The 72,089-nt window shown below is 46.7% G+C and overlaps 1 long non-coding RNA gene across 2 annotated transcripts; it reads right to left on the bottom strand.

Moving 5' to 3' along the window:
- Positions 1 to 25,735: 25,735 nt before the first annotated feature.
- LOC144289426 (uncharacterized) lies at positions 25,736 to 67,837 on the bottom strand. Of its 2 annotated transcripts, none has more exons than XR_013357302.1 (6): positions 67,735 to 67,837; positions 50,875 to 51,097; positions 48,348 to 48,683; positions 35,567 to 35,844; positions 34,271 to 34,552; positions 25,736 to 28,698 (listed from the first exon to the last, which is right to left on the bottom strand). It is a non-coding gene; the product is annotated as an uncharacterized LOC144289426 (long non-coding RNA). The 2 variants fall into 2 exon arrangements; XR_013357303.1 differs by having other exon boundaries at positions 34,271 to 34,523.
- Between the last annotated feature and the right edge of the window lie 4,252 nt (positions 67,838 to 72,089).

The raw sequence follows: 72,089 nt of genomic DNA, 5'->3' as shown, positions 1-72,089 counted from the left end.
GGATGAGTCCAAGGCCACGGAGGCAGATCATAAGAGAAAGGAATTCAAATGCCAGCCGACAGCAGGTGCACCGTCACTAGGGCTGCCCTTGAATTCCTGAATACTTTCTCACTTCCTAAACGCCCAGGGTTCTGCTCTCTGGCTCTGCCCTCTCACCATGTGCTGGATATGCATTGGCTCACATGGTCCCATTCTCCAGTCGCCTGCCTCACATTCCTCCATTTGCTCCTCCCCAAATTCTCCCCACCATCCACAGCCCAGCTCTCAGCCCAAGACTCTAGAGAACCTCCCTTCACCTGTGCCACCCACAAAAGTCCCTCCAAGTGCACACCCAGCACCTCCTCTGCCCATGTGCTTGCACGTCTCCTGTCTCCCCACTGGCACACACCTACAAGGCCTTGTGCCCCAGCCTCTCTGGCACAACCCCAGGGCCCTCCATCATGCTAATGTCCTGGGAGTCATCGGGATAGTCCCCAGCATCTCCCTGAATAGTACTGGGGCCTGGGGCTTGGGACCAAGAGGACAAGGCATGACAGCATTCCCTGGGCTTGGCATGATACTGCTTCTCTGCCTGAATGAAAGGACTCTCCAGTGCCACCTCCCCTGCATCCTGCTATGTCAGCACTCACGGGGAGGGACAGGGACTCCCAAGGTCCACATAGTGAGGGATGGCTCCAAATGGCAGCTTCTGCTCTCTTCTGGAGACAGCCTGCTGGCAGGAAAGTGGTTGGCTGGCAGCCGCTAGCTCCCGTGCTTCAAGGATCCAGTGCAGCTTCATGCAGAGGCTGAGGACCCAGCTCAACAGGTCCTGGAGCCGGCTGCTTCTGTCCAACCTGGCCTCCCCATGGACAGTCTAAGCGCTGGGGCTGTCCACCCGACGTGGCCAAGCTCTCTCTATGCTGCCCTGCCATCTGAGGCTCTCCCTTCCTGTCCTCCCTCCTGCCCCCTCTACTTTCATGGTGCCAGCCCCAGACCCCAATCTAAGGCTCTCCTTGCTGGAACCTGCTCCTCCTTCCTTCCGCTCATCCTCCACAGGCACGTCCCCTCTAGCCTCTTGCCTGTCTCATTCCATCTCCATGTCTGCTTCTTGGAGAACAGAAGAGACACACTCCCTGCCCCTGCCCAAACAAGCGTGGTTCTCCGACTCAGCTCAATGACATCTCCCACCTGTGGCCTGTGGCCCACTCTGCTGTCCAAAAGGGACATATAACCCAGCCTTCCCCACCCTGTGGCCGGTCACACCTCCTGTCCTTTCTTTGGCATAATGCCTGGGTGTTCCCCCAGTCTGTGACCCTATTCTGAGGGAGTAACCATAGAAACAAGGCCATAAACAGCTGTGGCTCACTCAGGCGTGAGGTGCCTCAGTGCTCTGCACCTGAGCTGGTACCCACACCCCAGCTCTGCAGGCTGACAGGGCCCCTCACTGGGTGTTCGCAGCATTGCCAAGAGGGACATGGGAGATGCCCTTGACTCTATCCAATCCCATCCAAGTTGCAGGCTGTTACCCCCAGGGTCCACTTTCAAATCCCAAAGTGCAAGCATGTGTTGAATACTATTAATCGCAGGTATTTTGTGTGGGTGACAAGTCACACGTTCCCTCTTTTTACAGGTGAGGCTCAGAGAGCCTATGGGATTGGTCCGAGCACACAGCTGTGGCAGAACTGGGATTCAGCCCAAGTCTCCTGATTCCAGAACAAGGCCCTGGTGACCGCGGGGAGGTACAGGAGCGATGCTGGATCTCTGGCCTGGGTATGAACCCCAGGATTGCCAGAGATCAGGACATACTAATGTAGCAGTAACTGAAACAGTGTGTGGAGCTGGCCCCCAACTTGAGATGAGGCTGGAGGAAAGAATTCAGAGCCCCAAGATAGGCCCCCCTCAGATGCAAAATAATCAAGACTAAATGATGGTAAAGGGAAAAGTAGTTTACAAAATGATGCTGAGATATGTGGAGATCACACTTGAGGGGAAGAATCTATACACCAAAGACTCAGTTAAACTTGAGATAAATCAAAGATCTGACTATAAACAATCCAATCATAGAAAACCTAGTAGAAACATAGTTGAAGCTTGGCAGGAGTTTGCAAGAGTTAACACTGTTTTACAATTAGAGAAATTAAAGAAGGAAATAATAGAATTAATAATACCAACATGAAAATTCTGGGGACATTGGACACTAAAAAAGATTAGGAGATGTGTTCATCAAAAGGGTAGAGGGTCACCATCATCCATAGGTCACAAGCGTTTGTCTAAAAAAAAGGTCCTATAGGTAAAGATGCAATGGATCAGGGCCAGAGGTAGGTAGTAGCTCAACAGAAGCAAATGTTTCACCCACCCCTTACCCTCAGGACTAGAAATGAAATAATGACAATGGTATACCTACTGAATCAGTGATGGTGGAAAATTGAAATAACTGCCAGAAGGGCTGCCCAGCAAGGGTGCCCACCCCCACCCCTCCATGCTGTTCTATGGAAGAGTGACTTGGTGGCACATGTCCAGAGCCAGAAAAAGTGTCCAGCCCTGGATCTGGTAATCCCACCCTGGGGACTCATCCTCAGGAAACAGTACAAAAGGAGTACAAAAAGCCATGAGCAGGAATATATTGGTTGAAGCACTTTTTAGCATTTTATTATGGAAAATGTCAAACCTACACAAAAGTAGAGAGAATACAATAATGAGCCCATGTGTCATCCCCGGCTTCAACCGTTATCAGCTCACAGCCAATATTGTTTCATCTCCCCCACACACAACACACACACACATACACATACACATACACACACACTTTTTTTTAGTATTTAAAGCAAATCCCAGACGTCATTTTATTTTATCCATACATAATTCAATTTGTGTCTCTAGCTGATAAGGACTCTAAAAATCTAATCATAATATCATAATACCCAGCAAAATTAATAATTCTTTAATATCTTTTAATTCACAGCCCATGTTCAAATTTTCCCAAATGTCTTTAGATAACTTTTTAGAGTTGGTTTGTTGGAATCAGGATGCAAACAAGGCCGATGTGTTGTGTTTGGTTGCTGTGCTTCTTTTAAGTCTCTTTTATTCTGTAACAGCTTCCCCCTCCTTTCTTTATTCTTTATTGAGGCATTTTAAAGTAATGCCCCCCAAATGGGAACCCATCAACATGCTCAATGCCAGGACCACTTAGGCAGCGTATGGTGCATCTGCCTGGGACTCCCCAGTGCCCCTGCTGTCCTGGGCAGCAGCAGCTAAATATAAACTTGGAGCAGCTGGCCATCAGCTCCTGCCCAGCCTGGCCACTGCTCACCCAGTGCTGCCACCCGCAGTGACTTGGCTCTCAGACTTGGCTGCACCCTCAGACACCCTCCCTCGGATCTGGCAGCCCAGACACAGCACATTCACTCACAGCATGTTTGGACCTGGCCCTGTTTCGGGACATCCTTCCTTGGCTGTGGCCACCCTAATGTAGTCAACAGCTGTAGGTAAGAAGCACCCACCCTGCTCCCCTCTATGAGAGCACTCGGCCATCAAAAACCACCAACCAGGAGACCAAGAAGCATCACAGGAAAGGTCATGATAGGGGTGCTAATTGGGAGGTCACCACCCCACCCTGCTCACGGCCAGCACTCACAACCTTGTACATGGTGGGTGTAGTGGACAGAATGGAAATGCTCACTGGACAGATTAATAAGAACAAAATTTAGAAAAAGGAGCGAATGGGTGAGGTAAGGTAAACAGGCTTAAGTTGGCGAGTTTGAATAATCTCAGAGCTCTGGGGCAGAGGGAGGAGGTCTTGCGTTCAGGAGAAAAGAAAACAGTGATTGTGTTAGAAATGGGAAAATGAGGAATATTTCCAATTTCTCCTGGAAGGTTTTCTTAATGTGTAGGGAACTATAGCTGTATACTGCCTAATTAAGAGAAACAACCCATTCATCCACTCTCCATCCCTCCATTCTCAGTTGAGCCCACCTGTTGGAGAGGGGATTGGCCATTGTCACTTGGTTGCCATGGGAACACTCCCACCAGAGAAATGGTCAGTGTGGAGGTGGAGGGGATGAGTGGGTTCAACACCACAGCATGGGTGTACTCTGCCCTTTCTCTCCCAGCCTGGTGTGCCAAAGAAGGCAGCCAGTTGGCAAAAGGAGGGGGTTACCCTCCCCTCCTGCAAACACCTCAGCACCTTGATATCAGTGACTACTATGAAACGCAGATTTTATTATTATTCAGGTATAGTGAGGCCAACAGATCAGAAGATGGTTGCCATCGAAAAGATAGCTTGTTATACTCCCTGATCCCAAGAGGAGGGTCAGGCCACAGCCCAGGGTGCCCCAGGGGCAGCCCCAGGGGCAGTCAGGAGGCTGCGGTTAGGGGAAGATGGGCAAGGGTGCCTGGGTGGCTCAGTCAGTTAAGCATCTGCCTTCGACTCTGGTCATGATCCCAGGGTCCTGGGATCAAGCCCCGCATCGGGCTCCCTGCTCATGGGAATTTGCTTCTCCCCCTGCTTCTGCTACTCCCCTTGCTTATACACGTTCTCTCTCTCTCTTCCAATAAATTAAATCTTTAAAAAAAATGTGCAGGAACCTTTACTATGGTGCCTTCAGGAAGGAACAAGCGAAGCAAGGTAATGGTTTGAATAATTTCAGGGCTCTGGGGCACAGGGATATCCTGAGTTGTCAGCATCAAGCTCTGGATGATTAAGGCAGGTAGATAAAAGCCCCCAAGAGTGAGAGCCTGATAGAGGAGGCAGGGGTGTGTGGACTCGGGATTGATTGTTCTGTATTGGAAAAGGCACATTCAAAGGTGGGTCTTTTACTGTCTAGGACTTGGCTAAGCCTGGAAGGGGCAGTTCCTCCAGGGTCAGCGCGGCCCCAGGATGTCAAAGCATCAGAAAATAAAGACATAGTTAACACAGTAACTTGAGCCACAACTTTGGGAGTCTTTATTAATCTCTTTTGCTCCCTCGCACCATCTACTCAATCACCAAATTTTGTGGGTACTGCTTCCCATGTCTCCCTGACCTGTTCACCTCCCTTCTTCCCAAGGCCACCAGCCTAGCCCCACATTCTCAGCTCTCCCTGGATTAACAATGAGGGTTACCTGGATTACTCCTGGATTACTCCCAGGTAACCCTCATTGTCACCTACCATCCACTCACTGCCCGTGCTGTGCACCTCTGCTGGCCCACCCCCATGAAGAATGACCTGTTTCTGCACCCCCTCAAATACAGGTGGCCCCCTGACTGCTTCAGCTGGTGGAATGTAGCAGAAGTGAAGCCATGTCTGTTCTGGATGTAGCTCTTCCTTGGCCTGATGGCTTCTACTACTGCCATGTAAGAAGTGTAAGCCCCACCCCCAGCACCCCCTCAATTGGAACCCACCATTTGCAAGAAGCTCAGGTCACTCAGGGAAGGCCTAGAGGCTGAGACACCTCCTAAAGGAGAGAGAGAGGTCCCCCGAGTGCCAGATGCAAAATGAAGGAACTGGCACCCACCCACACCACATGCAGCCGAGACAAATCATCCAGTCTTCCCAGATTTCTGGCCAACAGAACTGTGAGCAAAATAAAATGGCTGTTTAAGACCTCTCAGTTTGGGGGTACCTTGGTATACAGCGGTAGATTGCTGGAACGTGACCCAACCGCCAGCAACATCTTTTAAAAATGGAAACTGGATATGCCACTGCCTGACCTAAAGTTCTCCAATTGCTTCTTATAAAACCTAAATATCTCACCATGCTGCGAGGCTCTGAGGACTCGGACCCCTGCCCGCCTCTGCCCAGCTCTGGCTCGCCTCTCCCCACTCCAACCACGTGGGCTTCCCATAGTTCTTGGCTACTTCACAGCCTGGCCACCTTGCTGTGACATTCCGTCCCCCTTCCCCCGGCCCCATCTTGGTCTCCACTCAGATGTCTTTTCTTCCAACCTCACTAGGATGGCTACTATCGAAACAACAGACAATAACAAGTGTTGGAAGGATGCAGGGAAATTGGAACCCTGTGCCCTGTTGGTGGGAATATAAAATTGGTGCAGCTGTTGTAAAAAAAAAAAAACAGTATTGTGGTTCCTCAAAAAATTAAAGATAAAATTACCATATGGCCCACCACCAATTCCACTTCTGGGTAAATAACCAAAAGAATTGAAAGCAGGGACTTGAAGAGGTACTTACACCCCCATGTTCATAGCAGCATTATTCACAATAGCCAAGAGGTGAAAGCAACCCAAGTGTCCATTGACAGATGCATGGATAAAGAAAATGTGGTCTATCCATACAATGGAATATTATTCAGTTTTTAAAAGGGAGGAAATTCTGACACAGGCAACACCATGGATGAACCTTGAAGACATTATGCTCTGTGAGAGAAGCCAGTCAAATACCATATGATTCCACTTCTATGAGGTCTCTAGAGTCGTAAATTCACTGGGACAGAACATAGAGTGGTGGCTGCTGGGGCTCCATGGAGGGCAATGGGCAGTCAGTATTCAGTGGGCGCAGAGTTTCAGTTTGGGAAGAAGACGAGAAGAGTTCTGGAGACGGACGGTGGGGATGGTTGCACACCAGTGTGAATGTGCTTAGTGCCACCGAACTATACACCTAAAAATGACTAAAGTGATAACTAGTATGTTCTGCATATTTTATCACAATTTTTAAAATTCAAAAAAAAATTAAAGTCACTTTCTCAGAGAGTCTTCCATGGCCAACTGATCTAGATTCTGTCCTTTCCAGACCTTCATAACTGTTTATTGAGCATACAGTCTATGCCAGACACTTTGTCAGGTGAAGGAGATAAAACACATGAGGATCCTGCTCTTGGGGCCAATATGCTCATGGAGGAAAACAGGCAACAGGCACGTACCCGGATAATTACTGGCTTTGACAGACACCATTGAGACAATAAAAACAGTGATGTGTTAGTGAGTTACACTCCCAGGCATGCCCCCTTGCTCCACTTTTCACAACCTGTGTGTCGTGGGCAAGCTGCTGAATCTCCCTGTGCCTCAGTTTCCCCACTTGTCCCCTGAGATGATGATCCCCTCCTCATGGCATTAAAGGAAGGGTTAAATGAGATTGCACCTGTTCCCACCTGAATGAGTAATTCTGACAAATATGCTGACTTGAACTGGCTAAATGTCCAGTGAACTGGCCTCATCATCTCTCTCCCACAGGGTCAAGCCCATCATCTCACTGCCTCATCGCCCAAACCACAGGAAGAGAGGGCTCAGCTGGGAGGTCTCAGGATGGCTGAGTCCACCACACTGGGTGGTGAGGACATGGCAGGGGTTTGGGATGGGTGGGGAACAGGGAGCCCTGCTGGGAGCAGTGAGGGGTTGGAGTTGGGGGGAATGGTCTCACACAGGTGAGAGCTAGAGTGGGGCTCTTTGGGCAGGCAGGAAGAGCCAGCAGGGCCCTGTCCCAGCAGATTTGGGGCTTTGAGGGCAGAACTGAGACCCAAGGAAACAAGCTCCCTCCTGTCCCAGTGTGCTTCTGCATCTGGGAAACAAAGCAGAAGGTATACACATTTGTATCTATTGGTGCTATCAGTAGCTGATGAAACAAAAAAATAAAAGTGTAAAGTTACAGCAAGATAAGGACCATCAGTAGTGGTACACTCGGGTGGATGGGGAAGGGGAGAGAGCAGAAGTGTGTCCACTTGGAGTGTGGACCCCAGCCAGGGATACGGTCGATTAAGCCTGCTTAAGACGTTTCCACAGCTTAAGGAGTTAAGAGGATTCCTTCAAAGGAGGGAAAAGGTGGGCCAGAGTGAAGACCAATTACTCATAAGTCCTCTATCCAATTTGCATTTGTAATTGTTTTGTTCTGATTTTTAAAAAATCCAAAGTTGTTTTAAAATATTTTAGCAAATCATGATAGACAAATGTTGGAAGTTTGGTTTGGAGTGTTACATCTACTGAGCCCCACCCCCACACGGTGCCTCACCTTCTTTCTTGCTCACCCCTCAGGAACCCCAGGGCTTGAGGAGATCCTATAAGAGTCCCTTGAACAGGTCCCTTGTTCTGGAGTGTTGAAGTGACTTACCAAGGCTGGAAAGGGATGGAGCTAGGATTGGACCCAGGCAAGAAGGGAGGCTGTTCTTAGCCTGAAAGGGAACCAGTGGTTTTCCCTGACAGCAGTCCCAAGGGGGAGGGCATCAGGTGTCTCATCCTTGTGGTCCCCTGGCACTCAGAGCAGCACAAGGGTGTGTAACAAAACAAGTCACCCATCTGAACCCTGCTGTGTTCAAGACCTTCCAGTGCTCTAGAAAGATAAATGTACTGACCCTGCCAGCCTGCCAGGAGCTTCCTGTTTACCATCTTCTCCCACTTCTCTCCACCTGCCATCAGGATCACACAATTTACTGTTCTAATTACAGGCTGTTTCCCTTTCAAAAGCCTTTTCACCCTCAGAGAGAGAAGCTGCCTTTAGGACAAGATGCCTCCTCTCTTCTGGTCATGTCTGGCACAAAGCACAAGGGCAGGACTCCAAATGAACTACCTGACAGGGTCCTGGGGCCACTCAACGAGTCATTGACCTGCAGGTTGCTGCCTGGCTGCAGGATAGGGCCCTTTCTAGCACCATGGAGTGTATAGCTCCATGGCTGCTTCTTCCCTCCTCTACCTCCAGGTCCAGGGCAGGGGGGAGCTCCATAGAAATAGGGAGCCAGGCCCCCCAGCAAGGGAAACACAAGACAAAGAAAATCCATGCCAGGTTACATTCCATTCTCTGAAACAGAAGTGTTCAATGGAAGTAGGATTTTCTAGCAGCCACAATAAAAAAAGAAACATGGAACAGGTAATATTGATTTTAATAGTATGCATACATCTAAAACATTATCATCTTAACACATAGTTAGTACAAAACTTATCAGAAAGCTATTTTATACTCTTTCTTTGTGTGTGTGTGTGTGTGTGTGTGTTAAGTCTTCAAATATGGTGTGTATTTTACACACTGACAGCACATCTTAATTCAGATGAACCAGATGAAGTATACTTGATGCTATATCAGAGAACAAAATAGATAGCGTCTCACAAAGTGTATGTTCTAGTGCAGGTAGAAATGCCATATGAACATAGATGCAGGTATAGATGTAGATGCACAAGTATGTGTAGATACAGATATAGATCAACAGATGATTCCTGCTATGAAGGAAAACTGACTAGAACAGCCAAGTAGGGAGCGAGGAAGATGTGAGAGGTGGCATTTGAGCATAGTCTGAAGGGAACAAAGTGACATCAAGTACAAAGGCCCTGAGACAGAAAAAAATAATGCATGGTGTATTCAAGGTGGTCAGTTGGCAGGAACAGAGCAAGTCAGTGAGTAGGCAGGAGATGAATCTGTGGAGGTCAGCAAGGCTGGGTCAGTTAAGGTCTTGTAGGTTAGGGAAGGACCCTTGGCTCCATTTTGAATGAGACTGGAAACCACTGCAGGGTTTTGAGCAGAGGCATGATGTGGTCTGGATTACATTTTGCAGCAGGTACTATGGCTGCTGAGTAGACAGTAGACTGGAGGGGTCAAGGACAAGGGAGAGAGAGGGTGATGGCAGCAGAAGGCATAAGATCTGGCTGGTGGTTTGGAGATAGATCCACAGGATTTGGGGATGAACTGGATATTTGTGAGAAAGGGCAAAGCAAAGACCGACTCCAAGATTTTTAGCCCAGCCTCAGAAAGGAGGGAGCAGCTCCTTGCTGATATGGGAAGACTGTGGGAAGAGCAGGTTTGGAAGAGGGAGAGTGTGTATCACCAGGAAGGAGCTCATTTCGGGCCATGTTGAGTTTGCAATGCCTACTGAACACCCAAGTAGAGATGTCAGAGAGCTGACATAACTCTGGAGGTTGGGGAGAAAGGAGAGCTGGAGAAGTGCATCTGTGAGTCATCACGTTAGAGCTGGCATTGAGCCCTGAGGTTTTCTCTGGGTAGGTTCTGTATGATTCTTGTAGGAATCTCAATGGAATAGAAGTTCCACAAGTGAGAGCAGAGGGCCAGTAAAGCCTTGGCTTACCTGCAGGAAGCACTGAAGTAAATGAGGCCCGCTAGATGATTCCTTGTTGGGCTGAAATAGCTAAGCCTTTCTGCAAAGGCCCTGAGACAGAAAAGGTCACTCAGCCACTGGTACAGGCTGCTCTGGAAAGGGCAAGGCTTTAGGTGAGCTCTCTGTGACTTAGGCCAACCTTGAATGTGTTGACAGCCAAAGGTCATGTGCTGAGTTGCACAGAAAGTCCATCCTCAGAGTGGGGAGGATTACCGGGCAGAGTAGTGCCCTGGAAACAATGAGTTGATTCTGCAGGTGGGAACACAGACACAGAGAGGTGAAGTGATATGGGCAAAGTTACCCAGGGCAGCATCCTTCTCTGCTCCAGTGCCAGGGGAGTCTGCTGATATCCATGCCAGGAAGCACCCAGCCTTGGGGTTGGCACTGGGCAGGCACAGGTGAATCCTCATGGCCCCCAGGAGAATGGAATTTCGTCTGTGCCTTTTCAAATAAAAGAATGTCTTTTCATAGCTAATATACACACCAGGTAAGAATTCAAATCACAGTAGTAACATTATGATTACAACTAGGATTTATCGAGGAAGCAACTAAGTGCTTTACCAACATTATTTCATGCAATCCTTATAAGAGCTCTAGGAACAGAGCAGTACTCTTATTCCTATTTTACAGATGAGGATGCTGAGGTGAGAATGGGGAAGACTCCTTCCCAGGCTTCCTTGGCTAAGTGTTGAGCCCTGGCAGCCTAAAACAAAGCCCACTTGCTACCAAAGAGTACATGGTGGACAGCTTATCTCCCTGCAAGTCTTCCACAGACATTACCAGCTGCCGACCTCCTGCTCTCTGCACACATTGCAACACATCCCACACCTTTTTCCCTGGAGTTTGTCCCACACAAAAGGAGCATGAGTTCACATCAGCTTGCCCCTTTGTTTCTCTTACCTGCACATACCCCACTTGTGAGAAAACTGAGGTTCAGACAGCAAGGCTAGTCACTCGGTTGCAGAGCTGAGGCTCGGGGCTGAGCTTCTGGAGCTGGATTCTCTGCCTTCCTCACTTCTCCAAGCAGCCTCCAGAGCCACCAGACTCCCTCACTTTTCCGCCACCAGCCAGCCTCCTGCTCCCAGTCCTTCCCCCTCCCCCATCCCCTGTTCATTTTTTCCCTTTTAGGGCATTAAGCACAGAAGTATTAAAAGGGATTGTTCAGGCCGGTTAATTAGCTCGGAAGAGGCCTCTGCAGCAGCCCAGGTCACGGCCATCCACCTCTCTTTATTAGCCGAATTGATGGAGACAGCAGGGCCCAGATGGGAATAAATTGAATCCGATGGCAAAGAGGCTCTTGTGCAAGCTATTAACGGGGAGAGAGCAGGCCTCACACTTTATTCACCAGCTTTTTTATAACACTTTTCTCCTGCTACTGCCAGACACTTCCAGATGCCCACTCAACAAGGCCCCCCATGGGGGGAGCAGCTGGGTTTCAGGAGAGCTCCACCTGTGCCCTAACGTCCAGCCATGGGTTGCAGGGCAGCAAGGGATGCCAGCCCCAATTAATAAGTGAGGGACATGCTAGCCTCCAAGGAGAGAGGCCTTGCCACAAAACCAGAGTTCCTGAACCCCACCTGACTAAGATTGCAAAGGGCCAGGGAGCCAGTATCCCTTGTCCTTGGGGGAGAGGTGCAGTTTTGGCACACACACACACCCTCACCTTGCCTTCCTGGCATCATGCCCAGGAGGGATCTTTGTCCTAGCATCTCTGTGACAGGTGACAGAATTGGGGCCCAGAGAGGGTGAGAGACTTGTCCAGGTGGCACAGCTGGGAAAGATGGAGCAGGGCACTAACAGCCACTGGCATGTGGGTCAGGCCTTCCTCTTCCCTAACAGCAGAGGGAGGGCAGTGCTGACTGTCACCCCCATGCTGCAGAGGAGAAAACTGCTCTCGGAGAACCTAGAGGACTGAGCAGTCACTCAGCAGCAGGGGTAGCGCCCTTCCAGCTGACGCCCGCGCTGCGGCTCCGGGCAGGCCTTTCAGCACCCTGGACAGGGCTCGGCCGTGCCTGGGCTTGAGAAGCCACCGAGCCCAGGTGCAATTTACTTTTCAGGATAACAAGCTTCAGAGGGTAGCTGTCCTCTGCCCACAGCTCCGACGCCCCCGCCTCCCGCCCACCACACACACGCTACTGCCACGACTGCCTCACTTTTCTAGAACGTGCCAGCAGGTTTCTGCCTCAGAAGCAGATCTTCCTTTGCAGCCACAGCTGCCTAGATGCACCCACTCCCTCCCTCTACTGTTGAACAACCCCTCCCCCAGGTGAGAGAACAGAGGAGAGGGTCACATCCAGGGATTCTGGACTTTCTCCCAGGAAAGCAGCTGGAGGTGCTCCTCCTGGGAACTGGGCCAGCAGGGTTAATTGCTCATACAATTTCAGCTTGCACAGGGGCCTCATTCATTACTGAGAAGCATTTCCTTGGGAGTGTTTACAAACCACCTGGAAAACCAGCAACAAAGAACCAACTCCCCACATTTTCCAACCAGCTTCCCACAGAAGACAGAACCAAGGATTGAGGGCAGATGGAGTCCAGAACTGACTGGGGGGAGGGGGGAGATTTTTGCTCCAAAGACAGCAGACCCCAATAGGGACTGAGGGCGGCCTTGAGGACAGGAGCATCTTGATTTCCTCAACCAGGGGCTGCATTTTGGATGACAGTTTGGATGAGACAGAAAAATGGTGCTTGTCCAGTTCAGCTGTGGTGGGGTAAAGGAGCAGAACAATAGCAGGGAAGCAAGCAGGGGGCTGAGATAAGCCCAAGGGAATAGGACTACTTAGACATTAGAAGCCACTGAGGCACACAGGACACTCCCCTCCCACCAGACCTTGTCACGGCCACTCTCTATAGGACATCACCCTGTCTTCACACTGGTCTGATCAAACTCAGCAGGTACATCAACACATGTCTAAACTCCACTGGATCAAGAAACAGGAAAGAAAAGGGTAAGGAGAGTATGAGAAGGAATGGGGGAGGGCCTCAGTCCCTGCTGGTGAAGGGTATGTTGCAGAACCACTCTGAATCATGACTGACCATTATTCTCATCCCTGAAACTCACTCCCACATCCCCCAAAACTTATGTGACCCAGGAAATGCATCTAAGAAAGCTCACAGTAGCATCGTTCTTAAACAGAAAAAAAATCTTGGAAGCGATCCATACATCCACCCACATTAGAATGGACAAATAAATAATGGTATATTCAACCAATAGAATTCCATACAACACTGAAGATGATTGATCTGTAGGTACACACATCAATGTGAAAGAATCTCAGAAACAATATCACCCAAGAGAATGAAGTCACAGAAAAACGCACAAGTCTGATTTCATTTATATGAAGTTTTTTTTTTTTTTTAAAAAGGAAAGCCCAAACAATACGCTGTTTAGTGTGTATTCATAAGTGGTGAGCTCTACAAAACACAGGGGTGACGATAACAGACACTTGAATATGTGATATATTTCATAATAAAAAATTTTTAATAAGAAAAAATATAAACCTGGGGGTGGTTTGAAGAAGAGTCAATATCAGAGGAGAGAGGAGCAGAGAAGAGGAAATGACAGAGAGACAGAGCCCACAAATCACAAGGTGCATACACACACACACACACACACACACACACACACACACCTACAGCCAGACATCCTTAGAAGCTGAGACATGGCCTGATCCCTCTTCTCTCTCACCTGCCCTCAATCTACTTCCTGCCAGAATTAGTGTCTCAAGAACTGCCACCTCTACACACCATTTCCCAAGCCAATCCTCAGTGTGTAATGTCCAGGCATTCCCACCTACCCTAACCGTATGCAGTGGCTTCAAATCTGTGTCAGCCTCCAGCCCCACGATCATCTTCCCCCTTCCCCTTCTTGCTTCCTCAGTCCTCCTCTCAGATGCTGCTGTGCCCTGCACCTTCTCCTGCATGAAACCCTTTTAACTATGGATGTCTACCTTAGCAGGGCCAGCAGTCTATTCATACCTGTTCAGCATCCCAATATTGGCACACTTAACAATATTTAAAGAAGGCCTTCTGTGCAGCCTTCACTGATGGATGGTGTCACTATCTCCATGGTGTCACATGACTCCATGGACAATGCACCACAGCAGGTAGGACCAGAGCCTCCCATTGTGCCCTCTTTGCATCAGAACCCCAGCAAGGAAAGGAAACCACAATATCTTCAGAAGGCCAGGCTGAAGGACAGGAGTCCCAGGGAAATCTTCCACCCCCACACTACCTCAGCCAGTGACTCTTGAGCCTCTGGGACTTCGGGGTCACTCCTTCTACTGCCTTTCCCTGTGCCAGTGCTTGCCTATTGCCCTTTGAGCTATGGCGTAGGAGCCCAAGCCAGCATAGTGTGGGTCACAGCCATGTAGTAAGTGACATATGACACTACAGTCCAGCCAGCTTTGGCCTGCCTCTGCTCTTCTCCAAAATGCAACTTAATTGGCAAAAATGTGCCCCATTCAGGGATCCCAGGAAACAGGCTAGAGAAGCATATTGGTTGTGCACATCCTCAGGGAGCCTGAGGTATCCCTACTCTACCTAGCTGCCAGCTTCTCCCCATGTGGCCTGAAAGTCCTACCCAGGAAGTCCACACAAGTGGGTCAGCTACCAATCCCGAGTCGCCAGCAATGTCCAGCCTCAGGGCTATAATCAAGAATGCCTGTTGATTGGTCCAGGTGGTTCTCAGGACAATCCTCATCCAATGTTCAGGGTACATTAGGCTAGACTTGACTGTGTAGCAGACAGCCTCACTTCTCAATGATGGTCAGGGCCTCTCCTAGCTATCTACCTCCACTCTACTCCTCAGGATGAATAGCTGCACCTGCAGAGCAGAGTCTGGGGCCTTTTCTCCACCTGTTTGCTTCTGCAAGCAACTTCCCAGCACTCCAGTGGCCCTGACACTTGAAAAATTATCAAGATACAACCTACATTAGTGCACAAATCTTAAGGCTTTACTCAAATAGAAACTTACATGTGTGTACATTTGCATAACTACAGCCCAGATCGATATTTAGAATCTCTGGGCCCTAGGAGCTGCCCATGCTTCCCTTCCCGCATCTTATCTGTTTCTGAACATGATAGAATGATTTATCCTGTATGCTCTTTAGTATCTGGATTATTATTGCCCATCATTCCTTCTAAGACTTTCTGTGTCACCTGCAACAGTAGGTCAATCTCTGTCACTGCTGTGCAGCAGGCATTGCATTATTCCATCACAATCAACTTCTCCATCTTGCTGTTTATGAACATTTGGGTTGCTTCTATTTGGTGGCTTTTATGAATAATGCTGCTGAGAATATTTTTGTCCATGTTACTAGTGAAAAAAATGAATTCATGCCTTTTGGGCATATTCCTATGGATAGAATTGGCATGTCATATAACTATATATTTCATTTTAGAAGGAAATGCCAAAGAGTTTTGCACAGTGGTTGTATCATTTTACACTCTCACTAACAAAGGAAGAGTTCCAGTTGCCCCTTATTCTTGTCAACACTTGGTATTGTAATTTTTTTTACTGAGATAAAATTCATGTACCATACAATTCATCATTTTGAAATATACAATTCAATGGTTTTTAGAATATTTACAAAGCTGTTAAATTTTCACTACCGTCTACTTGGAAAACATTTCATCACCCCAAACAGAACCTCTGTACCTATTAGTAGTCATATCACATTGCCCCCTTTCCTAGCCCTTGAAATAGCTAATTTCTTTTGTGCCTCAATCCTGAATATTTTATATAAATTAAATAATAAAATATAGATCATTTTAAAAAAAAGATTTTATTTATTTATTCATGAGAGATAGAGAGAGAGAGAGAGAGAGAGAGAGAGAGAGGCAGAGACACAGGCAGAGGGAGAAGCAGGCTTCCTGCAAGGAGCCCGATGCAGAATTCGACCTCGGATCCTGGAATAATGCCCTGAGCCAAAGGCAGATGCTCAACTGCTGAGCCACCCAGGCCTCCCAATATAGAGCCATTTTTAACTGACTACTTTCATAAATGTTTTTGAGTTTTATCCATGTATCATGAAGTGCATGCATTAGCACTTCATTCCTTTTTCTTATGGCTACAGAATATTTCACTGTGTGGATATAACACATTTTGTTTATCCATTCATGAGGTAATGGACATTTGTTTTTGTTTGTTTCATTTGTTTGTTTGTTTGTTTGTTTTGGTAATGGACATTTGAACTGTTTCCAATGTTAGGCAAGTGAATGATGCTGCTGTGAACATTTATGCACAAATCTTTGTGTGTACATGCATTTTTGATTCTCTCAAGTATATATACAAAAGTGGAAATTCCAGATCATATTGTAGCTCTATGTTTAACTTTCTGACGAATTTCCAAACTTTTCCACAGAAGCTGCACCATTTTATTCCCACTAGCACTATATGGGGTTTCCAATTTTTCCACATCTTCACCAACATTTGTTGTCTGTCTTTTGAATTACAGCCATCTTGTTGGGTGTGAAGAAGTATTTCGTTGTAGTTTTTATTTGCACTTATCTTATGGCTAATGATATTGAGTATCTTTTCATGTGTTTACTGGCTATTTGTGCATCTTCTTTGGAGAAATGTCTATTCAAGCCCTTTGCTCATTTTTAAACTGGATTATTTGTCTTTTTTGATATTTTTTAAATATATTCTAGATACATGGTCCCTATCAGATATGATTTGTAAATACTCCCATTATATGGGTTGTCTTTCCACTTTCTTCACAATGTCATTTGAAGCACAAAATTTAAAAATTTCAATGAAATCCAATTTATCTATTTTTTCATTGGTTGCCTTTGCTTTAGTCGTCATTGCCAAATCTAAGATCACAAATATTTACATTTATGTTTTCTTGTAATAGGCTTCCAGTTTTGCCTTCTATTTTTTAGATCTTTCGTCCATTTTGAGATAATTTTTGCTTATGTTGTGAGGTAGGGATCCAATTTTATTGTTTTGCATGTAGACATCCAGTTGTCCCAGGATGGCTTGTTGAAAAAAATGGACTTGGCACTTTTGTTGAAAATCAGTTGGCCTTAGATGTAAGAATTCATTTCTGGACTCTCAATTCTATTCCAGTGGTCTATATGTCTGTTCTTATGCCAGAACCACACTATCTTAACTACTGTAGCTTTGTAGAGAGTTTTGTAATTGGGATGTTGTGAGCATTCCAAATTTGCTCTGCTTTTTCAGGATTGTTTTGGCTATTATGATTTCCTTGGATTTATATATGAATCTCTGGTGACTGACTAATTATATGTGTAAACTTGACTAGGCTGTGATACCTATGGTACCCAGTTTTTGTCAAACACCAAACTAGGAGTTGCTGTAAAGGTATTTTTTAGATGTAATCAACATTAAGATAAGTAAAGCAAACTATCTGCCATAATCTGGATAGATGTCACTCAATAAGATTAAGGCCTTAAGAATAAAAGACCAAGGTCCTCCAAAGTAAAAGGAATTCTGCTTCCAGACTGCCTTCAGGCTCTAGATACAACATCAACTCATCCTTGGGTCTCCAGCCTGTGGGCCTACCCTGCAGAATTCAGACTTGTCAGCTCACACAATCACATTAGCCATTTCCTTAATATAAAATCTGTCTTAATAGATAGGTAGGAAATAGATAGATGGATAGATAGATAGATGATAGATAGATAGATAGATAGATAGATAGATAGATAGATAGATAGATGATAGATAGATAGATATTAATCCTATTGTTTCTGTTTTTCTATTTCTTGGAGATGCCTGACTAATACAATTTTTGGATCAGCTTGCTAATTTCTTAGGATCTTCTTAGAAGGATTCTATTGAATCTGTTGAATCAGTAGGACAATTTGGGAAACATTGCTATCTTAACAATATCTTTAACAATATTAAATTTTCCAATCCATGAACATGGGATGTTTTTCATTTTATTTTGATCTTTTTTAGTTTCTTTCAATGACATTTTATAGTTTTTAATGTACAGGTCTTGCTCTTCTTTTGTTAAACTTATTCCTGAGTATTTTATTATTTTTAATGCTACTATAAATGGAATTGTTTTCTTAATTTATTTTTGAATTGTTTATTCTAGTGTATAAAAATATATTTAATCTTTGTATATTGATTTCATATCTTATAATATAGCTGAACTTGTTTATTAGCTCTAATAGTCATTTTGTGGATTCCTTAAGGTTTTCTATATGCAATATCATGTTGTCTATACATCTAAGAATAGCTTTACTTCTTCCTTCACAAACTAGATGTTCTTTCTTTCTTGCTTGCTTGCTTGCTTTCTGTCTTTCTGTCTTTCTTTCATTCTTCCTTTTCTTTAATTTCTTTGGCTAGAACCTCTAACACAATGCTGAGTCAAGGTGGTAAGTGTAGACACACCCTTTTAGTTCTAACCATTGTTCTGGGTGTGGCAGTTTCTCATTATAATTTTAATTTTAATTTCCTTGATTGTTATTCTTGATAGACATGGTCTAAACATGCACCATTTTAGTTTTGTAGTTTTTATTTGCATGGTCTATGTTTAGACCATGTCTATCCTTGATGAATATTTTATCTCATGTTCCCATTGGATAAAAGATTTAAGCATGCACATCAATATATGTACACTAATATATGCATATCAATATATATTCTGATGTCTATATAAAGCCTGATTTATGTAATTTTATGAGATAATTCTAATATTATCTCTCTGCACTTTCACAGATTGTGAAGGCATCCTAGGCATACCACTCACTGAGGCCTCTAGGTGATACTGTGTTAATAGCATGATCCATGGGGGCTTTCCTGAGGGAAGCTGAGTTCTCTGCAGTGGAGAGGGACTATGGAATCATCCCAACTCTCTCATCTGAGCTTTCTCTTGTGAGATGGATGGCTGTATGGACTTGAATTGCCCAGACTAGGGTCCAGCTCCAGCCCAACTCCCAACATGCCCCTCATCAAATTTCAGTCTCCCTATATGGAAAACAGGACTAAGATGCTGCCCACCTCTGGAGATAACACTGAGGATTGGAAGTTTGGATTGGAAGTTTTGTAGCACAGCTGCTTGGCAAACTAGTACTCAGCTGTTGGCTGTGCCCTACAAGCCAGCCACAACAGGGTCTCCAATCCCACATACTCTTGCAGTGGGATAGCAAAACTCTTCCTTTCAGGGGGTGGAGTCTGTGCTCCCTTACCTGGATCTGGGAGGTCTATGACTATAGCAGAATGATATTGTGGTATCTGAGGCTGGTTCATAAGGGGCAGTTCAGTGTTCACCTAGCCCTCTTAAGACATTCATTCTGAAAACCTATCCACCTTGCCAGAAAGAGGCAGGTACCACACAGAGCCTCACCAAGGTCCCAGCTGACAGCCAGTGTCAACCACCAGACATAGCAGGAAGTGAGCCTAAGATGACTCCACCCCAGCCCCCATATGACTCCCACCATGTACTACACCCTGAACCTGGGCAAGAACCATCCAGAGGAGCCCATCTGTCCACTGAACCAGGAGAGATCATGATAAAATGATATTTGTTCTTTTTAATATTTTATTTATTTTAGAGAGAGAGAGAGAGAGAGCATGAGGAAGAGTAAGAGGTAAAGGGAGAGAAACAAACTCGCTGCTGAGCCGGGAACCTGATGCAAGGCTCTATCCCAGGACCCTGAGATCATGACCTGAGCCAAAGGCAGACACTTAACCTACTGTGCCACCCAGTTGCTCCTGATTTTGTTTTTTTGAGCTGTTGTGAACTGAATGTTTATGTCCCTCCCAAATTCATGCGGTAAAGCCCAAACCCCTAATATGGTGGTATATAGAAGTGGGGCCTTTTGAAGGTGTTTAGTTTAGGAGAGATCATAAGGGTGGTCCCCCATGATAGGATTAGTTCCTCATAAGAGGAAGAGACTAGAGCTCTCTTTCTGTCTTTGCTGTGTGAGGACACAGTAAGGAGGTGGCCATCTACAGGCCAGGAAATGAGTCCTCTCTAGAAACCAGATCTGTCCACACCTTGATCTTGGATTCTGGATATCCAAAACTGTGAGATATAAATTTCTGTTGTGTAAGCCACCCAATCTAAGCAATTTATTATAGCAGCCTGAACTGGCTAAGATATAAGCCATTAAACATTGGTGTGGTTCACAGATAGCCAGAACATTATAGGCTAGATATGGGAGTATTGGAGTGTGCCGAATGAGTAGGGTTTATAATTTTATTTATACCACTTGCAAACGCCAATTGGGCAAGAGACTGAGCCTCAGTTTTCTCATCTGATCAATAAGTGTTGGATTGTGATGGCAGGTGATAGAGGGGGTGGTATGAGCAGCAGCTACTTCATATGGATTAAAAGTGGTATGTGAAAGTTCTGTGAAATCAGTGAGAGTCAGCTAAGCTGAGGGGACCAAGCATAAGTAAGCTCACCACAGAGAAGGGAGGTGAAACAACACAGCCTTTTGGGCAGGAGCCTCAGCTCAGAGAGGAGGCTGGATGGCCCAGCCTAGCCCAGGGAGGTGGGAAGAGGGGACTATCAGGCCAACCTGAGCCACACAGAGACTGCCCATCCCCTTGGCTGCCTCCTAGCCTTCCTCCTAGCCAACCTGAGGCATAAGACATGGTAAGGGGCCTGTAGCTGGCCCCTGCTCTGTCCAGGCCCCCACCCTGACCCATGCCCCCCAAAATCAGAGGCCTGGGTCAGTTTGAGAAGCTCTGAAGCAGGGGCTTGGACAGAACATCTTTCTTGGGACTTAGTGTCAAAAATCCAGTGACACAGGTGGTCCCAACAGGGGCCTGGAGGAGCAGAGAATATTTCCAAACCTGCAAGTAATTTACTATGTTTATTAAGTGGTTATTGTAGGTTAAATAACCAACACTGCCTTATTAAAAATACTTGAAGATGATAATCACCCAAGTCTACTGTTTGCTCCCAGCAGCAGGAAGCTAGCTGTCCTGCTGGGAGCATCTTTAATAATGACTCGGCACAGAGCAGCATCCAGCAAGCGACTTCAGGAATCTCTGTCTCTGTTCTGACAGCTTTATGCTCCATAAATACTCAGAGATTATTAAAAACATATTTATTTAAGATGAACAGCTCTCCTGCAGATACAAATCTAAACTGATAAGGCTCATAAGCCCACTTACAATAATTAATGATAGTATTTAAACACCCAAACAGCTTTGCTTAAACTTGAGGCCCCAGACTCTGCAGGGCAAGAGGAGGCTGGCTGAGGGCAGGGAATATCTGGAGGCCAACAGACCTGGGGAGACCAAGCACAGCCCCTAAAGGCCCTCCTCCCTTGCCCCCTGACCATCTCATCTCTCAGGGCCTTGGTTCCCTCATCTGAAATACAGGCCCTTCAGCTCTCAAACTCCATCAGTGGGAAATAAAGGCCACCTCCACAAAGGTTTAAATGAGAACACAAGGGATTAAAGCCTAAATTTAGAGACTCTCCAGACTCATCCCCAAGGTGGGGTCCCACTCCACCTCCCCACTTTCATCCCACCCATCTGCCTCCAGGTAAGACTCTGTACACCCATACCTCTCCTCCCTAGAACAAATCCCCCACCACCATACACCTTGCCCAGGGTATACAGAGCACCCTTCAGATCCTAGCAAAAACCATCTCTCCCAAGAAGACTTCCTGGGCACCTCACCCTACCACCCTCTTCCTGCACCCCTAGCCCACCCCACTTTCTCATCATGGCTCCTTATGACCATTTGAAAATGACAGTACAGTTAGTTTTGCCCCATCCCCTGTACTGGGAGCTCTGGAAGCACAGATGGGGTCTGTTGTGCTCACCACTTCATGCAAACACCCAGGGGGGGCAGAGTCAACACTCAAGCAAAGCTCACTGCACAAATGTAGGGCCAAGGCTGATGAGCACACAGAAGAGCAGCTTTGTTAGCAGAGACATACGATGACTGCCTGTGCCAGGCCTAGAAGGGTTTTTAGACTCATGTTCTGTTCTGTGCCTGTCTCTCTCTTAATGACCATGGCTTTGCAAGATGCACTAAAATCTGTTAGGGTAGGTTAGCCCTCTTTTCTCAGCCTATTTTTCAAAATAGGCCTCCCTATTTAAACAATTTTATTCTTGTAGATAGATTTTAGAATAACTTTGTTATGTTCGTCAAAAATTTTGCTGCAATTTTTATTGTGATTGGTTGTTCTGGGTGTTTTGGGGTTTTTTGGTTTTGTTTTGTTTGGAATTTGGACCTCCAGTGTGGGGAGTGTATTAACCGCGCTTCTCAATTTATAGCTAATTAATATTGTTGGGCCTGAAAACATTCCTCCCTTTCAGGTTATTTCCCTTTTCCCCTTCCCCTTCGTTACCCAAAGGTAACCTGCCTGTGTTCAATGGGTGTTGTACATGTGCTTTCAAAATGAGCATTGCTCTTTTGTGTGTATTTTTAATTTACTTAAATAGTGCTATGTTTAAACTTCATGCTGTCTTTCCCCACTCAGCACTATTTTTAAGATTGTTCCATGTTGTCAGGGGGCCAGTTCATCTGTTGTGACTTTCCCCCATGCCCCTGCCTACTGTCTGCAGGCATGCATGCCCCGTATGTATGATACTGTACAGTGAGTACGTACACAAACCACGATAGATTCTAGTCTCTTATGGGTTTCAGATGTTGCAAATACCTTCTCCTGGTCCACCGCCCGTCTATGAACTTTCTTCAGGGTCTTTCAATGAACAGAAATCTTCAATGCCAACATTAATATATTCACTCATTTTTTAAAGTCTTGCAGCCTGTGCTTTTAGAATTGTGTTTAAGACCCACCCAGCCCTCAATCACAAAGATATACACCTTTGAACTTACATATCTGAAGATAACTGATTTTTTTTAATGTTAAGTGATGCCACCCAGGCCTAAAGTCCAGATGAAGGAGAACAGTGTTTTTAGTTGAAGTTATTGAAGGACTAAAGGATCCTGTAGTTACCCCACTTGCAACTACAGGCCCCGGACAGCCCAGCTGAGGCCAAGAGAATGGCCATGTCCCGAGGTAGCCCCTCACACCTTTGCTCAAATAAGTGCCCATCTTGGAGGAGGCCAGGCACCCCCAAGGTGATGGGGACATCGTGGGGACACAGAATTTGCTTGGCCTTTAACAGGGAGACAGACAACATTTAGAAATAACAAACACAAGGGAGATCCCTGGGTGGCTCAGCAGTTCAGTGCCTGCCTTTGGCCCAGGGCATGATCCTGGAGTCCCAAGATCGAGTCCCAAGTCGGGCTCCTGGCATGGAGCCTGCTTCTCCCTCTGCCTGTGTCTCTGCCTCTTTCTCTTTCTCTCTCTCTCTCTCTCTCTCTCTCTCTCACTATGTCTATCATGAGTAAATAAATAAAATCTTTTAAAAAAAATAACAAACACGAGAAGTGTAGCTTCAAATTGCGTTCTCCATCTCGACCGAGGCATATACTGCATGTACTGCATATACTGCAGTCTGCCTATATAAACAGCCTCTGAACTCTGCACTTAAGATGTATGTACTTTCCTACACATGTATAATTCCTCCATAAAAAAAGAAATTTAAGAGCTCTCCCCCACCAAAAGGGGTCAGCAACAAGGAAGACAAGTTAACAGAGACTTCCAGATGAAAACAGAATAAGAGACCCTCAGATGCCAGAGCTACAAATGAGGCGGATCCCAAAAGGTCTAAGGCATCCTAACCAGAGGCAGCTGATACAGGGGTGGGGGAGTCAGGCCAACCTGGACTCCAGTCCTAACTCTGCCACTCACAAGTGTGATCTCAGGGAAGCCGTGTAACCCCTAGAGCCTTAATGTCCCCATCCACATAGTGGGCCGGCACCATCTCTGTCGCGGGTGACTGGGCTGAGAGTCTTTCGAGGCAGTAAGATGAGCTGGGGATTCCTTCTTAAACTGTGACATTTCTGCCACAACAGGCCCTCCTTTTTCCCCTGACACCCGATGTCACTGGCTACCCTGCCTCACCATAGGGAACAGTTCCTCCTGGTGTTAAGGCAGGTGTTGAGAAACATACCACATCAGCTTCATCTACAGAGGAAGTGCTCAATAAATATCTGATCAGTCCCTTTCCAGGAATAGCCTCCCCAGATGCACAGACGTAGGGTCTTGTTTGCATACTGGGCCAGGCATGACTGGGGACATCTGAGAGAGGCTGTGAGAGCAGGAACGGGAGGGCCCCACCAGCAGAGGCAGCCCCCCTCACTCAAATATTGCCCCAGGCAACTGAAAGCAGTTCCCAGAGCAAAAGACCATCTTTCACAAGTAGCTGAAATATGGATTTTATGAGAAATCTCCCTATTTTAAAATTTTTGGCAAATCATTGAAATTGTTTATAACACCACAGACTAAACAAAAGTCATGTCTGGGTTGCCAGATTGCCACATTCAAGCATGTCTCTACCACCTCTATGTTACAAGGGACACACAGAGAGGATGGCCAACTGGGCTGGGGTTATATAGTGAGCAAGTTGGTAGAGACCTGGGACCTAAAAGCTATCAGTCTATCTATCTCTCCATGTATCATCCATCTATCCATCATTCGCCATCCATCCATCCATCCATCATCTGCCAACCATTTATCATTTATCCATCATCCACCATCAACCACCATCATTCATCCCTCCTTTCCCCCTCCCTCCAATCAACCATTCATGCATCCATCCATCATCTCTACATACATACAAGCATCAACCATTTATTCATTCACATATTTGTTGAGTGTCTACTGTATGCCAGGTTCCTTGATCGAAGCAGAGGACACAACAATGAACAAATAAAATAAACAGATGAAAACAAGCAAATCTTTCTACCTAAGCTACTATATTATGGGGGGAGCTGACATACAAACATTAATTCATAACGTATATCAGGAGGTGACAGGGCTGCAGAAAAAAATAAAGCAGGGAAGAAGTAGAGAGTGGTTGGGTGGAGTTGCAATTTTCAATAGGTTGGCCAAGGAAGGCCTTGCTGAGAGATGGCATTAGAGGGAAGACCTATAGGAAGTAAGGGAGAGGCTGGCAGGGGAAATATCAAGGGTGAGTCCTACAGCTTCACTATGGGGGAAATGGTAAGGAGGCCAGGTAGGGAGAGACAGCAGGGTGGGGGTCGGGGCAGAGGAGAAGGCAGGCATTGTGAGCATGGCTTTCAATAGAGGCAGGACCTGCTCTAAGATGTGACCAGGATATCTGTGCAAGGGGAGATGGGCTAGAAGGGAGTAGGAGGGAGAAGGAGCTCAGGGAAGGAGGATATTGTAGGACAGCAGGTGAGAGATAGCAGTGGCTGAGAAGATGGTGGAGCAGCAGAGGTGGGGGAATTAGTCTAGGTATACCAACCAGGTGAAGGTGGCCAGGTGTGGGGTAGTGGAGGCATGAGCGGCATCAGGAAGGCCCCAAGCCTTCAGGCCTGAGCATCTGAGAGCAGAAGGTAGAGCAGGGTGGGCACTCAGCCCTGCCATATGAAGGTAGAGATGCCAACCTGGTGTCCCAAGTAGAGCTGTGCAGGCAGCAAGTGGCATTCAGGGAGGAGTTACGTCAGATTCCCTGGGCTTGGGATCCCTGGGTGGCGGCGCCTGCCTTTGGCCCAGGGCGCGATCCTGGAGACCCGGGATCGAATCCCACGTCGGGCTCCCGGTGCATAGAGCCTGCTTCTCCCTCTGCCTATGTCTCTGCCTCTCTCTCTCTCTCTCTCTCTGACTATCATAAGAAAAAAAAAAAAAGATTCCCTGGGCTTCCCCCTGGGCCAGCACACAGTGGTGCTGAATTCAGCTATCTCCCCTGGAGGCCAGGGCCACAGCTCACCCTTCTTTTCAGGTCAGCCAGCATCAATTCTTTCCCCATGCTAGGCTGAGGTCAGCCTCCCTCAGACCCACTCCTCACCCAATGAGCTTCTTGCTACAGGACGCACAGACATTTATCCCATTACGGGATAAAGGCTGCTCAGGCAGCTCTTGGGAAGCCAGAGCAGGGGGAAGCTCTCACTCCCCACCTCAGGATGTCCAGCTTCAGCAAATAAAAATACAGACCTTCAAATTTCACATTAACAATGAATAATTGGATGGGATATTTCACTAAAAAAATTGCTCTTTGTTGATCTGAAATTCAAATTTAACTCAGAGTCCTTTGTCTGGCAACTCGACCCATAACCCTCAAGGGACAGGCCACACAGAGGCCAGAGGCTGGTGGCTTTGAAGCCTCCCTGTGCTCAGTCCCTCCCAGGGGCTGTGCATGAATCATCGGGGCCTCACAAGGACCTGGGATGGAGGCATCATTTTTCTCCTTTGAAGATAAGGGAGTTGAGCCTTAGAGAGAGGGCAAAATCTGTGAGGGATTCATGGAGGTGAGGAATAGGAGAGGGACCTGGATACAGAGTACCTGGCTCCAAAGTCCATGGCTGGCAGCTTACCTAGGACTTAGAGATCTCAATCCTCTCCCCAGTGTTGGAGGTGAATGGAAGTCCAGTCATGCACCCAGAACACAGACTCACAGGACACTGGCAAGTGCAAAGAGTTGTCCAGGGGTTGGTCAACACCAAAAAGGATCAGTAGGGACAATGAGAAGGCATTTGAGAACTATGGGTGCCTCCCCTAGAAACATGACATGGAGAAGACCAGTGTGGATCTCTGAAGATCTCTGAAACTGCATTTGTTATTTCCCCTTATAGTTCCCATCAACACTTCTAATGTCATTATGTTCTTAACTGTGTTCCTACCAGCCCCCAGACTGTCATCATTGCACATGACAGTAGACACTACCCTTTACTTTACTCAGGGTAGAGTAAAGATGGCCCTGATCCTTACCCCTTCTTTCTACCCTGCCCTCTACAATGTGATTGTGTAGCTCCTCCCATCAGTTTACCCCATCCCTTTAACTAATAGAATATACCGGAAATAACACTGGGCCCGTTCTAAGACAAGGCTTCAAGAGGCTTTGCATGTTTCTAATATCAGTCTTGGAAGTCTGTAACCAGAATGAAGGCCACTGGAAGGGTAAGAGGCCCCATGAAGAACATCTCCACCATCACAACTGAGGCCTCAGATATGTGAGTCCAGCAAAAACAGATCGCCTAAATTGCCAAGCCACAGAGTTGTGAGCTAAATAAATGATGGCTGTTAGAAGCCACAAAGTTTTGGGGTAGTTTGTTATGCAGCAAAAGCTAGCTGATACAGCCTCCACCTTCTCTCTGTTCCTTAGGTTCAAAACTTTTGACTCCTCTTTGACTGCCAAGAGCCCCTCACTCCATGTCTCTGCTACCAGGCCTCTCCTTCCCACTCCACACTGAGGGCACTCCTTTACCTGGGCTAGCCAAGATCACACAGCTAGCACTGAGCCGACTAGGATTCAATGCCCCACACTCTGTCTTCAGAGCCACCTCTTTTTTTTTTTTTTAAGATTATATGTATTTATTCATGAGAGACAGAGAGAGAGAGAGAGAGAGAGAGGCAGAGACACAGGCAGAGGGAGAAGCAGGCTCCATGCAGGGAGCCCGATGTGGGACTCGATCCCAGGTCTCCAGGATCAGGCCCTGGGCTGAAGGCAGACGCTAAACCGCTGCGCCACTGGGGCTGCCGCAGAGCCACCCTCCTAAATGTCCTCTGAACACCCACTACACAGCAGCGCTGTCAGGTTAACATGTCCTTAGGTTCCCCACAAGACCCTGAGCTCTGCCAACCAGGTAGAGGGCCTGCCTTGGTCATCCCTGTTGCCCCAGGAGCAAGACTGAGACCGGCTGTGTACGGAGGGGGAGGGGGCTCTAAGGAATAATCGTTAAAGATACAAATGATACATCCAGATGGAGTAGTGGTTAAGGGCAGGAGCTCTGCAACGAGCTGCCTATGTTTAGATCCGGGCTCTGTGCTTCAGAACTGGGTGTCTTGGGCAGGTAACTAATCCCAATGCCTTGTTTTCCCTATCTGTAAAATGGGGAGACCAGTGCCTTCATCACAGAGTCGTTTGTAAATAGTGAATGAAGTGAATACTCAGAACAGTTGGTGTTTAATAGACAACCCCGTGGATGGTGAGGGGCCTTGTGCAAGCTCACACAGCAGTGGCAGAGGCACGTGGCTCGTCATGTTCCCCACTCATCCTTATTTCATCCTTAGGGACATCTTGAAATGTGGGTCCTGCTTCTGGACCCCTGAATCAGGTCTCTGTGTCAAGGGCCCTCTCCCTCCTCCTGTGGCGTCAGCCCTCCCCCATCCTGGTCCACTGCTGGGACTGGGCCATCCTCCCCTGCTCCCTCAGCCTGTCTGCTCCCCTCTGACATCCTTTCTCCCTCCAGTTCTCACCTCCTCCCAGGAAATGTCACTGTGACAACATTGATAAATATTTATAAAGGCAGCCGAGGAGATAGGGCGCAAACAAGCCAAATAAATAAGCACATTTTAAAATACTGTGCTTGACAGTTGACTTCCCCTGACTGAGGATCTATGTGTGTGTGTGTGTGTGTGTGTGTGTGTGTGTGTGCGCGTGCGCGCACGCACTCTTGCCCAGGCATGTGCACATGCACACACGTGTGCACATTCATGCACAAGCTGCATGTCCTCACACATCAACTCACAGACTGCTAGCTCCTTCTAGGTCATCCGTGGGGATCAGTGGAAACTGTTCCCTCCACAGATGGGGAGCCTGAGGCCCCAAGAGGGATGGGCTTGCCCAGGATGCTCAGCAGGACAGTGACAGGTGGGGAGCTTCCATCCAGGCCAGCTTCATGTGTGCTGAAGTCCCCGCTTGGCCTGGTGTCTATAAACAGAGAACAGCTGTTAGCAAATGCATTAAGGGATTTCATGTTTACTCTGCTCTTATCTGAGGCAATAACTGTGGGTTTAGGGGAGATAGCCCAGGTCTGTTGCACAGGCCTGCCTGGCAGCAGGGCGTCTGCGCTGGCTTCTGCACACATGCTTGAGCCGCCTGCAGCATCCCAGCAGGGTATTTTCAAGGAAGGACAGTTCCCAGTAGGGCTCAAGCCTGGATTATCCTTCTCGTGGGACCTGCAAGCAGGATCCCCTATGTTTGGGAGGAGGCCTGGAGCCTTGGAGAAGTCCTTTCTCTAACCTGTGAGGTTTCTTAAAAGGCCCCAAAGCTAACAGCCTCTGTGTGGATTCTGTGATTACCATTCTACCCCCGAGGACGAGGAAATCCAGACCCATCTATATCTAGTTCACAGAAGATACTAGGCTTTTGACTCCTCCACCCACAGTGGCTCAAGGAGAGGCAGGGCAGGGAAGGGGGTCACCTCTGGCTGATATTGATGAGCACCAGGTGCCAAGCTCCTCAGGAAACTCATTCACAAAAACCCTACCACCCAGGCCTTATTATAACCCCCCCCCCGCCCCCAATTAACAGGAAGAAGCCCGGGACTCAGAGAGCCCCAGGGAACCAGCCAGCAGCAGCAGGGAGCCCAGCAAGGATGCCAGGTGTTACTGCCCTGTGCTCAGGGGCGCCCACTTGCCCACTTACCACCCTGACTGAACGGGGTGGAGCAGCACCACTGTCAATAGATCATGTTTTCAGAAGAGAGCCCTGCCTCCAGGAGTCTAGGTCCCCGGGGATGGGGACGCTGGTGCTCAGGCTTCCTGGGCAGGAGCAGCTGCCCTTTGCCGTTGGGTAGGAGGTCAGGCCTGTGTGGGCCTCAGCAAGTCCCACGGTCCCAAGGGTCCCAGGGTGCCAGCCAGCAGAGCTGTGGGGACAGGACATGCAGGGAGTGGGGCGGGTGGGACAGCAGCCTCTGCTGGATACCCTGGTGCCTTCTCCCTGGATCCCCCTGAGGCAAAGGCTCTCATAGCACCTCTCCCCAGACTCAGCTCCCTCCTGCCCTGCCCCTACCTTGAGTCAGCCTCCTCGCCACCCCCTCCCCCTTCCCCTCCACCCTCCCCCCAGCAGGCTCCTGGCCATGGTGGAGTCTCCCTACCATACACAGTGCCCACTCTCACTCACCCTCATGCCTGCTCCCGCCTGCCCTTGGGCTGGAAGCTGCCCCTGTCCATCCCAATCCCTCCACTGACCTGGGCGGGACCTCAGACCTGACCTCCATTATCTTTTTTTTTTTTTTTTCAATTTTCTTTATTTTTTTCTTTCTAGATTTTTTTTTTTTTTTTGGAGTTTGATTTGCCAACATATAGCATAACACCCAGTGCTCATCCCATCAAGTGCCCCCTCAGTGCCCATCTCCCAGTCACCCCATCCCCCCACCCATCCCCTTCCATTACCCCTTGTTCGTTTCCCAGAGTTAGGAATCTCTCATGTTGTCTCTCATATTTCCCACTCATTTTCTCTCCTTTCCCCTTTATTCCCTTTCACTATTTCTTATATTCCCCGAATGAATGAGACCATATAATGTTTGTCCTTCTCCGATTGACTTACTTCACTCAGCATAATACCCTCCAGGTCCCTCCACGTCCAAGCAAATGGTGGGTATTTGTCGTTTCTAATGGCTGAGGAATATTCCATTGTATACATAAACCACATCTTCTTCATCCATTCATCTTTCGATGGACACCGAGGCTCCTTCCACAGTTTGGCTATCGTGGCCATTGCTGCTAGAAACATCGGGGTGCAGGTGTCCCGGCGTTTCATTGCATCTGTATCTTTGGGGTAAATCCCCAGCAGTGCAATTGCTGGGTCATAGGGCAGGTCTATTTTTAACTCTTTGAGGAACCTCCACACAGTTTTCCAGAGTGGCTGCACCAGTTCACATTCCCACCAACAGTGCAAGAGGGTTCCCTTTTCTCCGCATCCTCTCCAACATTTGTGGTTTCCTGCCTTGCTAATGTTCCCCATTCTCACTGGTGTGAGGTGGTATCTCATTGTGGTTTTGATTTGTATTTCCCTGATGGCAAGTGATGCAGAGCATTTTCTCATGTGCATGTTGGCCATGTCTATGTCTTCCTCTGTGAGATTTCTCTTCATGTCTTTTGCCCATTTCATGATTGGATTGTTTGTTTCTTTTCTGTTGAGTTTGATAAGTTCTCTACAGATCTTGGATACTAGCCCTTTACCTGATAGGTCATTGCAAATATCTTCTCTCATTCTGTAGGTTGTCTTGTAGTTTTGTGGACTGTTTCTTTTGCTGTGCAAAAGCTTTTTATCTTGATTTTATTTAAATTCTAGTTAACATATAGTGTAGTATTAGTTTCAATGGTAGAACCTAGTGATTTGTCAGTTGCATATAACAACCAGTACTCATTACATCATGTGCCCTCCTTAATGCCCATGACCCAGTTACCCCCTTCCCCTGCCCCTCTCTCCTCCAGCAACCATAAGAGACTCTTAACTATAGGGAACAAACTGAGGGTGTCCCCCAATAACTTTAATCTTCACAAGCCCCCTTCACCTGGTGGTACTGCTCTGGGTGTGCAGATGTGGGCACAGTTTCCTGGAAGGGGAGTGGTGTGTTCTGAGGCAGCAGCCCCAGTGAGAGAGGCAGAGACACAGGTAGAGGGAGAAGCAGGCTCCCTGCAGGGAGCCCGACGTGGATCTCGATCCCAGGACCCCAGGATCACGCCCTGAGCTGAAAGCAGGTGCTCCACCACTGAGCCCCACCCCAGGCATCCAGTAACAGTTTCCTTTCTTTACTTCTTTTTTTATTTCCTGATCTGGGAGGTGATTTTTTTTTTTATAATAAGGAGGTTATTTTGGAAGAACAAACAGCAGTGTGAGCCCCTACTCTGACCTCGCTGGGACCCCTAGCAGGCCCCCTACCCTCCTTCATGTTCCTTGTCCATGAAGAAGGGCAGTGGCACCAAGGTCCCTGTAGCTCCCCTCCTGGAGCATCCCCTAGGCCTCAGACAGGTCTGTCTCCCCATATGTTCCTTTATTATTCCTTTGTGCCACCAATGACTTTGGGGCCCTGGGGCAGCTTTCCTAGGAAGGAGCCTTGCAGGGGTGTTGTATGGGTGCTTTGTTGGAGGAGGCCAGCTAGAGGAGGGGAACGAGGGACGGAAAGGGAGGGGGAAGCTGGGAGGGACAGGTTTCAGCTACATCTGCCTTTGCCGGATCCACTGAGCAAATGAGCCTGAGTAGCCCCAGAGCCGTCCCAGGTGGGGAAGGTAGCAGGATTGGAGTTTTGAACCCACACTCCATGTCAGCTCATCATTGGCTGCAGACCATTCACCCCTCGCAGGGAGGAGTGCAGTCACAACCCCCCAGGGACCCTCGGCAAGGGGGTGCCTGTCACCCCTGAGTGATGGAAGAAGGGGAAAAGGGGCAGCAGCAAGCTCCTTAGCAGCCACCATCCACATGCCTGGGGTTAAGCATGGAGCACCACCAGCATCCACTGCTGAGCACCCCCATGCCTGGGTCTGCCCGTCACCAGGCCTCGGGGAACACACATGTTCCGAGGACTGAGGTGGCAATAGGCACAGAAAGGGAGGTAACCCCAGCTCTGGCATTGAATGCCGGTTGGCCAGCTCCGCAGAGAAGGCCTGGCCCCATCCACTCGGCTCCTGCTGGCGTGGTCCACACAGACTCCCAGCCCCCTCCCTAGAGCTGAGAGCCAGCAACGCCCAACTCACTGCCCCCAGGTGCCTGCACCCCAGTCCACCTTGGGGGAGCAAGTACTCCGTCATGCATCCGGGACGCCTTTGGCAAAAGGAAGACACACAAAAGACACCCAGAGAGGATGCTGCAAAGCTTAACTGTCACTGATGCTGGGGTGGCCAGGACTGGGGGGGCCGGGCTCAGGGGAGCTGCTTGGGCTGCTCCAGGGCTGGGCCCCAGCAGCTGGTGGCTGGCAAGTCTGACCCCTCTGGGCTCGTCTTTGTCTGCCCCCAAACCCAGGCCCGAGGATGCTCCAAACATCCAGCTGTGCTGGGTTCTGCAGGATGAACCAAAAGCCCAAGTACCTCCCTGACCCCTCCAGCCATCCCACCCCTGCTCCCCTTCAGCCCCAGCAAGGACCCTGCCTCTCGGGTCTCCCCAGCCCTGACCCTGCAGCTGCCTCTTGGCCTCCCCACCTCCCAACAGTCCCCTCCGTAACATGGCTAGAAGAGAAAAGGGGCCCACAACCCTTCAGAGGAACACGGCTCAGCCCTCCAGAGGAGCCCCCAAACCCTCCCTACTCCCAGCGCCCACCTCTCTCCCCAGCCTTGATCCTGTCACAGAGCCTGTGCACTTCCCTGGCAGAGAGGAGGAGGCCTAGAGCATGCCGCCCCTCCTCCTTCAGTGCCCTTCTGGAAGCCTGCAGACACCCAGGATACAGTACTCCCCAGAAGGAGGACCCAGGGGAGAGGATGGAGCTGGAGAGGTACAAGATGTCGTGGGACCACGACTGAGAACGACAGGCCTGCCATTCCTATAATGAACCCGGTGGGGGAGTGCTCTGCGCCAGGGGGACATCCAGTGCTACACACACACGCACACATAGGTACCAATTCAGGCCACAAACACACACATGTAGATGCACACACCCAAGGCACAGACACACATAGAAATAAGTATAAACGCAGGAAGCAGGATACATGCCATAAAAGCGTGTCCTCAGAGACACACAATTTAGACACAAACACATAGACACACATAAGGTACACATGTACTCGTGCTCACAAAACACACAGAAATAAATAATATACAGGCACATGCCTGCATGATACCAAGGACATAAAAGCACACACACACGTGCAAATGCGCATATAAAACCTGGCCACAAACCGAGGCTGCTCCAGACACACACTCCTGCACCACGTGTACTGTATGCAGTCTCCCTCCATCTCTTGCTCTCTCCGTCTCCCTCGCTGCCCCCCAACTCCACTTATACACTGGCTCACCATTGTCATGAGACAGCCCAGAATAGAGGGTCCCCCACCTCTGGCTCCCCCTCCCCTTCCCCAATTAGCCCTGGAAACAGGGGCTGCTGGAACTGCTGGAAGAGCCAATTCAGCCTGGGCCCCGGGCGTGCCTGGAGCTAAGAAGCACCTGTCACTTCGAGGATCCCTCTCAGCTCACTGACATCTCCCGCCCCAGCACAGCCCAGAACGTCCACGGAGCCAGCGCCACCACATAGAGAGAGGCAGGAATGCTCCCTGCAGGAGCCTGTCCCAGCCCTCCCATAGCCCAGAAGTCCTCCCCACAACTGTCCATCCACCTAGCAAATATTTACTGGACACCTACTGTGTGACAGGCACTCACCAGGCTCTGGGGACGAGATGGGGAGCAGAGACAGACAGCCCAGCCCTCATGAAGCCGATGCTTTAGTGCCAGACAGACAAGCTCATCAAATCATCACAAGATTGACGGTCGGATTGTAGCTCCACCTGGAGTGACCCCAACCTCGGAGAAGTCAGGGTAGCTTTTCCTGGGTCTGAAGCATCTCACTCACCTGGGTGAGGCGGGATGAAGAAGATTCTGGGAGGAGGTCACGGGGAGTACACAGGCCTTGGCCTGGTCTGGAAGGAGCGAGAAAACTGGGCAGCCGCATCTTTCCCTCCTTGGCACGTAGAGCTGCCGGCTAGGCGGGTGCCTTGGGTCACAGCCCGTCCTCTGAGACCCTCACCACTGGACCACATGGCTCTGGTCCTTCATGATCCGGAATGCTGCACAGCAGTTCTGGGAGCTGGGATGGAGGCTTTGAGCTGGGAGAGTCATTGCAAAGATGTGGAAACTGAGACCCCAAATCCCCAGCACCAAGGCACCAGGTCATAGTAAGGGAAAGAAGCATCCAAGAAACAGCCAGTTAGCCAGAGTACCTTCTAGAGAAGCTGGTCCAGTCTTCTGGTGCAGTTGGGGAAACTAAGGACACATCCACTCTCCCTACCCGGAGGACAGGTGGGCAACAAGGGCAGAAATGAGACTGGCCTTGAGGGACTGAAGGGGTCTCAGTGGGGCACGTATGTGGGTGCATGTATTCACACGTGTGGAGGGCCAGGGACGTGAGGCAGGCATTGAACATGGACAGTGCCTGTTCTGATTGGTCAGCCCTCATACCACAGACCTGGTTGATGTTTAGCAAAGCACCCCGGTCTCAAATCAGACAGCGGGCCCAGGTGAGGCTCTAGGGAACATCTGGTAGCTGGGCTAGCTGGGACAAGGAGCCGTGGCCACAGCAGTCCAGGCACAGAGCATGTGTGGGCTGCCAGGTTTAGGGCCAGTGCTGAAGTGCTGAAGTGGACAAGGACAGCAGGAGTCATTGTGTGAGGAGCTTCCTGAGTGGACTTCCAGGAAAGAGCCACTGCTGGGCTTCTGTGCACCCAGAGCAGGTAGGAGAGGCCGTGGCAGAGAGGTCCTGATGATACATGGCCCAAATACCCTCTTGAGTGCACAGTGCTGGTCAGCAGACCCTGTCCTGTAGAATCAGAGGGCCCAGGTCCCCTGAAACAGGCTGAAAATTCAATCATGGGGGCCGGGCTGCTGCACAGTCGTATGGGAGCAGTGCTGGGAGGAAGGGGCTGCCACTTGCCTTGTCAGGAGGGACAGAGCCTTCTCTTAGGAGCCCCTTGTTCTCTAGAGGGCACTGCTTGTTCACTGAGCATAAATAACAATATAGCAGCTAGCTTTCGCTGCATAACAAACCACCCCAAAACTGTCTTAAAACAATAGCCATTTCTTATTTAGCATTCCATTCTGCAGGTCAGCTGGGGGCTGGTCTGACCTAGGTCTTCCACACTTTCCCAAGTACCTGTGATCAGTTCAAGAGTGGCTCACTGCCATGTCTTGATGGCAGCAGTTCTGTTGGCCATTGCACCTTGACTCTCCACTTGGCTTCTTATTCTCTGGCTGCAGGTTAGCCCAGGCTCATCCCTAGGACAGTCTTGGGTTCAAGGGTAGCAAGAGGGAGCAAGCTCCAGCATGCAGGTGATTTTCCAGTGTCTGCCAGTGACGCATTTGCTGATGTCCCATTGGCCAAACAAGTGATGTGACTTGCCCCCAGGGCAGAGGTGGAGAAGTAGACCCTGGCTGGAGAAGAGGAACCACAGGGTCCCATTGTGAAAAGGAGCAGGACTTGTGGCCATTTCTAAAATCAATCAATCAATCAATCAATCAATCAATCAATCAGGGGACCACACCAGAAGACATAGATGGGATGAGGTGGCCCCTTTCGACCACCTAGGGGCTGCAGCCAGATGCCCAGAGGGGTGGGGCTGGCAGTGCACGTGGGGGAGACATCCCAGGTATGGCACAGGAGGAAGCAGCAGGGACTGTGGCTCGGTTGGCTGGCAGCCCTACTGGGCACCACCCTATGCTGTCACGTGAGAACACGGGCCCAGTGCTCCCTGACCTCCCATGTTTCAAGAGAACTCAGATATCTACGTGTTTATGTGAAATCTAATGAATCATTGTCAAGCAATTAAAATTTTCAGGATACTACAGAGCGTATTCATACACAGAAATACTTCCGTAACAACAACACGGAGCAAAGGAGCCACCAGCCCCGCAAATGGAGCTCACAAATGTGACTTTGACTTTTAGTGAGAGGCCACAACACCTGCATCCCAGGACCTCTCGCCAGAGGGCTCGGCCTAGTGGCTGGCTCCATGCAGCAAGCATTTCCCTGGGGCCCTACCGAGGCGCAGGCAACGTCCCCTCTCTCAATCTGCATGGGTGTCCCCCAAGGGAAATACATGTGGAGTGTCGGTGCACATGCTACAAGGAACTTCGACCTGAATAAAAATTAAAAAGCAAAGCCCATTCCACCAGGGAGACGAAGCCAAATCTGCAGACCGGCCGCGACCCAGGGAGCCGCCCACCCTTCTGCTCCAGGGGCGTGGCAGGGTGGAAGGCTTGCCGGAGCCGGGCATGGGAGCTACACACCGTAGCACCTGGTGGTGAGACGTGTGGGACAGAGGAACTGTGCCCGAAGGGTTACCATGTGCCCACCCTTCTTGCACGTGCCTTCTATTTATTAACTCATTTAGGTCAGACTTTGCAACAACCTGGTGAGGAAGGATCTATCATCATCATCATCATCATCATCATCATCATCCCATTTTACAGAGGAGGAAACCGAGGGGAGGAATGGGGAGGTGAAGCTGTGGCATCCAGGCTATGGCCCTGAAACCCTGCTGCATTTTGTCTCTCGAGTCAGGGGCTGACATATGCTATCTCGTGGGGGCTGACATGGCCTAAAGGGGGCAGCTCCCAAATGGCCTCCACAGTGAGGGGTGCGGGGGGATGCAGATGGTGGGTGGCATCAGGCAGGCCCAGGTGCAGGACACCCCTACAGTCTGGCTCTGGTATTTGGCAGGCCGCGGTGCTGTCAGAGTGGCCTGATGCTGGGGACAGAGAGTGGGGAGCATTCTGCTCATTGCAGGTGGTCTCCTCTGAGGCTCCTCTGAGGCTGCTCTATACCAGCCAGGGATGTTCTTCACACACCTGGACACTGTAACCCGGGTGAGGCATCTGGGTTGGAGGGACTGAAGGGATGCAGACATCAGTATTCATCATTACTGGCTCCCAGCTCAGCCCTGGCGGCCCTGGGTCTCGGGGTATGAGAGGCACGCTCAGGCCGGGCAGGATGAGAAGGCCCAGACTCTGCTCCCACCCACAGTGACCACGTTCAGGGGTGCCTGAGGGACACAAGTGGTGATGGACATGGCCAGAGCTGGTCTCCCTTGCGGTTGCCCTCCCAGCAGGTTGGAAGCATTGTTCTGACGGTGTTAGGGACACAGGATAAGACAAGGCAAGGTGCAGAGGCCCAGAGGGCAGGTGGAGGGCCAAGGTCAGTGTGGCAGGAACAGCTGGGTTACATATCAAGAAAGCTCCCAAATCTCTGGCAGCCTGCACTTGGGGCCTCGCCCAGCAAGGCCTCCCGGGAGGTGGGCACCAGGGTGTGGCCTGAGCTCTGTGCAGCTCCATTTCCAGTACAGGCGTCCCTGTACCAAGAAGCAGGACAGCTGAAGCTGTCCCTCTGGCTCTTCTGCAATGAGGCCACGCACAATGGGGCTTCACCTGCTTTCTGGGTCTTAGGCAGCCCTGAGCAGGCATCGCCCCTCGTGGCTCCCGCAGGTATTCATTCTAGCGTTCCCCAAACCCAGCCCCACCCAGCATAAGGTCTGGTCCATGCTTCTTGCAGGGAGGCAAGGGTACTGCCTTGCTGCCTCTGCTGGCCTGGGGCACTGTGCAAATTGTGGGGTCCAGTGGGTCCCAGGCAAGGGACAGAGTCTTCCTGGGGAAGTAAGAGGCTCAGAGGTCAGTGTGCGGGGTAGGAGAAGCCGGGGTTATAGCAAGGGTGCCAGGGAGACCAACATACCAACTGCAGGCCGCCCGGCAGGAATAGAGAAAGCCTCTGGCCGGGCCATCGTCTGGCGCCTGGTAAGGATCCAAGCATCTCCCACACCCCCTCCCCCTGGGAGGGACCAGACAGGCGGAGAAAGACAAAGCACTTTTGTTCGTGGTCATGTTCATCAGGAAGCCAAAGTTACCCTGGTTCCACCTGAACAAAGCAGAGAGGGCCAGGAACCTCCCACGGGGAGCCCACCTGGGTGCCACCCCTGTGCCTGGAGTCTCCATTTGTCACCTACACAGCTTCCGGACAGCTCATCAAGCTCAGGCAGGCACACGGGAGTTCAGAGGCTGCACATCCCGCAGGCACATCCCTCCAGGGGCCCTTGACCCGCCGCCAGGACAGCCAGGCTTGCTGTCCCAGAGCCGCCAGAGCGGGGGCCCTCCCTGTGCCCGCCGCTCCCAGCAGCCTGCGGGGGCCGCCGCGGACAAGCCCACTCTGAGTTTGGGAGAAAATGAGGAGCAGGGGAGCTTAGGTCAGCTTCTCGAGGAGGAAGAAAAGAGACCAGAATCCTCGGGACCGCGAAGGGGCGAGGGCGGGCGCCGCGTGGCAGAGACAGCGGGTAATGGGAAAACTTTCTTCAATTATGTGAAGAAGAGCGAGAGCGCGTCAGCCGGGCTACAGGCGAGCAGGAACCGATAACGGTGACGGGGAGAGGCAGCCGCTTAATGGGTTTTTCCCTCCATCAGTTAACCCGAGCCAGTGGCCCCAGTGACAGCGAGGGGCGAGGCGCTGGGGGAAGGGCACCGGCTCAAGGGCCCCTCTGTGCTCTTTTCCTGTCCTGTGCCTGGTGACAAGGGTCTCAGGGATGGGGTGTCGGGCTCTTGTGGTCAGTTCACCCACCTGGGAGGGGCCACAGGGCTTGGCAGGAGGGGCTGCCCGGGCACCCTGGCTCCCTACCTGAGGGCACCTGCCCGTGGCCACACACAGACGTGACCACTCACATCCAAGTCACACGTGCACCAACTGTCATACACAGATGCCCAGACCCAGACATGTACAGACACACAGCTGGGCAGGCAAAGCACATCTGCTCACGCGCTCTTGTGGACACACACACACTCACTCCCGGAGATTCACACATCCAGACACCAAGCACATACACACGTGTTCACAAAACACACTCCGACATGCTGCTCACCAAACACTCAGACGTAGACACAGAGATTCACTCAAATGCACATGAACACACAAGGACACAAATCACACATGTGCACACACACATACACAGATGCTCACACTCAGAAACACATAGAAACACTTACACACTCATACACTCACCACACACTCAACATTCAAAAATACACACACAAATCATGCTGCAGACACACACCCCGAATAATCCCCCTCATGCAGACACAGTGACCAAGCCCCACTCCCCACAGGCAGGTCTGCAAAGCCACACACACTGTGGCCCCTGCTCACACCCACCCAATATCATAGTCTTATAGTGTGCTTCTCCCTCACCACCTGCCCCCCGCCTCGCCTGGCCCTCTTGTCTGGGATAGGCTCTCTCCCTCCCCATCAACCTCATCTCACCCCCACCCATCCAAAACTCATCCCAAGGGAAAGAAACCCCCCCTCAGCACAGCTCTGACTCCAACAGGCCACCCTCCCATTCACTGAACCTCTGTGGCCCCGGGCAGTCTTGATCTCGGGGCATCCCACCCACCCTGAGCCCACACTGACTTCCATTCCTCATTCGCCCATTTAGCACATGTGTCCTGAGGACCTATCAGGTTCCAGGACTGTATTCTATTCAGGATACTGCAAACAGCATGGGCCAAGCTCCCACTTCATGAGACTTGCGTTCTATGAGGAAGACAAGCCATGTGCAGGAGCCGAGATATTGAAGCGGAGCCTAAGCATGTGCAAAGAGATAATTACCACACAAAAGCAAAACACAGCAGGTGAGGCAGGGACCTCGCAGGGTGGGGGTTATTGGGTGCTCATGAAAGGGCTCGCTGAGAACAAGGCAAGGGGCTCCGGGCAGATGGAATACCAGTGCAGAGACCAAGGGGATCAACCCAGGAACACTGGGGCGTCAGCTAGAAATATGGCCAAAGGAACAGATCACACACCACGGGAGGCAGAACGGGCCTGGCACCAGGAGACCACCCAGAGGCTCTGGTAGTGACCTGGCCAAAAGCCAGGCATGCAGGCAAGAGACGTGGCCGAGTTCTGGGTATACTTCATGCCAGAGCCAAGAGGTTTCCCTGATGGATGGGCATGAGAGCAGAAGGCAGCAAATAGAAGGAAGCTGGCTGTGGCCATTGTCTGAGACAAGGAAACCTGAGATGGGGACAGAGGACAGGAGTCCCCCCTAAGACACTGTAGTAGGTGGGAAAGTGCCCCCTGCAAAGATATCTCAATCCCCACAATATGTCACCTAACCTGGCAAAAGGGACTTTGCAGGTATGATGAAGTGAAGAGCACTGAGATGAGGAGATTATTCTGGATTATCCAGGGGGGCTTAATGTCATCACTTGGGTCCTTGTAAGGAGGCATAAGGAAGCAAGAGGGTCAAAGAAGGAGAGAGTAAGGCAGATTGGAAGCTGCTTCACTGGCTTTGAAGGAAGGTGGCCCAACAGCCAAGGAACGCAGGGCCCTCTGGAAGCTGAAAAGGCAAAGAAACCAATTTTCCTCTAGAGTCCCAGAAGGAACATCATCCTATTGACACCTCGATGCTAGGACTTGGACCCCCAGAATTGCAGGGAAGGAACGCGTCGCTGAAGCCATGATGTTTGTGGTTATTTGTTACAGCAGCAGGAGGAGACCAACACGGACTCGGGGATGGTAAGAGACAGCGGGTACTGGACTATGTCCAGTAGGGGATGGTAAGCAGGACCTATACCCACAAGTGTGGGGTTCTGTGGAGGAGGCCCAGCGGAAGTTGTAAATTTGAAAGGAAAGACCTCCTCAGGGTGGCCGGAGGGGCTGTTGGAAGCCCTGGTGCTGGGTGAGGCCCCGGAAACCTGTGTAATAGACACGGGAAGGGGACCAAGCCTGAGCACGCACCCCAGGGTGAAGAGGTCAGAGAGGAATGAAACCAGAGGAGGAGGCCGACAAGAAGGGTTTCTCCTGTAAGTCAAGTGGAGAAAGTGCTTCAAAAGCAAGAGGAGATTAGAGGAAGTGTGGTTTATCCATCCGTGCAGCAGAAACCACTCAGCAACAGAAAAGAATGCATCACTGATAACAAGCGCAGCGTGGGTGAGCCTCAAAACCACCGTGCTGGCGAGACAAGCCCTTACGCTAGGGGACGTGTGCTGTACGGTTCCGCTTACAGTCACTCTGGAAAATGCAAAATGTCCTGGAGTGACAGGAAGCAGACCAGGAGTTGCCTGGGGCTGTGGCTGGGGGCGCATGAGGGGATGTTGGGGGCCGATGCCGGTGTTCTATAGCTTGAGTGTGGCGGTGGTCACGTGGTGAATGCCTCTGTAAAAACTCACTGACTCGCACACTTCAGTGAATGCAATGTATTACATGTAAATTATACTTTTATAAAGCTAACTTAAAAAAAAAAATCAGCAGAGGGCACGATCCACTTCAACTTCTACCGATAGATGAAGTAGGATGAGGCTAAGAATCCCTGACCCTATGCCACCATTTGGTGAATACAAGCCAGACAGAAGTGGGTTGTGATTGTCCAAAGCCATCAGGACAGTCTGTCACTGGGACCAGCAGTTGGCCCAAGCACAGGCCCGTGACCCAGCAATGGGCAGTGCTCTGTGGGGAAGTCACCCAGGGGTTTCTACAAGAGCATCTCTCCTAGTATAAGATTTGGCAATGCAGGAAAGTCTTTTGTTCCCACCTTTTCGTGCCCCAGGGGGATGCAGTCAGGTGACCATGGGATGCTTACTGCAGTAGGCACCTTCCGACCACAATAAGAGAGCAGGAGAATTTGGGGGACTCTCACACCCAGTCTGGTTTTGTAGATCCCCAGGACAACCTCAGACTGGTTACTCTCCATTCTGCGACTTCTACACACCCATTTTTTGCCCAGGAGGTCAATCCCCACACATCCCAATCAGCCCAGCTGCTTCCCAGTGTCTCTGGCAACCAAAAAAAAAAAAAAAATTCTAATATTGTCTAAAATGGGGGGACCCTAAAAGTTCTGTGTTTGACTACTGAATCTGGCAACTAGAAAAAGAAGGGCAAAAGAACATGTCAGAAAAGCTGAAAATAGTTAAGCTAAAAATGGAACACGTGAACTTCCCAAAACCTTGAAATACATAAAAAGCAAATAAGATGTTAAGGGGAACAAAAAGCAGAAACCAGAAAAGAAGGTGCCAGAAGCAAGCCTGAAATTGCTAATTACAACAATACATGTTTAGCTTCTTGTTTTACAGTAAGTCTAAAGCAAACCTGATTAAAGAGTCCACCTTTTCATATCGAGTAAAACAAAATCAAGCTAAATATTGTTCACGAGAGACATTTCCAAAGCAAAGTTACAAAAGATAAATATATACTAGGGTATAAAATTAAAAGGAAAGCATGGGTCAGATATTAATTTCAGATGTAGCCACAGAGGAGACAAAAAGCATTACACTGACAAGGAACACCAAACTGTCATGAAATTGTATGCACCAAATTACGTCTCATTTAAATATAGAAAGTAAAATCTCGTAAAAATATGAGAGAGTTTGGTGAATATACTAATTGAGGACTATAATTCATTTCTCACAATCTTGATAGACCAAATAGGCAGAAAGGAAGAAGGCAGTAAAGATTCTGAGTAATATTATTAACAATGCGTGTGGGTGTGTTTGAAGGGGAGGGGTATGTATTATAAAATTTGAACCTCACAAACAGAAAACTTGTCTTCCTTTACAACATCCCTCGAATAAACTGGCCAGATATTTCACCATCAAAGTATCTAAATAAATACTTTTAACAGAAAACAAAAGCAGAGGAACTGTAAGGATAACATTCTCTGGCCTCAATGCAACACGACCAAAGATTTCATTTTTAACCACAGAAGTTTCCAGAAAGATCTTTCAGAAAGTTTAAGGACAACTTGAACAAATAGAGACATGTGCCTTATCCTTGTTTGGCAAGATTTAATCTTCATATGGTATTTATATAAATTCCACCCAGACTGACCTCTCAAGATGATACAATTCAACTTGAAGTCCAAATGAGATTTTTATCTTTTTGACTTTGAAGAAATCATTGCAAAATGGACCAGAAAAATTTAGTTCATGAATGGACAGGGAAATGTTGAAAAAAAGTCAACTGAGGAGGTGCTTGTTCTCAGATATTAAAATCCATCATAAAGCCATAATCCATAAACGTGTGCCATTGATGCGGAGCCATTAAGCCCATGGAATGGGCCAGAGCGTGAGGACACGGCCAGGTGCTCACACGATGCTCCCACATGACAAAGGGTCTTTCTAGGCAATGAGAAACAGTGGGTCAAGGCGATAATAAAATGAAATAAATTCCAGGAAAAAAAGGCAAACTAACTTAAAGACAAACCATAAAATATCAATGAGTGTCTATAAATCTTGGGGTGGAAAATGCTGTACCTAAGCATGACATCCAGAGCAAAAATCACAAAAGATTTACAGATCTGACTACAAACATCTTTAACTTCTGTATGTTTTAGTTTAAACAGATGAAACAAAACAAAATGAAAAAGAAAACAAAATGAAAAGGAGGTGATGAATTTGGGGAAAGGACTACAATCTATTGTATCCAGGTAAGGGGTTAATATTCTTAACATATAAATAATCAAGGAAGTATTAACATACAAATAGAAAAATGAGCAGAGTATGAACAGTTTGCAATAGGAAAAATAGAAATACCAAAAGGCATTTGAAAAAACTGTCAGCCTCATTAGTATTCAAGTACATGCAAATTAAAGCAACCAGCTATCATTTTTCACCTATAAAATTGGCACTTTATTATTACTATCATTATATTCAATGTTAGCAAGGGTATGGAAGTATGGGCATTTGTACTTTCTTGGTGGAAACATAAAGTGGTAGAATTTTTTAGAGGGCAATTTCATTTTCCGTATCCGAGCCCATTTTGCATACCTTTTGACCCACCCATTCTTCTTGGAGAAATTTGTCCTAAAAAAATAATGAACTACAAAGCTGTTGATTGCAGTGTTTTTTGAATGGCAAATAAGTAGCCTAAATGTCAACTAATAGGCAATCATTGGTTATATAAAGTCATGTATTTTCATACAGCGGAATTCTATGCCACCATCAATAATGATATCATACAAGTACGGACACCATAACTGTATTGTGAAGTGAAAAGAGTGATTAATAAAAAGCACATACCAATAATTTCCTGGTTTTTGTAAAGAAAATAAGAAAAGATGTACGCTAAAATATTAACACCAATTATCCATGGCTGGTGAGATTGTGAGCAATGTTTACTTGCTACATTGTGGTTATTTTAATTTTAACATTTTCCTACAGTAAACATACATTAATTGCTAAATAAAAATGAATGTTTAAAGAGCAACAGGGGCAACAGGGGCTTGGATAAATTATAATACAATCACAGTCACAGTCAATGGCCAGGAATATTTTTGTGGCAGAATTATATTCGTTGATATGAAAAGATGGTCATAGTACATCATTCAATGAAAATAGAACATTACAAAACAGTGTGTGCGCTATAATCTCATTTTGTTTAAAAATAGAAAATGTGTCTATTTATATGCATAGAAAAACGGCAGAAGATTATAAAATGAAATATTAGGAATAAAAAAAGAAATATTAGGAATAGTTATCTCTGGTGGGTACAGTGGAGTGAGTCTGTTTTTGGCTCTGTGGATCTCTGCATTTTCTAAGTTTTCTGCAGCAAAAATGTATTAATTTTATTATTAAAAATTACATCCATCAAGGGATCCCTGGGTGGCTCAGCGGTTTAGTGCCTGACCGGGGTGTGATCCTGGAGTCCCGGGATCGAGTCCCACATTGGGCTCCCTGCATGGAGCCTGCTTCTCCCTCTGCCTGTGTCTCTGCCTCTCTCTCTCTCTCTCTCTCTCTCTCTCTCTGTCTCTGTCTCATGAATAAATAAAATCTTTTTAAAAAAATAAAAAATTTAAAAAAATAAAAATTACATTATTTTAAAGAAAATGTTCACACCCTCACATCCCATAATTCTATGATTTTTGTCCCAAGGAAATAGCCCATGCTTATACTTGTTTCCTCAAGCCAGCAGCTCTCACCTAGGAGGATAGTGTCCCCCAGGAGAGTTGGCAGTGCCTGGGACATTTCTGGTTTTCACACTGGGGAATGGGAATGCTAGTGGATCTTAGTGGATGGAGGCCAGGGATGTGGCTAAACATCCTACAATGAGCAGGATGGTCCCTACAGCAAAGAACAGTCAGGCCCCAAATGTCAATCATGCTGAGGTTGGGAGACCTGCCTTATATCATTATTTCTTTTTTACTACTTAAAAGACAAAATATTCCCCACCACCCTATCTTGAATCTTTCAAAGAGGGTCACAGTCAGAAAAGCCCAGAAGCTAAAGGCATCTAAAAAGCCCGTCCAAACTTGTCCTCTATGCACAAAGAAGCTTCAAAGGCTCTGGTTCATAACCCAGGAACACTTCTCAGAATCACCAACCCTTCCACCCTGCACAGACTGCAAAGCCTCCACAGCCAGCTCCCCCGTGGCTCCCAGTGGCTCCTAGTGGCTTTCCAGACCTTACCCCACCCCTTCAGCTCTCTGCCAAAGTGGCCCCCTTTCCCCAGCATCTCTGGCTCTACTCCTTTCTGTTCATGCCTGGGATCCTTCACCACACAGACAGAACAGGGAAGCAAAGACAATACTTTTTTTTTTTTTTTTTTTTTTACTGGAGGGCAGGAGGCACTTACTGTGCATGCCAAATAACACATCTGTAGATATATAACCCAATGAATAAGAAAGAAATTAAGCTTTGCTAATATTTATTATATGGATTGACTTTAGGATATGTATATAATTTATACATAAACGAACATATATTGGGGGTGCTGTACTCAAAAAAATAGTTTTTGGCGAGCTGTGCAACTCAAATCATTTGAAGGTGACTGGCATGGAGGAACAGGAAAAGGAGGACCTGTGCTCTTTTGGGGGTAGCCTGGGATAGAAGGAAGAATACAAAACAACAATAACTCTTGTCCCCATCACAGTGTGATTTTCAGAGTAATTCTGAAATGTTTACCACCTAGCAAAAGCTCATATGCATAAATTCTACTTGCTTTGTGATTCAGAAACTCCTTCCTCTTAACCCAAAGCCATCCTGCAACTGAGACCATAGCACAAGGATGTTCATCTTCTCATCTTCCGTTCTGGGCCATGGCTTGTCCCTTCCCCAGGCTGTGTATGGGATGAGGGAAAGTGGCTTCTGAATATAGCAATGGCCAAATCTAATTTTTGCTCATCATTTTATTCCTAGTGCCTAACACTGCAACAGCCACTTAGGCATTCAATACATATTTGTTAATTGGATGGATAGATGGGTAGACATACAGGTGGCTGGATAGGTGGAACAATGGGTAGATACACAAAGGGAAGAATGGGTAGATGGTGAGCAGACGGACAAATGAATGGATGGATGGACAGATGAATAGATGGGTGGATGAACAGACAGATGAGTGAGTGGATGAATGAATAGACAGATGGATAGACAGGCAGACAGAGAAGTAGATGGACAGATGATGAATAAATGGATGGATGGATAGATGGATAGATAGATAGATGGATGGATGGTCAGGCAAACAAACAGATGGACAGTTGGGTAGGTGATTGTGTAAATGGAAAGAAGGATGGATGGAAGCCAGTTATTGTCCTGAGATTTGATTTAAACTGCTGTGCAATCAGCCTTTCTTCTATCGTCTACTCCTGGAGTGCACCATTGGACCAGAGAAAAAGTTGGTGGCTCCTGTCAGAAGCAGACCCACCTCAAATCCTTAGTGGCTAGCATAGCCAACAACAGCTGCTGCAAGGAACCAGAGCATGAGGTTGATGAGATTAGCAATCAAATACTCTTTGAGCTTCAGTATTTCTGCCTATAAAATGGGACTAGTACCATTACTTCTAGGATTGTCATGAACATTCAGTGATATAAATACAGCCCCTAAGGGATGCCTGGGTAGCTTAGTGGTTGAGCATCTGCCTTCAGTTCAGGTGGTGATCCCCGGGGTCCTGGACATATAGTAGGCCCACCACAGTAAATGGTACCTATAAGGACAAGCTGTGAGAAATTAAAGGAGGTCTCTAGCCTCAGAGGTGTGTAAAGGTCTCCTAGAGGAAGTGACACCTGAAGGATTAGTAGGGATTTCCAAGAATGTGAGGTATGTGAGGGGAGGCTGCCCCAGGCAGAAGGAAAGCCTTTGGGAGAGGGGGAGGGAGCACAGTAGAGGATGCTGCCAGAGAAGTCTGCAGGGGTTCTTGCCAGGCACTGAGGTTAGGTGGTTAAATTCTGCATCTATTCCACCCCTATGAATAATCTAATCCATCACAGTGTCCCTTTCTCTTGCCAGTGACTGGTTTAGGATGGGATGTGTGACCCTAATCTGACCAGTGAGACTTTAAAAATTTATGGGAGGATAGAGATATTGCTGGAAAAGACTTCCCCACTCTTAAGAGGTACATACATGTGAAACAGTATCTCCCTGCTTGGTTGTTCTTGGGTCTGGCCATCCACCTGGAACCACAGAAGATCCACCCAGAGGGGAGGCACAGCAGAGGAAGGGAAGACCTGAACCCTCAATGGCTTCGCTGGGCTGCTGAACTAAGCAGCCTGAAACCAGCTCAACCCCTAAATTTTCTTTCCACCGACTAAATTTTCTTTCCACCGATAATAAATTCCAACACTGTTTGAGCCACAGAAGCTGGATGTCCTGTTACTTGCAGCCGAGACATGCTACCTGCTACACCAGACTCAGGAGTCAGGACTTGAACCTGCAATGTCTTCCTGCAACCTCCTCGTCACCAGTCCTAAGGAAGGTCTCATTCTTCTCAAACCCCAAAGCATTAGCCGTGGCCCATGAACAAGTGTACAGTCATACCTCCATCCCTCCAGCCGATGGGAACAGACACACAGGTTCTGTGTAGAGCTGAAGCCCTCCCCGCTAGCATGCAGAGCTATCTGTAACCTGTGGCCACGTTTTCTCTTTGTCTATCATCTGGTCACGGGAGACTCACCATGAAGATATAAATTACCTCCTCCTGGGTCGAATTTTGGACTTGTTTCCTGCAGCATACCAGGCTCTGAAGATAGCACCCTCTTGCAAGGAAACTTGCTCATGGGAGGTTGCTACAGGGTTTCGAAGAAGGGAAGAATGTGTCTCTGTAGACAGGGAGACCCAGCTGTTTTCAGACAGCTCTTCTGAGTTCAATAAGATGCCCCGTTCCAATTCTCAGTATTCCTTTCCTTTTCAATCAGTGCCTCAACATTTATGCAACACATCTGTCATGGCTGTTCATTCAATTTGTGCTGGGATTCTGCAACCCCATGATCAAATCTGGAGTCTTATTTTCAGCTACCTCAGCCCGTGGCTACAAAGGAAAAGAGGTTGTTTTAGGGATGTGGCTGGAGCTCTCCAATCCTGTGACTGTCTCGCGCTGAGATTTTAAAGCCCTGATCTCATCAAGCTCTCTCTGGAAACCTCCCTGAAGAGCCAGAGGCAACCAGCCAGTTGTAGCATTCTTGTGGCCGTCACTCCCATACTCCAGGTCTCACTCAGGACTTCATCCCAGGAAGCCACATCCGTTACCTGTGGGTGACATGATGGTCCATTTGTTGACTTCAAGGTTGCCTTCTCCATGTCCAACAGAAGGCAAGTTCCATGAAAACAGAGACCCTTTCTGTCATTTCTACCCTAAAATAGTACCAGCTACAGAGTAGGCACTAAACCAGTGCAGAAACCTCCTCCTAGCCAGTCTATGGAGGAACAGAAATGTATGGGCTCATATATCCAGGACAGCATAAAGGAACTGGCCTTGAGCATAACAAGACCCCAACCCCAAGAAGCACAAGCTGTGCTCTCTGCCCACTTAGCTCACCACCAGGACTGACATAAGGACGGCGTGGCCTGAGGAGCCCTGGGGTCCTCCTGACAGGGGGCACTTGCTTCCACATGTAAGATTTCAGAGGGACTTGGACTGGCCCACCTTGAGCCCGAGATACTCCTGGACCCCACCATGTAGTGAAGTCATGTCCAAACCAGACCCCCACCTCTGAGGCCAGGGCTGTGGTCCCACCTCATGGGATGCGGTTGGGGTGGCTCCCAAGGACGGTTCTGTTTGAGTAGAAGAGAAGAGGGGGTACTGAGCATGCACATGTGAACACACATGCACACATGCATACGCCATGCACTCACACGCACACACGTGCAGACAAAGAAACAGATATCTTAAAAAAAAAAGAAACATATCTTTTACTCAAAAGAAAGAATTGGAAATAATTTAGCTATTCCTCAATTAGGGAATTGTTAGAAAATTATAGCATATTCTTTAAAAGGATGTGAGAAAGATACATTGAGATTTAGAAAGATCTCAGAAGCATATTGTCAATCGAAAAAAATCAAATTATAGAATAATAATATAATGTGATCCCATTTATTTTTTAAACCACAATTACATATGTATATATATGTGCATTTTAAAAAAGGTCAGGACAAAAACAGATATTTTAAAAAACGATTAAGTCAGGGAGAGGAATACAAACTGGCAGAGGGAGGGATAAGAGGACTTTCATCTTTTATTCTAAAACTTCTCTGTTGCTTGATTTGGCACAATGAGCAGGATTCAGGTATTGTTTTTACCCACAGAACCATTTTCCAGGCACACATGGTGCGTCTGAGCACCTCCTTCTCTCCAGATTCCTGCTGCCTCCCCCTCTCCTTGCCCATCTTCCCCCGTAACCCACATCTTTCAGCCACGATTGACCATATCAAGGGAACAGAGCATATTTCTTCTGTCACTGCACTGCCTACAGAGAGCTCTGGCTTTGCTGTTCTTCCTGCTGAAAGCAGACAATTGGGCCTTTTCCTGGCTCTTAAAATCAATAACAAGAAGACAGGATTGCAACTTTCACCTGGTGTGGCCCCGGCGATTTATGAGGCCACCCCTGGTCTTCTAGGGACCTGGGGAGGAAAGACCCTCCAGTGACCCACAACTTGTCCAGCCCCAGGGTAGTGGTGCCCACTGGGTGCAGTGGGAAGAGGGTGTGTGGGGATCTACCTCCTTGGGAGGGGAAAAGGAGGGAGGCCAGTTACTCTTCTGAAGCTCTGACAGTACATGGGACTAATTAGAGACCAGAGGCTTGGCCCTAACCCCCAACTTCACCACAGGTGAGAGCCTAACAGGATGAGGGCTACACCCTCACTGAACATGCACAGAAACCAAGGACCAGGGAGGGAAGAGAATTGCCCCAATCACAGCGCTGATACAAACAAAGCCCATGAGTGATCCTTTTAAAGCCTCCCTAGGTCCATGGACACTCCCTAGGACCATGGACCCTCCCCTGGTGGTCTGGCTTCCATCTGACCTGCTCCACACCCTCCCACCCCCACTCTAGCCACAGCAGCCTCTCATACTGGCACTGCCAGGAACACTCTCCTTATACCCTCCTGGATGTTCCTCTGCCTTCCAAGTCCCAGCTCCCAGAGGCCTCCCTGACCAGCCAACCAGATGTACCCCCTTCCTGCTCTGTGGCACTTCTACCAATTTTCCTCCCAGCACTCACCTCTTGGATGTCTTCTTGCTCACTCAGTTGCTAGATCGTGATGTCAGTTCCCTAAGAACAGGGCCCTCATCTGTCATACCCACTTCTCACTTCTGTACCCAGAACAGAGGCCAGCACACAGTAGGTGTTGCATCAGTGTTGGGGGGCTGACGAGTGACCTCAGTCCGCTGTAGCTCATCAACCTCACCGACTGAGCAGGACCAGGTGCCCAGCTTGCTGTAACCTGCACAGAAAGCCAAGGCTCAGAGAGGTGAGCAACCTACCGAAGGTCCCGAGTCCCAGGCTATCTTGAGCACCTGCAGGAGTCACAGAGGTGCCTCTCTGAGTGTGGACTCTGGGCCCAGGCTGCTTGGGTCCACATCTCAGTTTCACTCCCAGCTGGCCATGTGACCTTTGGAAATTTCATTCAGCTTCTCATCTGTGAGATGAGCTTGACAACACTCACCCCAGAGGGCTGATGTGACAGTCAAAGGTTGATACACATTAAGTGCATGCGTGGTACCTAGGACAGGCCACAGTTACGACTTGCTCTGTGCAGGCAGGGTGAGGTAGGCGACAGTGAGAACTGGGTGGTTTTGACTGCAAGGTCCTTGCTCTTCTTCAGATGGGCAGAAAGCAAGGGCTTGGTATGGAGTCATGCATGCTGGCGTGAAAACTCTTGGGGAGAGAGTGGCCAAAGTGGGGCTGGATTAGGTCACCGAGAGTTTGACTTTCACCCTGAGTCAGGTGGTGATGGGCAGCAACCAGTGGAGTTAAGCAGGTCAGATGTGTGCTTTTCAGAGATTCCTCAAGGAGGAGAATTTGAGAGGACACACTGGAGGCAAGAGGTGCAGTCAGACGAATAGCCTGGTCCCCCATCTCCTGTATAGCCTTTTCCCCATTCGGGAAACCCTCTCCAATATTCTACAGAGTATTCTTCTCTTGACTTATCTGCTTAACTACATAACCGCACCCTATCCTTCCTCCCTTCCTACTGAACTGGGATGGACATAACACAGGACCAAACCAGGACAATCAGGGCCCTAGGAGAGGACGCTTGCCATTTCCTCCTGCCCAACATCCTTCTACTTTCCCTATCAACAGCTTCCATTCTCCTTGGAGGACCTCCTTTTTCACTCACAGCCAGTGATCCAGGTGCAACTCAATTTCAGCTCCTTCTGTCCTCCTGGTCAGAAGCTTGTTTGAAGATGGGTACAAGACCCAAACTTGTTTCCAAGAATGTTTCTCAATCAGCTGAGTAGGAGAAGCTCTCCTCCTGCTCTGTTGTGAGTCTGGAATGGCCAACAGCCAACTTGGCCGTGAACCAAGAGAAGATGAGTAGAGCTGAGCTATGGAAGGAGACAGATGACTAACATCTTTTGTGCATCAGAATATCTTTGCAGCCTAATGCCTGAAAGATCTACCCTTGGACTTTAAGTAACTCAGACCAATATAAAATAATTATTTGAGTAGTTTTGAGTTGAGTTTCTGTTGCTTGTCACCAAATAACATCTGATCAATAACACTCCAAAGTGGTTACTCTGGACCAGGCTCCTGAAGCTTGAAATTCCAGACTATTCAAATGAGTCTATGGGGTTCTGATGGTGCTTCAATCTTCCCAGATCACTTATAAAAAAGTAGAGATGCCTCGGTCCCCACTAGTCAAAGCTTTGGTTGGTGATCTCTAAACAGTGCAGGAGCTCCACACAGGGTTTGGCTATCAGCCACCTGGGAGCAAGTTTCTCAGAACTGGGTCATAGTGGAGAAGGAAAAAGACCAGCAGAGAGGAGGGGAAGGAGGAGGAAGAGTGTGCCTGGGTTCTCACCCAAACAAAGGTCACACCAGCCTGAGCTGGGCAGCCTTAGAATCCAGGATACCTAGCTCAGCAGGTGCCCCCTCTAGCCATTGCATGTTCTAGGCCTCACAGATGCATGGAGACTAGCATTTCATCCCACCTCCCTTTGTCGTTAGGTGAGAAAAGTTAGGCTCAGAAAGGAGATAGGACTTCTCAAGTCACACAGCAAGCTGGCATCAGACCTATGGCCTGATGCCATACCTGTCCCCTACCCCACACTCTTGGCCAACTCCCCACTCACCCTTGAAGGTGAGCTGAGGATCTTCCTTCTTTTCTCTTCAAACATTCCCTCTCCCATTTTCCCTCCAGCCCCAGGACTTAAAGGAGGCTTTTCCACTGTGCCCCTCAGGACCAACCTGCAGTGGCCAGTGTCACACTTGACCTGAACACTTCCTTTCACTCACCTCAGCCTGGGCACTCAGGACCCAACATGAGGTCTAGGACCCAAGAGCCCACAGATTGCAAACTTCAACATAGTGGGCAGGAAAGTGTCCTGTATCAGCTAGCTTTTGCTACGCAATAAGCCACCCAAAACTAAGTAGCTTAAAACAACAATTATTTATTTAGATCATGATTTTGTGGGTCAGCAATTTGGGCCAGGCTTGGCCAGATGTTCTTTGGTCTAGGCTGGGCTCGGTGGGCCATAGCTGGACTTGCTCATTCATCTGCAATAATAGGACACTGGCCTACAGCAACTGGACTGAGGATGGCTTCTGCTTCACCTGTGTCTCTTCCTCCAGCTAGAAAACCTGGGCCTAGTCACATGGCAGCTGGACAGCTCCAAGAGCCACAGTGGAAGTGTGCAGGGCCTCTTGAGATAGCTGGGAACCGGAACACTATCGCTTCTGCCACATTCTACCGGCTAAAGCAGGTCCCAGGCCAGCCCAGAGTCAGGGGTGGAGAAATGGATTCATTCTAACCCTGCATCACATCACAAAGGTACAAGGATCTAAAGAAGGGAATAACTGTGGATATTTTTTTAAGCAATCTACCACAAATTCTAAATATTTGGTGAACATCAAGGATGTGCTTTCTACATCTACATCAGGACTTTAACAAACCATTTTCAGTTTCATTTTGAACAAAAACATGACTGAGGGCCAGAACCTGCTTGAGGCTGCCAGCTTGAGCCCTCTGCAAGACAAAGTTAATGAATGTTTTTGAGCAAAAAAAATGAATGAAAGCACTTCCCACTTTAAAAGTGGCTTGGAGACTTCTGGTACCAGCAACTTGGCAGACAGCAGAATCTGAAAATCCCCCTGCTGCAAACACACAGAAATAGTAGATAAAATATAACAAATATTTCTTTAAAGGCAAAGGGAATTGCTAGAAAAGGGGATGAGATCTAGGAAACTAAAAACCAGCACCCCAAGCAAAGGAGGAGAAGGAGCAGACACAGAGACTATGTCAATGGGGAGGTGCCAGTGTGTGAAGGATGATTTGTTGTCAGGGGAGCAGGGGCCCAAATTCTGATTCTCCTGCAGCAAGAATGGGAGTCTTGGCCTATGAGGTTGACATTGAAACCCCTCAAAGTAAGACACTGAATATAAAAGCAGACAATGGCCAGCTGTATATATAGAACTCTGACCCACAATCTTCAGCAGCCAGCCCAGAAAGCCAGCCCATCATCTACCAGCCCAGGGGGCCAGACTCTTCACTACAAGTCAGATTTGTGGGAACTCAGACTAGAATCTCTAGCAAACAATCCAGGAAGCTAAACAATAACTCCTGTAATAACCAGCCCCAAATAGGCGGGACTTGACTAATAGCTGACAACTACACTAATTTTGTCCCCACTTCCAACTTAGGACCAACCAAAGAAAGCCAAAAATGCTCCCCTAAACAATCACAAGGATGTCTCCCTCTGGCTAGCCTGCTTCCAGCTTCCTCAGGCCAGCAGTCTCCATGAGGGCATGCCTGAAGCCCTCTCTTCTCCCATTATAATAAGCTTTCCCACTCCTCTTCCAGCCTTTAAGGCTCTGCCAAAACACAAGTGATGGTGGCTGACTCCCTTGATATGGGAAGCTCTGAATAAACAACTTTTGCTTTTTCTCATTTGGTTGGTCTTCATTTATTTCCACAAAGGAAAAAAAAAAAACCTTCATAAAGGCTGAATCATTTCCAGATATTTATTTCCAAATATGTAACCCAAGTAACTATCTTCCAGCAACGTAAGAATGTTTACATTAGAAACAATTATTAACATATTTATTCTCAAGAGACTAAAGGAAGAGCTGTAAGATCATCTGAATATATGTGGAATTATCCATTTACAACAAAGATGCTTAACAAAACAAGAATAAAATGGAATTCCTTAGTATCATACTAAATAGGTGTGGAAAACCTACTATAAACTTATGATTAGTGATAAAATATTAGAAGCATCCAATAAAAGTCAGGAACATGACCCACTATCACCACATCTACTCAACATTGTACTAAAAGTCTTAGCTTATGCAGTAAGACAAGAAAAACAATTCAGTGTATAAGGATTGAAAAAGAAGAAGCAAAAATTTTATCATGCACAAATTATAAGATCATCTATACTGAAAGTCCTACAGAATCTACAAACAACCTAATACAACTAACAAAGAGTTGAGCAAAATTGCTGGATACAAGGTCAAAATACAAAAACAAGTTGAATCTCTAGACTATAACAACTAACTAACCAGATATTTTAATTTTAAAAAGACACCAATAACTCTAACAATACATTTATAAGATTCAGAATAAACCTAAAAAAAATGTGCATAATCTTTGTGGAGAAAATTATAAGACTTTATTGAAAAACATAAAAGAAAACCAAAGTAAATTAGACAGATATGCCATGTGCATGGGTGAGAAGACTCAGTATCATAAAAATGACAACTCTCCCAAATTGATCTATAAATTTCATCTCAAATCCCAATAGAAAATTTTATAGAACATGACAAACTAATCCAAAAATTTATGTGGATGAAGAAAGGACTATGAAAAGCTAAGACATTCCTGAGCAAGAAGGTGGGGGAACCCATCAAGATAATTATTAAGATTGACCACAAGGCTTTAGTAACTAAAGCAGTGTGATGATGGTACAATAAAGAAATACACCAAAGGGACAGGACAGGGAGCCCAGATGCAGACTCAGACACAGAAGGGAGGAACCAGCACTGCAGATCAGTGAGGAAGGTAACAGAAAACAAAAATAGTTTTCCCTGCAAAATAAATAAATAAATAAATAGATGTTAATCCTTCGTTCAAATCATACAATATAAAAAAAAGACAGATACATTACAAAATTAAATGGTGAATAAAACTATAAGTCTTATCAAAAAATAGAAAAAAATCTGTATGACTTTTGTTGGAGAAAGATTTATTGATAAGACACAAAATCACAAACTACAAAGGGAAAGACTGAGAACTTTGCATACATTAAAATTTAAAGCCTGCTGTAAAACAAAAGACACAACAAACAAAATTAAAAAAAAAAAACAAGCTACAAACTGGGAAAAATATTTGCTATGCATAGAAACTGACAAAAGATTATTATTCAGAATATGTAAAGAACTGCTACAAATCAGAAAGAAAATGCCAAACAACCCAGGAAAAGAATGAGCAAAAGTTAGGAGGGAGTAATTCACAGGAGAAATAAGTGGGGTGGCCAGTTAACATATGGAAAGATTCTCCATGTCAGCAGTAACCAAGGAGTTATAAACTAAACAGAATTTCATTTCATTCCATGCAAATTTATTGAGAACCTATTACAGACCAGAGATTTTTGTGACATTTAAAAGCCTGGAATCCCCAGACAGGACTGTCTTCTAGATCAGATATTAGAATAGATCTATGGGATGTGTAAGCTTCAAGGTCAAAGATCTGCAGCACATAAATAAGATCAGGGCTAAATGATAGATGCCACGTCCCAAATCCAGACCTTTGAGTATGAGTTTGGGGCTTCTTTGCTTGAAGGAACAAGACAGGGGGTGTGAGGACCTTAACAAAATTTTGAATTATGAGTCCAGCACTCCAGTTACTTCAGTAACTGGGACGGTTGAGGTCAGGTAGAAACTTACACTTCCAGCGCTGGGATCATGATACTCTGCTGGTCATAAGCCCTGCACAGGTTTAGCGGGTGACCCAGCCTGAGAATCACCTCCTTAATGTTCCAGAGCCTCCCTCCCTGGAGGTGAGAAGCCTGTTTCTGGACTTAGCTGGACGGTGCCACAGACTCACTATCAAATCATTCACTTAGTGAGAGCACAGCTGGGATAACAGTCCCTGTGGCCTGATGGTCCTATCTCTGTTAAAATAAATAAGTAAATAAATATCTGGAAACATCAATTTTTGGTGGTAATAGAAAATAGAACTCTCTTAGAGTGCAGTTGGAGCATAAATTGGTGCCTACCTTTTAGGAATAACTAGGTGGAGTTACTGATACCCCTACTCCATGATCCAGAAATTCATCTTTAACTCCCATATATGTAACAAGAAGACAAGCACAAAAATTATCATGGCAGCTTTGTTTATTATAGAGAAAAATGAGGAGCATTCTCACAATATTTATCCACCAACCAGATAATGGAGTGTGGACTGTGGTCTATTCATCCAATGGGATACTATTCAGCACTTAAAATTAGGGAACCACAGTTAAATCTAAAACACATGTTTAGCAAAAGAAAGAGAGATGCAGAATTTCACATATGGTATATTATCATTTATGAAATCTTAAAAGATGCAAGACAATACTATATATTATTTAGAACTGTGTGAACATATGTAATAAAAGAATAAAGATGTGCCTGGTAAGGAGAAACACCAAATTCAGAATAGTGGTCTCTGCTAAGGAGAGAGAGACAGTAGGACAGGAAAGAGCCACTCAGGAAGCTCTAACTACATTGGAGAGGTTTTACTCCCTTAAACCACACACTCGTGGACACATACACACAACTGAAGTACAGAGAGCCAGAACACTGGCAAATCATGTTCTTTACCAGTGTTTGCTCGATGCTTTTCTATGTGCATCAATGCCTATAATTTAAAATATCATAAGTCAATTGTGAATGTATATGAGACCCAATAGGTGAAGTATCTACGTCCTATGGTGACATATCCGAGGGTGGATACCTGGTCCCTGGTGTGCTGGCAACACTGTGGTCCAGAACCATGTTCATCCAACTGCCTCCACGAGAGACCTACAGTCATCACTAGGACAAAGGGGACAAGAGGTTATATGGCCAAATTAGCACATCAGACACTGGATTTTCCTTACTACAGGACTTCTCAGAGCCTTTAACAAGCTCATAAAGATGATGAATCTCTAAGAATGGGGAGCATTTATCAAACCTGTTAATATCAAACCCATTTCTGGCAAAACACAGTGTAGAAAACATTGGTCATGGACGAGCATGTTCTCACGTTTTCCAAACACCCAGCCCTAGGGCCTTCTGTGTGCTGGGATCCAGAACTCTGCCGTTACAAGCCATAAAGCTGTCAGGTTTCCAGCCTATTCCCAGCAAATCCAAAATCCCTCCAGCAGTGAATGGGTAAACAAATTGTGGTACAAGGGAATGCTACTCAGCAACCAAAGGTGTGAGCTGCTAATAAGAGCAGCCACATGGGTGAATCTCAAAATAACCACGCTAAGTGAAAGCACCAGACAAAGCAGGGCTCATGCTGTCTTGTTACATTTCTATAAAATGTTAGGAAATTCAAACAAATCTATAGTGGCCCAAAGCAGATCAATGGTTGCTTGTGGGTGGGGGGAGGGGCAGAGGGAAGGATGACAAAATAACAAAGGGGCATATGGAAACTTTGAGGCTGGTGGATATGCTTATTTTCTTGATAGGAGTGATAGTTTCACATATATATTATGCCAAAACTAATCAAATTTACAGTTTAATTATGCACAGTTCTTGTATGGCAATTACACTTCAATAAAACTGTTTTTAAATGGATTAATTTAGGGCCTGGCAAAGAGAAGGAAGTCCCTTTGATTTGGGGCCATGGGAGACCAATTTGTCTAAACTTCTGCATTTCCTAGGATGGTGCCTTACTCATCTTAGTTACTCAGTGAATAGCTGTTAGATGAATGAATGGATAAACAGGGGAATAAAGGAATGAATAAATCAATGGATTAGCCAAGATCTGAACAAAAAACAGCAGACTGACTCTCAGATGAGGGCCTGCTTTGAGCCTAGATAGGACAGGGGTGAGGGTGGGGTGCAAGAATTCTGGGGCTGAGGTCTGCCCCGGAGAACAGTGGTTCAGGGTGCAGTGAGGTCTGGGTGGCAGGGAACCATTGGTGAGGAGGATAAGCACAGATCCCCAAGCAAAGCCAAGAGCTGGGCCTATAGACAGGAAGGATGCAAAGCTGCACTGGATGGAGTCCTAAGGGTGGGACCTAGTTATACAATGCTGTGGGTACCTGTTAAGGACTGAATGTCTGTGCCCCTAGATTCATATGGGAAGCCCCAACCTCTAATTTGATGGTGTTTGGAGATGGGACATTTTGGAGATAATTAGGATTGTTGAGGCATGAGGGTAGAGGCCCCATGAAAGGATTAGTGTCCTCATAAGAAGTGACACCACAGTTTGCTCACTCTCCACCACATGAGGACAGAACTAGAAGGTAGACTTCTATAAGCCAGGAATAGAGTCCTCACCAGAAAACAAATTTCCCAGCACCTTGATCTTGGACTCCCAGCCTCCAGAACTGTGAGGAATCAGTCAATGTCTCTGGTTTTAGACCCCACTCCATGGCATTTAATGATAACAGCCTGAGCAGACTGATTCAGCACCTGACGGTTTTGCCTGCCCAGCATCCTGCCGGTAACAATACCCCAAGTTCTCAGGGAAAATCAGTCCCCTGGTTTCATTTCATATAGTATGAAAGAAGTGGATGTCCCTCCCCAGCCCTGCCCCATCCCCTCTCCAAGGGGAAGCAGGTGATCTAGGCCTGAACTTTCAGACTCACACAACTGGTTCAATGATGAACATAGAGACCCAGTGTTGATCAATGAGAGTTAAGCTGGTATTGAGGGGTCCTGCTTTTCCCTGGGTTTGTAAGTTAGTAGAATGGAAGCCGTGGCCATTAGGACTCAAAGTGAGGTAAGCTTACTTGAGAGTGAAGCTACACAGAGGGAAGGATAAAGGAAGAATATGAAGAGACTCATTATTTCTGTAAGTACCAGCCTGGACCAAACACACCTGACCAAACCTCTCAACACTCTCCAGCTGTAAGCTAATCACATCTGCCCTTTGCTTAAGCAAAGTCAGATTTCTTTCCCTTGCAGCCAAAGGAGTCCTGTCTGACACAGGACACCTAGCCAGAACTTGCAGTGCGGTATAGTTGAGTTACCTTGGAGCAGCAAGGCCATTCCCCATAGCATTCACTTGCATGTGCTTTCTATGTGAGAGTCCAACCGGTCTCTCACTTTGGGCTTCACCAAGGTGCAGAATAACAATCCCCATTTCAGTGATAGGAAGGTTAAGGCCCAGAGAAGCAACACGTGTTCAGACTTAAATAGTTTGCTCCCATTCAAAGCAACAGGTACCTTCCAATAAGTATCTTCCATGACCTGATCTGCTGTTCATTTCCTGAGGGCTAAGCCTCCTTTGCCCCTGTCAGAACCTCCTTCCTCCTTGACTCTGTAAATTCCCTCTCTGCACTTCCTGATCACACTGAGGAGTATACTCACACCCCACAGCCCCTATATGAGTTTCTATCCTAGACCTTTCCCAGACCTTCAAGTGCTGACTGATGCCCAGATCCCAGACCCCCACTTGTCTCAGAGGTAGGGCCCACCCCACACAGTTAGGCAGAACCTGCATAGGTCACTCAACTATATGTGGAAGACAGTGGCCTCACTTCAGGGTCAGCCTGGGCTCACAGAATCAGGTGGTCTTGAAGAGCAACCCATATGCATCTTCCCTGGACCCCCATCCAGGTTTGGACAGATGAGACTAAACTAGCTGTGTGGCTGCTGGTGGCAGATTTAGTCTTTCCTAATGGACTTACATCCTTGGGGAATTAAGTGCAGGATGCGCTTAATAAAGTCATTATTTTGCCATCCAGCTGTGCAGGATAGAAAGATGACAGGGAGAAGCGGGGCTTAGGCTGAGAGGTCTCCAGAGCAGGGATAGAAAACTGGGTTGGCTAATTGCCAGAGCCACAGACTCTTCAAACCTCCAGATGGAATGGGGCCCAGCCTACAGAAGGGGATCTTCAGAGCACAGGACTCATTAAATGGAACAGGGACAGACAATGAGGAGCTAGGAAGCAGGTCTTTCCCAAATATCCTCGCTCAATATAGCTAGATTCCTGTTCTGATATCCAAGCAGGTCTCTGTGGCTTGAAATGAAATGGGGAGAAGAAACAGTCATTGTGGCAAAGAATGCATAACTATGGCACCTACTTTCTATGCTTCCAATTGCTGTTGTCTAACCACTGTGTGTGGGAAACCAAACTGATTATAGTTGTATGTAAAGTAAGAGTCAAAAATCACTCAGAGAGGTGATAGCAGTGAAAATGGCTAAGTAAGGACATCCAACAATTCTCTCCTACCTAAAAAACAATGAGAAATCTGGCAAAAGTGGTCAGAATCAACACTTTGGAATTCTGGAAATTAACCAAAGACATGCAGGAATCTGCAGAGATTTAATCAAGAAAAAAAGGCTAACTCTCAATAAAAACAATGAGTTTTGTGCTATTTTAGCTTATCCTAGCCCATCTTTTCCTCCCCATAGCTCCATGATACCTTAGAATCCAAGAACCCACAATCATGGTTGAAACCAGCAGCCTGGAAGCCATGGAGGCAGCAGAATAAGATGTGGGCTCTTTTAAAGCCCCAGTCCCAGACAACTGTCACTATTTGGCTTATCTGACAGTTCCCTGGAAGACCCCACTTGCAAAAGAGTCTTTATTCAAACTGACTTGGAACTCACCCAATGTGAAAAACCTGTCTCCTGGAATTATTTGTCAAAAACCCATCAACGGTGATTGTCAAGCATTGTGGATGCCTGGATAACAGGGAAAACAATATATTAACCAAAGAGCTTAAAAGGAAAAGCTGAGGGGCACCTGTGTGGCATGGGGGCACCTGTGTGGCTTGGCCCATTGAGTGTAGGACTCTTAATTTCAGTTCAGGTCAGAGTTCAGGGTCATGAGATCCAGCTCCAAGTTGGGCTCTACACTCAGTGGGGACTCTGCTTGAGAATCTCCCTCTTCTTCTGCCCCTCCCTTCACACAGTCTCTCTAAAATAAATAAATAAATCTTTCTTTCTTTCTTTCTTTCTTTCTTTCTTTCTTTCTTTCTTTCTTTCTTTCTTTCTTTCTTTCTTTCTTTCTAAGTAAAAGCTGACAAATGAAATGTCCATAAGGACACTGAACCTACAGAGTACTGGAATTCCGGTACTAGATTTCCAGAGTACTGGAATTCTAGGAGGCCATGAAGGTGTGTAGGATTGTATGGATACTCAGGGCTAAAAACTTGCTCAGAAAAGACCCTGAAGAGGCCCTAAACTCTTACCTCTGGCTAACTTAGAGAATCTGCACAAGCAGGAAGTGAAGGCTAAGATGGAGTTATAAACTGCCTGGGTAAGCATTGAAATGAAGGCAGGCCCCAACACATACACGCACACACACACACACACACACAGCCCCTCAGGAAAAAATACAGGATGTGATGGTTCCAGGAAAATAGAAAATCTCTGTCTAAACATTAGATGACCATTCAGGTAACCCAACAGACAAATCAGTGACCACACATGACAAAGAATACAAATGTTACAGAACTAGTTTAGAAAATCAAAAATAACATTTTTAAGAAGCCACCAGAAAGAAAGAAAAGACAATAGAAAAGAAAAGGAAAGGAAAGAAAACTGTGAGGCACCTGGGTGGTTCAGTTGATTAAGTGTCTGCCTTCAGCTCAGGTCATGATACTTGGTCCTGGGACCAAGTCCCACATTGGACTCCCTGCTCTGTGGGGAGCCTGCTTCTCTCTCTCCCTCTACAGGCCACTCCCCCTATTTGTGCTGTCCTTCAAATAAATAAATAAAATCTTTAAAAAAGAAAAGAAACTATGGTGGAGGGAGAATATGATTTCCAAAGAATATATATTTCCATATATATATATATAAATATATATAGCTGCCATAAAACAAAGAACAAAATTCCAGAAATAAATCCTACCTTATCAGTAATTATATTAAATATAAATGGATTAAACACTCCAATTAAGGGGCAGAGGTTGGCAGAATGAATTTTTTAAAAAACGTGATTCAACTATATGCTATCTACTAGAGACATACTTTAGATTCAAAGCCACAAATAGGTTGAAAGAATGGCAACCTCTACCTCACACCATATGCAAAAAAATTAATTCAAAATAATAAGACCTAAATGTAAGAGCTAAAACTATGAAACTACTAGAAGAGAACATAAGGATAAATCTTTGTGATCTTGAATTAGCCAATGCTTTCTTAAATATCATACCTAAGACACAAGCAATCAAAGAAAAATAGATTAATTGGACTTTGTCAAATTTTTGTTTGAGAGGAAGAAAGAGAAAAGACAATCCATAAAATTGGAAAAAATATTTGCAAATCATATATCTGATAAAGTTCTAGTGTCCAGAATATATAAATTCAACAATAAAAACACAAATAGCTCAATTAAAAATGGGCAAAGAATTTGAAAAGACATTTTTTCAAAGAAGATATACACCCAGCAGGTTTCTCCTTAGGTCTCATGGCACTTAGGTGTGTGGGTCACAAGCTACCCAGGTGCAAAGAAGACTGGAGAATAAAGTGCTCTCTTTTTTAGCCCCTATTGTAGACCACTAAAAAGGTGTTTGGGAATGGGATTTATAAGGATTTTCCTATGTATAAGGAAAAACCTATCCAGTTTTCCACTTGTGTGTCTTTCTTACTACTCATACAGAACACTTCACTTCTACTCACCAGAGGTATGTGTGGTTTTCCCCACACTAAGCAGTTCTCTGTGACACCAGCTGGGTGTCCAACAATTTAACTCAATTCTGACATATATGCCTGGAGACAGCATCACACCCATCAGGTTAAGGATTCAGTCCTACAAGACTCCAACCTCCAATTCAGATGCCAGTCACAAGCCGAGATTATCATCTGTGCTTCTGATCAAACAACAGAGATTGGAAGTTCCAATGACCCCCTCCTTTGGTTTTAGTAATTTGCTGAAATGATTCACAAAACTCAGGGAAAAAATTTACTTATACTTATCAGTTATTAAAGGATATGATATAGTATACAGATGAACAGCCAGATAAAGAGAAACATAGGATGAGGTCTGGGAGGGTCCTGAGCACAGAAGTTTCTATCCCCATGGACTTGGGGTATGTCAACTTCCTGGTGTGTGTGTGTTCACACACTAGAAACTAGAAAACTAGAAAACTCTCTGAATCTTATACTATTGGGATTTTTATGGGATTTTTCTCACACAGGCATTATCAAATATTAACTCTATTTCCCGCCCTTCTCCCCCCTCTCTGGAGGTTGGGGAATGGGGCTGAAAATGCCAAACTTTTAATCATGGCCTGATCTTTCCAATGACCAGCCCCAATCCAGAAGCCATCCAGGAGCCCACCTGGAATCACATTAAGTGGAACAAAAGATGCTCCTAGTGCTCTTATCACTTGGGAATTCACAATAGTTTTAGGATACCTGTGTCTGGGATGAGATCAAAGACCAAATACTAGAACAAGAGATATTCTTAATGTTCTTATCACATAGGAAATTACAAGTGTTTTAGGAACCCAGTGCCAGATCCAGGGGCAGAGACCAATATTAATTTTTTCTATGATCTCACAGCCAACTTACTGTCTGTCTGCAAACATAACAAAAATCTAAAATAATAGATGCCAAAATGTCAACAGGGCCTATTTCTAGGCATTGAATCTTATCTTTTTGTGCTCTGTCTTTTCTAAAAGTAACTTGGGATGATGAATGATCCCTGCTGGCTTCTTAAATAAGACTAACTTGAACACCTATTCTATGTTCTATGGAAACCCACAGCTCCATCAACATTACTGTCAGGATGTCTGTAATTACTGAGGAGTTTATGTTCTTGTACTCACCTCTAGGACTAACTTCTTGTTCCCACTGAATTAGTTCTATTTATGAATTGTCTCTATCTATGCATATTGCGGCTATGCTGTGTTTCATGGAGCAGAGGAAGGACCGAGCCCTGTCTTCAGTTTTCACACTCACATGTATATAGAAATATACAAATACACATGCTGCACAGTATTGTGTATTTTAGTGAATTCTAGGGAGATTTCAACTTCAAATTAAATACCTATTCTGACACAGAGACACGGAGAGTGGAGGATAGTCACTGCCTATATCCTGATCAACTCTGACTGTATATATCCTGGTACTATCTCAGGCTTTGACCATACCTACACTGCCTCATATCCTGAAAGGTGCTCACCTCCTGACCATTCATAGCAGCAAGAGTTGTGACAACTTTCTGACTCAGATCCTAGGACAAAGACCATAAGAGCTGAACACATAGGCTGTTCATTAATGGAAACATCCAGATTCACCCCAGCTAGCCAAATATGCACCAACTCTCTGCTGGCTACTCTCTCCTTCCCAGGAAACCAAAGAGAGACCCCTTAGGGAGTGAAACCAATGTCCCCAATCCCACTGTCAATGCATTTTGGAAATAATCACTGGTGTCATTGGCCTAAGGGCTAAAGCCACCAAAAAATCACCCACAAAATGCAACAGCAAAACACTTCCATAAAATGCAATGTTTCCCTTTTGTCAAGCTTTCCTCATCCTTCTTGGGACACTGGTGCTCATGACTTCTGCCCTCACTTTCTGAAATGTTGTTCTCCTAAGGATGACAAGTCCAGTAAAATTTTGATCAAATCCAAGTTTGTCCCAGGAATTCAGGGATGGTTCAATATTAATAGCATCACATCAATAATTCAAAAAACATAAAAATCGATGCAATCATCTAGATAAAGAGTTTGCAAGCTCATTTTATAAAGGCCCAGATAATAAATATCTTAGGCTTTATAAGCCACATACAACTTTATTATATATTATATTTTAGTTTTGTTTTTTATGAGAAAATACACCTATTTTAAATTAAAAGCTAATGTCATTCTTAATGTTGAAACACACTATTAGAGGCATTTCCACTGTACACAAATGAATCAAGGATGTCTGCCATTATAATATTATTTTAAACTGATCTAGAAGTTCTAGTCAGTTAAATAAGACATGAAAAAATAAATTTTAACAATTAGAAAAGATGTAACTAAGTTATTTCTCATAGTAACAAATCCATAACTACTAGAAATATCACAAAGTTTCAGTAAGAATAGTCATACAAAATAAACATATAATAAAGTTACAAAATACAATAGAAAAAACTCCCCAAACCATAAATTATCTAGAAATAACTTTTTCACAAAATGTACATGAGCTCAGGGTACCTGTATGGCTCAGTCAGTTAAGTGTCTGCCTTTGGCTGAGGTGGTGATCTCGGGGTCCTGGGATTAATCCCCATGTCTTGGGTATGGGGGGGTCCCTGCTCAGTAGGGAGTTTGCTTCTCCCTCTCACTCTGTCCCTTCTCATCCATGCATGCTCTCTCTTTCTAAATGAATATTTTTTTTTAAAATATACATAAGCTATAACAATAAAACTGCAGAGCTATAGTGGGCTTATAAAAGAAGCCATCCCATACTCCACAAAGGGAGGGGTATTTTATAATTGTCAGTATCCCCACAAATTAATTTCTAGAATAAATTCCATTTCTATCAAAATCAAACTTTTAACAAAGTAATCTGCAAGTATATTTTTTGGAATAAGTAAATTAGGATAGCCAAAATATTTTAGATCTTAAAAAAAACTGTCATGAAAGGATCTCTATTATGAAATAATAAATAAGAGTGTGACACATAGAAAGAATATGAGGAACAATAAAAGAACACAGAAGAACATAATAGAAAGTCCCCAGAAATGGACCTTGTTAAAGATAGAAATTTACTATATGCTAAATATGACACTTGAATTCAGCAGGGAAAGAACAAATTATTGATCAAATGGCAGTAGAACAACTGGCTAATAATATGAAGGAAAAAATAAATGACCTGTTCACCTCGTGCTATACAGCAACAAACATGTATTCTGGATGGATAAAGGAGTCAGTTGCATACTAGTTCCACAAAGGGGACTGATGTAATTCATCTCTCATCTTCCCTCACCAATTTCTATGTATAGAATCAAAGGAATATGGGCCCAGGGAAGTCAACATCCACTCCAGAATCTACCCACATGCTAGGAACATCCACCACATTAAAATCATACCTTGTTGTTCCCATCGTCTCTTCTCAAAATGGACTGTAGCTTCCTCAGGGAAGCACAACTCCATCTACCCTCCCAAGGGTCACACTGCCTCATACACTAGACACCACTTCCTAGCATGTAATGGAATCCCCATCCAACCCAATACTCTGGTTCCAACCAATCCTTCCAACTGTACTTGTTTCTGCTCTCTCATGCAGATCCCCCAAATACTCTATGCTTGATCCAAATTGAGCTTCTTTCTCTTCTCCACATGTGCTCATTTATCCTGCCTCTGAGCTTTGGCTTATGCTATGAGCCCATTCCACTTAGAATACCCTCCTCCCTTCCGTTGGCCATCAAGATATTGCCTGTTGCCTGCTCTGTGCTGCCTTTTCCGTGAATTTTTTTCTGGATCCTCATACCTGAGGAGACTATTACCAAATTCACCCCCATGGCATTTGTTTTGGGCAGGATTCTGTAGGATGTAAGTGACAGAATCTTAGCTCAGAATGGCTTCAGCAAAACCAGGAATTTACTGGCTCAAGAAACTGAATCCTTCAGGCATGGCTTGATCTAGGTGTTTGAACAACTAGGAGTTTGAACATCATCAGGAGTATCACCATCACTTTTCTGAGTTGGCTGCATTCTCAGGTAAGTCCTATATACCAAGTGGTGGCAAATGTGACTTGTCCCAATCCTACATTCTTACCACAAAAAGAAACTCCTCTTTCTTGACATCTGCTATAAATATTCCCAAATTGCATCACATCAGCCTTGCTGAAGTCACATGTCCACACTTGAACCCATCGCCATGGGAATGGAAGAGAATAGAATGCTCTGATTATCTAAGCCCAGGTATTGTGCCCCCATTGGGACACTTGAAGGTGGAAACAACCCCACCTGTACAAACACTGAGAGTAGAGACCTTGTGATTTTCTACAGGAAAATCAAGATGCTGTGCCTAAGAAGAAAGGAAAATTGGTTCAAAACAAGAAAAAAACAAGATCATGCAATCCAACATGTTGGTCACTCCCCTCATAGGGCACATTCTGTTTTGTTTAATCATTAAGACTTTAATTGTATCCTGTCTTTACTGCCTGCCAGACTGGGAACTGTTTAGGGCAGAGAATGCTTGATTCTTCTGTGTTACTCATTGCCTAACAGTTTCTTCTTAGAAGAAATAATCAGTGGATGGGGATCAGACTAAACCAGACCAGACCAGACTTGATAGACCAGACTAGAGCAGATCAGACTAGACTAGACCAGACCAGATAAGCCCAGACCAGACTAGTCTAGAGCAAACTAGACCAGATCAGCCCAGACAGACCAGCCAGACCAGACTAGACCAGACCAGATCAGCCCAGACAAACCAGACCAGACCAGACTAGTCTAGAGCAAACTAGACCAGATCAGACCAGACCAGACCAGCCAGACCAGACTAGATCAGACCAGTCTAGAGCAAATTAGACCAGATCAGACCAGACTAGACCAGACTAGAAGAAACAGACCAGAGTTGATAGACCAGACTAAAGCAGACCAGACCAGACTAGACCAGAACAGATCAGCTGAGACCAGACCAGACCAGACTAGACCAGACCAGGCTAGAATAGACCAGACCAGAATTGATAGACCAGACTAGACTAGACCAGACCAGATCAGACTAGAACTCCTTCCGGATCTAGTCTAGAACTCTTTCAGCCCTTAGGGCCTGTGCTAAGATGAAAGATCTGAGGACCAGATTGGACCCTGAAAACAGATACTCAAGAGGTCAGAGGTAGTCCAAAGGTTATAGAGAGATCCAACTGTAGATTGTTTTAATTTGACCCACATAAGGCTGTTGTCCTCCTCTCTGTCATCACTGAACTACTGCTAATATTGAGAAATTAGATATTACCCAGAAGTCTAGATTTCCAGCCTCTCAATAGATAGGGAGTCATGGCCAAATGGAGCCTGCATTGCCCTGTGATAAGAATCAGCCTCAGCTGCCCCTTGGATGGACTCCACTCTCCATTTCAACACAGCCCCGCTGCTCTTAGCTATCTGGGAACATCAGACCTTGCTCTGTCTCCCCTGCCCCCATGGCCTGTGAGATGATGCTTCCTGTTGAAATCAGAAGATGAATGAGGATCCTGGTCATTCCACTTTTTTACCTTTCCCACTGTGATGTCTAGACCAGTGCAGACAGAACATCAGAGACAAGAGCAGAAGTACATGTCACAGGGGCGAGTGTGAGTCCAGAATCCAGGTCAAGGCCCCAAGGAAAGGCTCAGGGGCCAGGGCAAGCCCAGGGCTAGACTCCACTTGCCCCTGCCTGGCTGGGCCTTGGGACCACCTTTATCCTCCTCAAGGATGTGAAGCCAATGTCGTACCCACATGTCCAATCCCCTCTCTGCTCAGAGACCCTGATTCTCTGCTTCTCACTGAGCAAGACCATGAGCTGGGGAGTATATCGGACAAAATGGGGCTTTCACCCACCAGCGAGCTCCTTGCAGAAAGGACCACAGTTGGCCAACGGTCACTTCATCAAACACCCCTCACCGTTGAAGGAACAAAGCCCATTTTCTCCCACAAATGGCACCTGCTTGCTCACCCAAGACCCTGGGTCGTGGAGGTGCAGGACTCCTCCCCTCCCTGATGCTGGGCAGTTGCTATGTGTGTAGTGGGAACTTTTCTGCTAGGCTCCCTGCAACCAAAGCCTCCCCACTGGACGTGCTGACAGTCATCCCTATTCCTTACATCCCAGAACTGTCACCTTACCCCATGACCCTCAGCATCGCAATCACCAGTCACGTGGCCATTGGGAGAGCCTTGAGTCCTTTCTATCTCTTATTTCCAACCTTGCTGGTGATGGGAATCTCATTTAACCCTCAGGACATTCCAGAGGACAGGTGCTACCACTGCCCTGTGAGCAGGTGTGAAAGCAGCCTGAGAGGAGCTAAGTGTCCAGGGCATGCAGCCAAGAGGGGCAAGGCTTCAGCCTTTTTTCTGACTGGCTTGCAGGCGCCAGAGAGCACTCAGTCCCACAGGCCCCGGCCTCATTAGAGAAGTTAGTTATCTCTCCTTTAAGGAGGCCATTCAGTTGAGCGTCAGAAATATGAGAGCCATATGTATGATTTCAAATTTTCTAGTATTGAAAAAGTCTTTTCATTGCTTTTATTTTTAAAATAAAATATGTCTTTATTTATTTATTTTTAAGATTTTATGTCTTTATTTATTTATTTTTAAGATTTTATTTACTTATTAAGAGAGACACAGAGTCAGAGACACAGGCAGAGGGAGAAGCAGGTTCCCCACAGGGAGCCCAATGCAAGATTCAATCACGACCTGAGCCAAAGGCAGACGCTCAACCCCTGAGCCACCCAGATGCCCCTAGTAGCCACAGTTTTAAAAAGTGGGGGGATCCCTGGGTGGCACAGCAGTTTGGCACCTACCTTTGGCCCAGGGCGCGATCCTGGAGACCCGGGATCGAATCCCACGTCGGGCTCCCGACGCATGGAGCCTGCTTCTCCCTCTGCCTGTGTCTCTGCCTCTCTCTCTCTCTCTCTCTCTCTCTGTGTGTGTGTGTGTGTGTGACTATCATAAATAAATAAAAATTTTAAAAAGTGGACAGGCGAAATTAATTTTCAGAATCTATTTGATTCGACTGAATATATCTAAAATACCAGCACTTCACTATGCAATCCCTACCAAAATGACCAAGATATTTTTTTAAAGATTTTTTATTTATTTATTCATGAGAGACACAGAGAGGCAGAGACCCAGGCAGAGGGAGAAGCAGGCTCCATGCAGGGAGCGTGAAGTGGGACTCGATCCCAGGCCCCTAGGACCACGCCCTGGGCTGAAGGCAGGGCTAAACCACTGAGCCCCCCGGGCTGCTCCAATGACCAATATATTTTACATTCTTTTCGTGATACCAGGTCGTTGAATCCCAGAGGGTATAGACACTCACGGCAGGTCTCACTTTGGACTGGGTGCGTCTCCAGTTCTCAGCAGCCAAGTGTGCTGGAGGCTGACCCGGAGCCCACCATGGGTGCCCGGCAGGTGCTAGGCGGGCGCACCTGGAGGGGGCACCAGCCGAGGATGCACAGCGGCCTGTGTTAGCTGTAGCCTGGTCCCCATGGGACAAAGTGGGCACTGGGGGACTACAGGTTCTCCCTCTCTGCTTTCTCGTTCTGCTGCTTTTCTAAGGCTTTGTGATAGCAAGCACTAATTATTCTACAGCTGTAAGATTCTGGGTTCAGAGAGGCTGGGATCAAGCACAGCCTTTGATCAGCGGCTTTTTTTTTGGGTTTCCTCAGGCACCGCCCATCCTCCCTCCCAACAGGTACCTACATTTGCATACAATTGAGCTCTTTTACTACTGGGCTCCCCCTTCCTTCAGCCGCTTTCTGCTGACGGGAGCAATTCCTTTTTCTTAAAGGAGCAATACAGATTTCTCTCTTCTAACACTTGGAATTTTGTGGAAGCCTTTTGATGTTTGTTTTTGCAGAAGGACAGAGTGATTTCCCTCAGGGCATGGAGCAGCTGTGGAAGTGACCAAGAATCTGGACCACTCCTGGCCTTTTGTTTCTAAACTGACCTGTCTCATAGAACGAATTTGGAAGTACTCCATCTCTTTCTATCTTTCCAAACAGCTTTAGGAGAATAGGTATGGTTTCTTCTTTAAACGTTTGATAAAATTCCCCTGGGAAGCCATCTGGCCCTGGACTCTTGTGTCTTGGGAGGTTTTTGATGACTGCTTCAATTTCCTCCCTGGTTATTGGCCTGTTAAGGTTTTCTATTTCTTCCTGTTCCAGTTTTGGTAGTTTGTGGCTTTCCAGGAATGCGTCCATTTCTTCTAGATTGCCTAATTTATTGGCGTATAGCTGTTCAAAATATGTTTTTAAAATCGTTTGTATTTCCTTGGTGTTGGTAGTGATCTCTCCTTTCTCATTCATGATTTTATTAATTTGAGTCTTCTCTCTCTTCTTTTTTTTTTTTCTCTCTTCTTTTTAATAAGGCTGGCTAATGGTTTATCTATCTTATTAATTCTTCCAAAGAACCAACTCCTGGTTCTGTTGATCT

Source organism: Canis aureus, chromosome 19 (genome assembly GCF_053574225.1).
Source record: "Canis aureus isolate CA01 chromosome 19, VMU_Caureus_v.1.0, whole genome shotgun sequence".
Classification (NCBI taxonomy): domain Eukaryota; kingdom Metazoa; phylum Chordata; class Mammalia; order Carnivora; family Canidae; genus Canis; species Canis aureus.
This window is presented reverse-complemented; position numbering and strand designations above follow the sequence as displayed.